Source organism: Anomaloglossus baeobatrachus, chromosome 1 (genome assembly GCF_048569485.1).
Source record: "Anomaloglossus baeobatrachus isolate aAnoBae1 chromosome 1, aAnoBae1.hap1, whole genome shotgun sequence".
Taxonomy (NCBI): domain Eukaryota; kingdom Metazoa; phylum Chordata; class Amphibia; order Anura; family Aromobatidae; genus Anomaloglossus; species Anomaloglossus baeobatrachus.
Window position 1 is genome coordinate 524,872,308 of NC_134353.1, and position 70,485 is coordinate 524,942,792.

At 46.5% G+C, this 70,485-nt stretch overlaps 1 protein-coding gene across 1 annotated transcript; it reads right to left on the reverse strand.

Annotated features, from left to right (window-relative positions):
- Positions 1-25,994: 25,994 nt before the first annotated feature.
- Positions 25,995-53,500, reverse strand: LOC142295864 (thioredoxin-like). The gene is made up of 5 exons (XM_075338961.1): positions 53,273-53,500; positions 43,505-43,609; positions 37,305-37,364; positions 32,831-32,896; positions 25,995-26,639 (listed from the first exon to the last, which is right to left on the reverse strand). Exons 1-5 carry the CDS (start codon positions 53,294-53,296, stop codon positions 26,574-26,576), a joined length of 321 nt encoding a protein of 106 aa, XP_075195076.1. The 5' UTR covers positions 53,297-53,500; the 3' UTR covers positions 25,995-26,573.
- Positions 53,501-70,485: the final 16,985 nt, after the last annotated feature.

Below are 70,485 nucleotides of genomic sequence, written 5' to 3' on the forward strand. Positions count from 1 at the left end.
TGCTATCTTGGACGCTTCCTGCCCTGTGCAGTGTTCGTCGATCTCCTACAATTTCCCGCCACTCTGGAGAATGTACAAATCCATGTGTTGTGAGCGGTTCATCGGTCTCCTCCTGCACAAACAACCACCTTCAGCACAAGTTTTCCGGTGGCTAAGTGGTGAGTACTACAAATATATAAAAAACTGACCCACACATCCAACAGGTGTGAACAGGTGCTACCTGAAAATACATTACTACAAAACACATATAGCTGCATGCTAAAATGCTATCTATGAATAAGGCTATGTGCACACAGTGCATTTTTCGCTGTGTTTTTGCTTGTTTTTCGGTTGCGTTTTTGGTCAGAAAACTGCATGACTTTTCTTCCCGAGCAAAGTCTATGAGTTTTCATTTTTGCTGTCCGTAGTACTTTTTTTTAGCTGCATTTTTGAGGTGAAAAAAAAGCAACATGTCAATTCTTTTCCGCGTTTTTCCACCCATGCAATGCACCGGAAAAAACGCACAAAAACGTGGTAAAAACCCATGCGTTTTTATTGCTGCGTTTTTGCAGCGGGTGTGTTTTTGTGCGGCCAAAAACGCTGCATCTTTGTAGTCACAAAAAAAATGTTAACGTGCGCACATAGCCTTAGGGAAATCTGGTATTGCATTACTGGTATTGCATTATTGCATACAGCTGTATGTGTTTTGTAGTAATGTGTTTTCAGCTAGCTAGCTGTTGAATGTGCGGGTCAGTCTTTTTGATATATTTGTAGTGCATTTCTTTCTGATTGTGCACTCTTCCCTGCAACCAGGCTGTTTATTCCCCTTTATTAGTTGGAGCCTAGCTGCCCAGACATGTAAGTTTTTAACTCAGATAGAGGCATTTGAGATACAGTTAGGTCCAGAAATATTTGGACAGTGACACAAGTTTTGTTATTTTAGCTGTTTACAAAAACATGTTCAGAAATACAATTATATATATATAATATGGGCTGAAAGTGCACACTCCCAGCTGCAATATGAGAGTTTTCACATCCAAATCGGAGAAAGGGTTTAGGAATCATAGCTCTGTAATGCATAGCCTCCTCTTTTTAAAGGGACCAAAAGTAATTGGACAAGGGACTCTAAGGGCTGCAATTAACTCTGAAGGCGTCTCCCTCGTTAACCTGTAATCAATGAAGTAGTTAAAAGGTCTGGGGTTGATTACAGGTGTGTGGTTTTGCATTTGGAAGCTGTTGCTGTGACCAGACAACATGCGGTCTAAGGAACTCTCAATTGAGGTGAAGCAGAACATCCTGAGGCTGAAAAAAAAGAAAAAATCCATCAGAGAGATAGCAGACATGCTTGGAGTAGCAAAATCAACAGTCGGGTACATTCTGAGAAAAAAGGAATTGACTGGTGAGCTTGGGAACTCAAAAAGGCCTGGGCGTCCACGGATGACAACAGTGGTGGATGATCGCCGCATACTTTCTTTGGTGAAGAAGAACCCGTTCACAACATCAACTGAAGTCCAGAACACTCTCAGTGAAGTAGGTGTATCTGTCTCTAAGTCAACAGTAAAGAGAAGACTCCATGAAAGTAAATAGAAAGGGTTCACATCTAGATGCAAACCATTCATCAATTCCAAAAATAGACAGGCCAGAGTTAAATTTGCTGAAAAACACCTCATGAAGCCAGCTCAGTTCTGGAAAAGTATTCTATGGACAGATGAGACAAAGATCAACCTGTACCAGAATGATGGGAAGAAAAATGTTTGGAGAAGAAAGGGAACGGCACATGATCCAAGGCACACCACATCCTCTGTAAAATATGGTGGAGGCAACGTGATGGCACGGGCATGCATGGCTTTCAATGGCACTGGGTCACTTGTGTTTATTGATGACATAACAGCAGACAAGAGTAGCCGGATGAATTCTGAAGTGTACTGGGATATACTTTCAGCCCAGATTCAGCCAAATGCCGCAAAGTTGATCGGACGGCGCTTCATAGTACAGATGAGTGCAAGGAGGAGTTCATGAGTGCAAAAAAGTGGAACATTCTGCAATGGCCAAGTCAGTCACCAGATCCCAACCCAATTGAGCATGCATTTCACTTGCTCAAATCTAGACTTAAGACGGAAAGACCCACAAACAAGCAAGACCTGAAGGCTGCGGCTGTAAAGGCCTGGCAAAGCATTAAGAAGGAGGAAACCCAGCGTTTGGTGATGTCCATGGGTTCCAGACTTAAGGCAGTGATTGCCTCCAAAGGATTGCAACAAAATATTGAAAATAAAAATATTTTGTTTGGGTTTGGTTTATTTGTCCAATTACTTTTGACCTCCTAAAATGTGGAATGTTTGTAAAGAAATGTGTACAATTCCTACAATTTCTATCAGATATTTTTGTTCAAACCTTCAAATTAAACGTTACAATCTGCACTTGAATTCTGTTGTAGAGGTTTCATTTCAAATCCAATGTGGTGGCATGCAGAGCCCAACTCGCGAAAATTGTGTCACTGTCCAAATATTTCTGGACCTAACTGTAGGTTCTTGGTATATAAAGATATACCTTGCCGTTGGTTACTTGGCTCACATGCGTTGGCCAATACATATTCTAAATATCTTTTTTTCAAATATTCCTATAGCAGTAATGCAATTTCAGAGTTTCCTTATTCATTGTTAGCATGTTAGCGTGCAACTGTATGTGTTTTGTAGGGTTCAGCAAAGCACCATGCTTTCACTGCTGCTCAGCCAGTGCCGGAACCGAAAGTCCAGGGAACAGTTCTCTTAACACCTTGCCAATATTTAATTTCTGTGCTTCTGTTTTCATATTCCTCTCTTCCAAGAGGCATGAGTTGTAGTTTTGAATGACCATACAATGTACTGAAAGAAGGGAAAAAATGGCAAGTGGAATAAAATGCTGAAAACTAATGCAATTTTGCCATTGGTTTTATGATGTTGATTGTATGGTAAACATAAGGAAATATGATTCTTCAGGACAATACGATTATGACAATATCAAATTCAGAAATTTCTAAAACAAAATAAAATGTGTTTGTCATTTTCTGAGACCTGTAATATTGCTATTTTGTAGTCCATTGATTAGAGGCTTATTTTTTGCGTGACGAGCTGTTGGTTTCAATGATACAATGTTGTGGTAAACAAAGTTTTGATTGCTTCTTATTGTATTTTCTTAGTCGTGTAGAGTCAAAGGAAGCTAGTGTGCACATTTCCCCTAGAAACCATACCATGTTGATGTCATTGATTTGCAGTGGCATTTAAATGGTTAACAGGAGTGGGTGGAGCTCTGCTCTGGCATTAGATATAGACGTCTGTTATTTAATTTCAGAAAATAAACAGGGGTGGTGACAGTATTCAGAGTATGAAAACATTTAATTCTTCCATCCGAGATACAGGAAGACAGCAACATTAATCAGATGGGTCTTTGTTAGGCCATGTAGTTTGCAAGTTGACGTGTCTGGAGCGGACTGAGTTCCAGAGCCCTCTCTACACAGCCAATCTGCTACATAATAATTAATAATAATTTTATTCATTTATATAGCGCTATTAATTCCACAGCGCTTTACATACATTGGCAACACTGTCCCCATTGGGGCTCACAATCTAGTGTCCCTATCTGTAGGTCTTTGGAGTGTGGGAGGAAACCGGAGTACCCGGAGGAAACCCACGCAAACTCGGGTAGAACATACAAACTCCTTGCAGATGGTGGCCTTGGTGGGATTTGAACCCAGGACCCCAGCGATGCAAGCTGCAGTGCTAACCACTGATCCACAGTGCCGCCCAGTACACGATGGATATATCCGTAATAAGGCATTAAAGGGAATCTGTCACAAGGTTTTTGTTACCTCATCAGAGCAGCATGATGTAGAGAAAGAGACCATGTTCCAACAATTTAGCACTTAGTTTACTGGTTGCAATACTTGTGACACATTCTATAAAAGTGATATCTCCTGGCAATAAAACATTAGTTGTACAGAAACAATAGCTTACAGCCTAATAAGTGACCCATCCCTGAAATCAGTGTCTTAACCTCTTCTTCATGCTGTCTTCAGATTACATAGCAAAACCCTGTTGACAGATTCCTTATAAGGATATAAGGAGGTACTCAAGGGAGATTACAATGTATGCATGTCAAAACAATAAAAGAGCATATCTACATTCCTGTTCTCTTTAAAAGTAACACAGTGACAGAGATATGGCTCCTGAGTGCTCTTCTTCCCTTCTGGAATACTCAAAAGTCTACATACCCCGGCAGATTTTTTGCTCCCTTGGCCTTTTTCAGAGAATATGAATGATAACACAATCTTTTTTTCCACTCATGGTTAGTGGATGAATGAAGCCATTTATTGCCAAACTACTGTTTTCTCTTTTAAAATCATAATGACAACCAAAAACATCAAAAATGACCCTGATCAAAAGTTCACATACCCTAATTCTTAATACAGTGTATTTTAATACAGTGTATTGCCCCCTATAATATCAATGGTATCTTGAAGTCTTTTGTGGTAGTTGTGGATGAGGCTCTTTAGTTTCTCAGATGGTAAAGCTGCCCATTAATCTAGGCAAAAAGCCTCCATTTCCTGTAAATTCCTGAGCTTTCCTGCATGAACTGCGCGCTTGAGCTCTTCCCAGAGTGCTTCAATAATATTGAAGTCAGGAGACTGAGAGGGCCACTCCAGACCTTTCACTTTGTTCTACTGTAACCAATGGCAGGTTGACTTGGCCTTGTGTTTTGGATCGTAGGCATGTCATTGTCCAAGTACGTCCCATGTGCAGCTTCCGGGCTGATGGGTACAAATTTTCCTTCAGTATTTGCTAATGTGCTGCATTCATCTTTACTTCAACTTTGACCAAGTTTCCTTTGCTTTTGTAGCTTACTCTTCCCCACATCATCAGTGATCCACCTCTGTGCTTTACAGTAGGAATGGTGTTCCTTTAATCATAGGCCTTGTTGACACCTCTCCAAATGTAACGTTTATGGTTGTGGCCAAAAAGTTTGATTTTAGTCTCATCACTTCAAATTACCTTGTTCCAGAAGTTTGGAGGCTTGTCTCTGTGCTGTTTGACGTATTGTAGGCGAGATACTTTGCGCAATTTGCACAGTAATGGCTTTCTTATGGCGACTCGACCATTCAGCCATTTTATCTTCAAGTGCCTCCTAATGAAACAGCCACACCTTTAGTTTTCAGTCCTGTATTTCAGCCCTGTATTTCAGCTGATGCTATTTGTGGGATTTTCTTTGCATCTCGAACAATTTTCCTGGCAGTTGTGGCCGAAATTTTTGTTGGTCTACCTGATCTTGGTTTGGTTTTTATAGGGCCCCTGATTTTCCATTTATTAATCACAGTTTGAACACTGCTGACTGGTATTATCAATTCCTTGGATATCTTTTTGTATCCCTTTCCTGTTTTATACAGTTCAAATATCTTTTCCTGTGGATCCGTTGACAATTCTTTTTCTTTCCCCATGACTCACAATCCAGATAAATCAGTAGTTGAATGAAAGATGCAAGAGTCTGAATGGATCCCAGAAACTGACTCAGCTTTTATGCACACGCACTGACTACAAACAAACAGGTCACAGGTGAGGATCATGCCTTTATTAGCCATTCAAACCCATTTGCATCAACTTCTGTGCATGTTCTCAGGCCAAAAATCACCAGGGTATGGGAACTTTTGATCAGGGTCATTAGGATGTTTTTGGTTATGATTTAGAAAGATAAAATACAGTAGTTTGACAATACCTGGCTTCACCCAACCACTAACCTTGAGTGGGGAAAAAAGATTTATTATTATTCATATTCTCTGAAAAAAGGCCAAGAAAGCAAAAAATCTGCAGGAGTATGTAAACTTTTGAGCACAACTGTATATCACAGATCAGGGTGCATGGCTGACTTCTAATGCAAACTATCTCCTTGATAACACTTCCTTTCCAGCAGAAATAGATGTATTGGATTTTAACTATTGGAGGATCACAGACAAAGAAACTTTCTTCAAATCTTGGAACCTTACTTATGGACTCAATGGTTGTATTGATAGGATCGATGCGACAGCTTAAGAACTTATTTATGTAATGATATTACATGGTTTGGTTGTTGTTAAAAAGAAGGGAATTTTGTTACTTACCGTAAATTCCTTTTCTTCTAGCTCTTATTGGGAGACCCAGACGATTGGGTGTATAGCACTGCCTCCGGAGGCCACACAAAGCAATTACACTAAAAAGTGTAAGGCCCCTCCCCTTCTGGCTATACACCCCCAGTGGGATCACTGGCTCACCAGTTTTAGTGCAAAAGCAAGAAGGAGGAAAGCCAATAACTGGTTTAAACAAATTCTCTCCGAGTAACATCGGAGAACTGAAAACCGTTCAACATGAACAACATGTGTACCCGCAAACAAACCAAAAATCCCGAAGGACAACAGGGCGGGTGCTGGGTCTCCCAATAAGAGCTAGAAGAAAAGGAATTTACGGTAAGTAACAAAATTCCCTTCTTCTTCAGCGCTCTATTGGGAGACCCAGACGATTGGGACGTCCAAAAGCTGTCCCTGGGTGGTGTGAGGTAGCGCGGTCGGCTGCGCAGCAGAAGACACGGGATCCAGGCATCAAGGTTCACAGCACACGGTGTTTAATGTCCAAACAAAAAGTCCATAACAAAATACATGTGCCTCTCCAGCAGAGGGCTCAGGAAGTTCTGGTCACTTCCCCCACACCCGGCACACCTGCCCTCGTTCCTGTTTCCTTTTAACCCTTCCTTAAGCCTGTAGGGAAACAGCATTAACCCTATAGTGGATTTACTTTCTATCATGGAGTGAGCACAACCTGGGCGAGACATACCGGCCGTCATAGATAACCCCGGTCACAGTCTCACATACCCCCCCCCTCAGTTCAAGCGTGCGGGGTTGAACTCCAGCCATCAAGCACGGGCCGCGGGACAAGGCATCGGCGTTGCCCTGCAACCTACCGGCCCGGTGTTCAACCGTAAACCGGAAGTTCTGCAGAGAAAGGAACCACCGGGTAACCCGGGCATTCCGTTCCTTGGCGGACCTCATCCAGACCAGTGGAGAGTGATCCGTCACCAAGCGAAACTGCCGTCCCAGCAGGTAATAGCGTAGGGACTCCAAGGCCCACTTGATCGCCAGGCACTCCTTCTCCACTACGCTATAATTCCGCTCGGGAGGGGTGAGCTTCCTACTCAAGAAGGTGACGGGGTGTTCCTCCCCCTGAACCACCCGAGACAGCACTGCCCCCAGGCCGACCTCCGAGGCGTCAGTCTGTACTATGAACTCCTTCCGGAAATCAGGGTTGACCAGAACGGGCTGTCCGCACAGGACCCCCTTCAGGGCCCGGAAGGAGTCCTCGGCCTGCGGAGTCCACCGCACCATGACGGACTTCTTGCCTTTGAGAAGGTCCGTCAAGGGGGCTGATAGTCCCGCAAAATCCTTTACAAACCTCCTGTAGTACCCCACGATACCCAGGAAGGCCCTAACCTGCTTCGTGGTCAGGGGTCTAGGCCACTTCTGGATCGCCTCAACCTTGTTAATTTGGGGCTTAATCACTCCTTGGCCTATCACGTAGCCCAAGTAGCGGGCTTCCGTGAGTCCCAATGCACATTTCTTGGGATTGGCTGTCAATCCGGCTGTTCGAAGCGCGTCCACCACCGCTTGTACCTGTTCCAAGTGGGTCTGCCAATCGGAGCTGTAAATAATGATGTCATCCAGGTACGCTGATGCATACGCCTGGTGGGGTTCCAGCACTAAGTCCATCAACCTCTGGAACGTGGCCGGAGCGCCATGTAACCCAAAAGGCAAGACAACATAGTGGAAGAGACCCTCCGGCGTAACAAAAGCTGTTTTCTCCTTGGCGGACTCCGTTAGTGGCACCTGCCAGTACCCTTTGGTCAGGTCGAGCGTGGTAAAATATCGCGCCTGTCCCAGCCTATCAATCAGCTCATCCACCCGGGGCATGGGGTAGAGATCGAACTTGGATATTTCGTTCAATCTCCTAAAGTCATTGCAGAACCTTAAGGAGCCATCGGGTTTTGGTATTAGGACAATCGGACTAGCCCATTCACTCCGGGATTTTTCGATGACCCCCAGGCGTAACATTGTCTTTACTTCCTCCGATATGGCTTGTCGTCGAGCCTCCGGCACCCGGTATGACTTCAGGCGTACCTTCAGGTGGGGCTCGGTGACAATATCATGTCGTATCAGACTGGTCCTACCGGGCAGCTCGGAGAAGACATCGGGGTTCTGCTGAACCAACCGTCTGGCCTCTCGCCTCTGTTGCTTGGTGAGGGCTTCTCCAATCCTTACTTCCGGTTCGTCCTCTCCGGAGGTCGCTGGAGCCGGATGTGAACGACCCGAAGAGGAGGGAGGTGGGGAAAAAACAGCCATCAGGCTTTCCCGTTCCTGCCAAGGTTTTAATAGGTTGACATGGTATATTTGTTCAGGTTTCCGCCTACCGGGCTGCAATACTTTATAGTTAACCACCCCTACTCTTTCCTTTATCTCGTAGGGGCCTTGCCACTGAGCCAGGAATTTGCTCTCCGCCGTGGGGATCAATACCAACACCCGATCCCCGGGTTTAAAGGTCCGCACGGTGGCTTGTCTATTGTAGCGGCCGCTTTGCGCGGCCTGAGCCTCCTGTAAGTGCTCCTTCACAATTGGCATGACCGCGCTTATGCGGTTCTGCATACCCAAAATGTGTTCAATCACACTTTTATGGGGGGTGGGCTCTTGTTCCCATGTTTCCTTTGCCAGGTCCAACAATCCCCGGGGATGTCGCCCGTATAACAATTCAAAAGGCGAAAACCCCGTGGATGCCTGTGGCACCTCTCGTATGGCAAACATCAAATAGGGAAGCATCATATCCCAGTCTTTCCCGTCTTTTGAAATCACCCTTCTTAGCATGGTTTTCAGGGTTTTATTGAAACGCTCGACTAAACCGTCCGTTTGCGGATGATACACAGACGTACGCAACTGCTTGATCTGGAGTAGCCGGCATAGCTCTTTGGTCACTTTAGACATGAATGGGGTCCCCTGATCCGTAAGGATCTCCTTGGGCAATCCCACCCGGCAGAACACAGCAAACAACTCCCGAGCTATAAGCTTTGCTGCAGTATGTCTGAGAGGTATCGCCTCGGGATACCGGGTGGCATAGTCAACGATCACTAGGATGTGTTGGTGCCCTCGAGCGGACTTTACGAGGGGCCCCACCAGATCCATCCCTATCCGTTCAAAAGGGACTTCTATAATGGGTAACGGTACCAACGGACTGCGAAAATGGGTCAGGGGTGCAGTAAGCTGACACTCCGGGCAGGTTTCGCAGAACCGTTTTACCTCCCCAAAGACCCCGGGCCAATAGAACCTTTGCAATATTCGCTCCTGCGTTTTCTTGACCCCTAGGTGGCCACTCATCAGGTGTTTATGAGCCAAGTCGAGGACCCGCCGGCGATGCGGCTGGGGCACCACCAACTGTTCTACCCCTACGCCCCGTATTTCATCTACCCGGTAGAGTAAATCCTGCTTAAGAGCGAAATGGGGGTACCTTACCTGGGCACTGGGCAGCTGTGCCACCCCGTCAACTACTGTCACCCGACTCCGGGCATGTATTAACGTAGGGTCCTGGAGTTGGGCTGTCCCAAACGTATCCGGGGACGCCTCCAACTCCGGGATGGGCTCGACCGTCTCAGCCTCTCCTGCCAATACCTCTAGGGGTGACCTATCGGGTTCACACTCTGTCCCTATCATCGTGACCCCTACGGCAGGTGTCCCGGATTCAGGATTGTAGGGCTCAGGTCCCGGACCGACCAATATCTGAGGGGACTTAGGGGGTCCCCTCCATAAAGTCCAAAAATAGGGCAGATCCCTTCCTAGGATCACGTCATAAGGAAGAGTGTTAAGAAGTCCCACCTCATGTTGCACCTGACCGCAAGGTGCTGTGATGGTGACAATCCCCGTGGGATAGTCGTGGCGGTCCCCATGTATGCAAACCACCCCCACAGTGCGTCCTGTGGCCTTTACTTTAGCTCTCAAGGTGGATCGCACAAGGGTCACTAAGCTTCCGGAATCCAACAATCCTGTAACCGGACATCCATTCACCTGTATTTGGCACAAGTGGGGCTCTGTCTCTGGGGAGACCAGGTCAGCGGTACACACCACCTGAGCATACATTGAACCCCGCCGGGTAACCCCACAATCCATGGGCTCCGTGGTGAGTGGACACTGGGCTTCCATATGTCCCACCCGCTGGCACCGCCAACATCTAATAGGGAAGGAAACCCCCTTGACAAGTTGTCGTTTAGGGTACATGGCCTTCCGGACCTCAGGAACGGCGGGCGCGGCCTCAGCCAGGATGGTAGCGGACTCCTGTACCGGTGTCGGCGGTGGGTCCTTGGCCCTAGGCTTGGAGGGGCCGGACCGACGGGCGGTACGCAAAGTCTCAGTGTCCCGTATCAAGTCCTGCGTAGCCACATGCCGCTCTACCAGGGACACTAATTGGTCCAGGGTACTCGGGTCACCCTGTCCTACCCACCGTTGAACGGTGACGGGTAAAGTGCGCACAAAACGATCCACTACTACCCTTTCCACCATTTGCGCCGGGCTCAGAGTGTCAGGCTGCAACCACTTTTTTACAAGATGTAATAAGTCATAGGCCTGGGAGCGTACGGGTTTGGCTTCCTCATAGAACCACTGATTTACCCGCTGAGCCCGTACATAGGTATTCACCCCCAACCGAGCCAGTATTTCGGCTTTCAGGGTCACATAGTCAATGGCGTCCTCGGTACCGAGGTCCAGGTACGCTTTTTGGGGTTCCCCCGTCAGATAGGGCGACAATACCTCAGCCCACTGCGGGGTCGGCAGCTTTTCCCGCTCGGCCACCCGCTCAAACACCGCCAGGAACGCTTCCACATCATCACCCGGGGTCATCTTTTGCAACGCTTGTCTCACCGCTTTCCGGACGCTGCCGTCGTCACCCGGTGCCGGGGTTGTTGCTGCCGGTCCGGCACGGATCGACTTGGCCAGGAGAACCATCTGTTCTTGGTGCCTTTTTTCCTGCAATTGTAAGGCTTGCTGCTGACGTGCATTGGCCTGCTCCATCTGTTCTTGGTGCCTTTTGTCCTGCACTTGCAAGGATTGCTGCTGACGTGCATTGGCCTGCTCCATCTGTTCTTGGTGCATTTTGACCTGCACTTGCAAGGATTGCTGCTGACGTGCATTGGCCTGATCCAACTGTTCTTGGAGTTTTTTTTCCTGCACTTGCAAGGATTGGAGCAGGTGTGCATTGGTTTGTAGCTGCTGTGCATTAGCCTGTTGCTGCTGTGCATTAGCCTGAGCCAAATGCTTTAGTATGTCCTCCATGGCGTCGCCGGGTTTGGGCTGTAGTATAGCCGCTCGAATCCAGGACATGCGCAGCTGGGTCACCAGGGATGGATGCTACACCTCACCGGCTGTCATGCCCGCATTCTCCACCATATGTGAGGTAGCGCGGTCGGCTGCGCAGCAGAAGACACGGGATCCAGGCATCAAGGTTCACAGCACACGGTGTTTAATGTCCAAACAAAAAGTCCATAACAAAATACATGTGCCTCTCCAGCAGAGGGCTCAGGAAGTTCTGGTCACTTCCCCCACACCCGGCACACCTGCCCTCGTTCCTGTTTCCTTTTAACCCTTCCTTAAGCCTGTAGGGAAACAGCATTAACCCTATAGTGGATTTACTTTCTATCATGGAGTGAGCACAACCTGGGCGAGACATACCGGCCGTCATAGATAACCCCGGTCACAGTCTCACAGTGGGTAAAGAAATACCTCATGTTAGAGCTGCAAGACAGCCCTCCCCTACGGGGAGGCAACTGCCGCCTGCAGGACTCTTCTACCTAGGCTGGCGTCCGCCGAAGCATAGGTATGCACCTGATAATGTTTGGTGAAAGTGTGCAGACTCGACCAGGTAGCTGCCTGGCACACCTGTTGAGCCGTAGCCTGGTGTCGTAATGCCCAGGATGCACCCACGGCTCTGGTAGAATGGGCCTTCAGCCCTGATGGAACCGGAAGCCCAGCAGAACGGTAGGCTTCAAGAATTGGTTCTTTGATCCATCGAGCCAGGGTGGCCTTAGAAGCCTGCGACCCTTTGCGCTGACCAGCGACAAGGACAAAGAGTGCATCCGAACGGCGCAAGGGCGCCGTGCGGGAAATGTAGATTCTGAGTGCTCTCACCAGATCTAACAAATGTAAATCTTTCTCATACCGATGAACTGCATGAGGACAAAACGAAGGCAAAGAGATATCCTGATTAAGATGAAAAGAGGATACCACCTTCGGGAGAAACTCCTGAATGGGGCGCAGCACAACCTTGTCCTGGTGGAAGACCAGGAAGGGAGCCTTGGATGATAGTGCTGCCAGCTCAGACACTCTCCGAAGAGATGTGATCGCTACCAGAAAAGCCACTTTCTGTGATAGTCTAGAAAGTGAAACCTCCCTCAGAGGCTCGAAGGGCGGCTTCTGGAGGGCAACTAGTACCCTGTTCAGATCCCATGGATCTAACGGCCGCTTGTACGGGGGTACGATATGGCAAACCCCCTGTAGGAACGTGCGCACCTTAGGAAGGCGTGCCAAACGCCTCTGAAAAAAGACGGATAGCGCCGAGACCTGACCTTTAAGGGAGCTGAGCGACAAACCTTTTTCTAACCCAGATTGCAGGAAAGAAAGAAAGGTAGGCAATGCAAATGGCCAGGGAGACACTCCCTGAGCAGAGGACCAGGATAAGAATATCCTCCACGTTCTGTGGTAGATCTTAGCGGACGTGGGCTTCCTAGCCTGTCTCATGGTGGCAACGACCCCTTGGGACAATCCTGAAGACGCTAGGATCCAGGACTCAATGGCCACACAGTCAGGTTCAGGGCCGCAGAATTCCGATGGAAAAACGGCCCTTGGGACAGTAAGTCTGGTCGGTCTGGGAGTGCCCACGGTTGGCCGACCGTGAGCTGCCACAGATCCGGATACCACGCCCTCCTCGGCCAGTCTGGGGCGACAAGTATGACGCGGCTGCAATCGGATCTGATCTTGCGTAGCACTCTGGGCAAGAGTGCCAGAGGTGGAAACACATAAGGGAGCCGGAACTGCGACCAATCTTGCACTAGGGCGTCTGCCGCCAGCGCTCTTTGATCGCGAGACCGTGCCATGAAGGTTGGGACCTTGTTGTTGTGCCGTGACGCCATTAGGTCGACGTCCGGCACCCCCCAGCGGCGACAGATTTCCTGAAACACGTCTGGGTGAAGGGACCATTCCCCTGCGTCCATGCCCTGGCGACTGAGGAAGTCTGCTTCCCAGTTTTCTACGCCGGGGATGTGAACTGCGGATATGGTGGAGGCTGTGGCTTCCACCCACATCAGAATCCGCCGGACTTCCTGGAAGGCTTGCCGACTGCGTGTCCCCCCTTGGTGGTTGATGTATGCCACCGCTGTGGAGTTGTCCGACTGAATTCGGATCTGCCTTCCTTCCAGCCACTGCTGGAAGGCTAGTAGGGCAAGATACACTGCTCTGATTTCCAGAACATTGATCTGAAGGGTGGACTCCTGCCGAGTCCACGTACCCTGAGCCCTGTGGTGGAGAAAAACTGCTCCCCACCCTGACAGACTCGCGTCTGTCGTGACCACCGCCCAAGACGGTGGTAGGAAGGATCTTCCCTGTGATAATGAAGTGGGAAGAAGCCACCACTGCAGAGAGTCTTTGGCCGTCTGGGAAAGGGAGACTTTCCTGTCCAGGGATGTTGACTTCCCGTCCCATTGGCGGAGAATGTCCCATTGAAGTGGACGCAGATGAAACTGCGCAAACGGAACCGCCTCTATTGCCGCCACCATCTTCCCGAGGAAGTGCATGAGGCGTCTTAAGGAGTGCGACTGACTTTGAAGGAGAGCCTGCACCCCAGTCTGTAGAGACCGCTGCTTGTCCAGCGGAAGCTTCACTATCGCTGAGAGAGTATGAAACTCCATGCCAAGATACGTTAGTGATTGGGTCGGTGACAGATTTGACTTTGGGAAGTTGATGATCCACCCGAACGCCTGGAGAGTCTCCAGTGCAACATTCAGGCTGAGTTGGCATGCCTCTTGAGAGGGTGCCTTGACCAGTAGATCGTCCAAGTAAGGGATCACAGAGTGTCCGTGAGAGTGCAAGACTGCTACCACTGCCGCCATGATCTTGGTGAACACCCGAGGGGCTGTCGCCAGACCAAATGGCAGAGCTACGAACTGAAGATGGTCGTCTCCTATCACGAAGCGTAGAAAGCGTTGGTGCTCTGTAGCAATCGGCACGTGGAGATAAGCATCTTTGATGTCTATTGATGCTATGAAATCTCCTTGAGACATTGAGGCAATGACTGAGCGGAGGGATTCCATCCGGAACCGCCTGGCGTTCACATGCTTGTTGAGCAGTTTTAGGTCCAGAACAGGACGGAAGGAGCCGTCCTTTTTTGGAACCACAAAGAGATTGGAGTAAAATCCTCGCCCCCGTTCCTGAGGGGGGACAGGGATCACGACTCCTTCTGCTCTTAGAGAGTCCACCGCCTGCAGCAGGGCATCTGCTCGGTTGGGGTGTGGGGAGGTTCTGAAGAACCGAAGTGGAGGTCGAGAACTGAACTCGATTCTGTACCCGCGAGACAAAATGTCTGTTACCCACCGGTCCTTGACCTGTGACAGCCAAATGTCGCAAAAGCGGGAGAGCCTGCCACCGACCGAGGATGCGGAGGGAGGAGGCCGAAAGTCATGAGGTAGCCGCTTTGGAAGCGGTTCCTCCATTTGCTTTCCTGGGGCGTGAGTGAGCCCGCCAGGAATCTGAGCTCCCTTGTTCTTTCTGAGTCCTTTTGGACGAGGAGAATTGGGCCTTGCCCGAGCCTCGAAAGGACCGAAACCTCGACTGCCACTTTTTCTGTTGAGGTTTACTTGCTCTGGGCTGTGGTAAGGAAGAGTCCTTACCCTTGGACTGTTTTATGATTTCAGCCAATGGCTCACCAAACAGTCTGTCTCTAGATAATGGCAAGCTGGTTAAGCATTTTTTGGAACCAGCATCTGCTTTCCAGTCCTTTAACCACAAGGCTCTGCGCAAAACCACAGAATTGGCGGACGCCATAGCGGTACGGCTCGTAGATTCTAGGACAGCATTGATAGCATAGGTCGCAAACGCAGACATTTGCGAAGTTAGGGACGCCACCTGCGGCACTGCTGGATGTATGATAGCATCCACCTGTGCTAAACCAGCTGAAATAGCTTGGAGTGCCCACACGGCCGCGAATGCTGGAGAAAACGACGCGCCGATAGCTTCATAGACAGATTTCAACCAAAGGTCCATCTGTCTGTCGTTGGCATCTTTAAGTGAAGCGCCATCCTCTACTGCGACTATGGATCTAGCCGCAAGCTTGGAAATTGGGGGATCCACCTTTGGACACTGGGTCCAGCGTTTGGCCACCTCAGAGGGAAAAGGATAACGGGTATCCTTAGAACGTTTAGAGAAACGCTTGTCTGGATGAGCGTCGTGTTTCTGGATCGATTCTCTGAAGTCAGAGTGGTCCAAAAAAGCACTTAATTTACGCTTGGGATACAGGAAATGGAACTTCTCCTGCTGTGCCGCTGCCTCCTCTGCAGAAGGGGCTGGGGGAGAAATATCCAACAGTCTATTAATTGCCGATATAAGGTCATTAACCATGGCGTCACCATCAGGGGCATCCAGATTGAAAGGAGCCTCAGGATTAGAATCCTGATCACCGTCCTCAGTCTCATCACAGAGAGACTCTTCTCGCTGAGACCCTGAGCAGTGTGATGACGTGGAGGGTCTTTCCCAGCGAGCTCGCTTAGGCTGCCTGGGACTGTCATCTGAGTCAGAGACTTCAGCCTGTGATGCTTGAGACCCCCTTGAAGTACGGATTAGTTCCAACTGAGGGGGACCGGAGAGCATAGACACAGCAGTGTCCATGGTCTGAGCAACTGGCCTGGACTGCAAGGTCTCCAGGATTTTTGACATAGTCACAGACATTTTATCAGCAAAAACTGCAAAGTCTGTCCCCGTCACCGGGGCAGGGTTCACAGTCGTCTCTGCCTGGGCTACCACCACATTAGGCTCTGGCTGATGAAGTGCCACTGGGACTGAACATTGCACACAATGTGAGTCTTTGGAGCCTGCCGGTAGATCAGCCCCACATGCAGTACAAACAGTGTACACAGCCTGTGCCTTGGCACCCTTGCGTTTTGCGGATGACATGTTGCTGCCTCCTCAGAGCAGTACAGGGTGTCCAGCCAAGAAGCGACCTTACAGTGCAACTATATATATATATGGTACTAAGAAAAAAGTACACTAATATAACACTGAGGCACTAGTGGGGCCAGCACTAAAGTGCAGCTTACCGCCCGCTTAGGAGCGGGTGTGTGGTCGCCGAAATCCCTTTAGTCTGGGTCTCCCAGAGCCTGCTGCCTTTCCCCAGCCAGACCGCATGTGTAATGGCTGCCGGCGTCCTTGTGGAGAGGGGGGGCGGGCCCTGGGCGTATACAGACGAAGAGCGGGAAGCCTGCTTCCCACTGTGCCTAGTGAGAGGGCTGGAGCATGTAAATAAAGCTCCAGCCCTCGGCGCTGCCTATTGAGCAGCGTCTCTCCCCTACCCTGATTGACAGGGTGGGGGCGGGAACGAAGCGGCGCTAGGCCGCAGAAGCCGGGGGCTAAAGTTAGAAGCGCCGCCGCCGTAAAAGCGCGGTCGGCGCTAAGTCCCCGGCGCACCACAAGTCGCAGCTGCGCCGCCGCTCCAGTAGCGGTCGGCGCAGTAGTTCCCAACATGTAACGTCACTCAGCAAAGCTGCAGTGACCTAACCCCAGCGCACAGCGCTCCTGTCCCCGGCGCACTATAACGCTCAGCAAGCCTTGAGAGTGTCCGTGCCTGCCGGGGACACAGAGTACCTGAAAGTTGCAGGGCCTTGTCCCTGAACGGCACTCCCGCTCCAAATCCAGCAGGTTCTCTGGGTCTGTGGATGGAGCCCGGCCTCAGGGCTTGGAGGCCGGTAAGATCCCACTTCCACAGAGCCCTCCAGGGGATGTGGAAGGAAAACAGCATGTGGGCTCCAGCCTCTGTACCAGCAATAGGTACCTCAACCTTACAAGCACCACCGCGGGTGAGAAGGGAGCATGCTGGGGGCCCCATATGGGCCCTCTTTTCTTCCATCCGATATAGCCAGCAGCTACTGCTGACTACAAACAGTGGAGCTATGCGTGGATGTCTGACCTCCTTCGCACAAAGCAGAAAACTGGTGAGCCAGTGATCCCACTGGGGGTGTATAGCCAGAAGGGGAGGGGCCTTACACTTTTTAGTGTAATTGCTTTGTGTGGCCTCCGGAGGCAGTGCTATACACCCAATCGTCTGGGTCTCCCAATAGAGCGCTGAAGAAATAAAATGTTTTCAATAAAATGTACTTGTTTAAAAAACAAAACAAAAAACCCACTTACATTAAGCCCTATTAGCTATAAATGAAACCATATACCATATTTTTCTGACTATACTGGACCATAAGACGCACCCTGGTTTTAGAGGAGGAAAATAAAATTTCAAGCAAAAAATGTGGTCATAACACATTGTTATGGGGCGAGGATCTGCTGCTGACACTGTTATAGGGGTAATGTCCCCAAATTCTCTACTAAGGTACCCCATCCTGGTAATGATCCTCCTGACTTGTATATAATCCCCATCCTTGTATTTATGTCCCTCATCCTGCTATATACCCCCATGCTGCTCATACTATACCACCATCATGGTATATGCCATCATCCTGCTATCTACCCCATCCTTCTATATGGCCTCTATCCTATGGCACAGAAAAAAAATAAAGGTTTACACTCACCTTTCATCACTCCCTGCAGCATCGCTCATCTTCCTGTCTGTGTCAGCAGCAGCGCCGCTGACCTGTGTGGAGCCGTTCCCCTGCAGCATTGCAATGTCCTCCTGTCTGCTGCCCGCTGACCTGTGTGGAGAGCACGCACAGCGATGATGTCATTGCTGTGCTCACCGTTCTCTACACAGATCAGCTGGCCGGCAGACAGGAGAACACCGCGGTGCTGCAGGGGACCGGTGAGTATACCGTACTTATTCACTGCCCCCCGCGCTGATGATTATGCGCGGGGGCAGTGAATACAGCCACACATGATCACTCCAGGCTGTAGTTGCAGGGGTGATCACGCGGGCTGGCTGATTATTATGCGCGCACCCCCCACCCATCATCCCGCCCTCCTGTCAGCGCCGGCTTCAGCGCTGAGAGATGATGGGCGGGAGGATGCATATGAAATGAGTAGGCCCACGTAGTCACGGCAGGTGCTGTTACAGCCTGCTCGTGCCATCACCGACCCGCTCCACCCTCATTCCCCGCAGCCATGCCCTACATTCAGACTATAAGACGTACCCCCCACTTTCACCCAACATTTGGGGGGAAAAAAGTGCGTCTTATAGTCTGAAAAATACGGTAATTTACTAATCTTATAAATCATATGCTGTTCAGTCCAAAATGTATTTAATAAGTATAATGCTACCTTGATCAACAGGTCACCAAACAAAGTATGATGTCTCTACAACCCCTCATACAAGTATGATGTCCACACTGCCCATCATCCAGTATAATGGCTTCCCACATAAGTATAATATCCACAGAGTATTATGGTCGCCAACACAACTACCGATTGATAAGGAAAATAAAACTGTTCCCCTCACTCTGTTCCCTGCAATGTTCTTCTTAGCGCTGCACACTCTTATGTACTGAATCTCTGCATAGCTTGTGCAATTTGGTGATATCATTATAGCCATTGAGCAGAAACTCTAGTTGCACAGGGTGAATGATGGATCGGTGAGCTGGAGGCTTCATGTTCCGTCATTGCATTCAATGGTATCTACTTCCTGAGGCTGCAGATGCTGGTGAAAGAGACAACGGGTGTAGTGCGGGAAACCACTATATCCAGCCCTTTGTCAGTCGCGGTCCACACTGGAACAGCTAAAGGGTCGGATGTGATAATAGGCAGCACTTTGCTAAGCTGTGGTCTAGGCAAACATATATACTGTATATAGCGCCTTGAAAAATTTTTCATATGACCTGAACTTTTCCACATTTTTATATGTTACACCCACAAACTTAAATGTATTTTAGTGCCATTTTATGTGATATACCAACACAAATTAGCAAGTATTTGTGAAACATACAGAAAATGATATGTAGAAAACGATGTATTTGAAAAATATAAATCTGAAAATTGGACGAGCACTTGTATTTAGTTTTTTGTAGTCAGATACCCATAAATAAAATCCTGAGTGACCAATTGCCTCCAGAAGTCACTTAATTAGTAAATTGAGATCCCCTGTGGATAATTTATTCTCAGTAAAACTACAGCTGTTCTGTGAAGGCCTCAGATGTTTGTTTGAGAACATTAGTGATCAAACAACATGACAAAAATCAAAGAACACACCAGGCAAGTCACGTATAAAGTTGTTGAAAAGAGTAAGGCAGGGTTAGGTTACAAAAAATAACCCAAACTCTCAACATCTCATGGAGCACTTTTCAATTCATCATCCAAAATTGTCAGGAGTATGGCACAACTGCAAACCTACAAAAACATGGATGTCCACCTAAACTGACATTCCACGCCAGGAGAGCACTAATTCGAGAAGCAGCTGCAGAGATCCACAGCTTGGGTGGAAGACTCTGTACACAGGACATCAATTAGTTGTAAGCTCCAAAAATCTGGCTTTTATGGAAGAGTGGCAAGAAGAAAGCCATTTTTTAAAGCAAGCCATAAGAAGTCCAATTTGTAGTTTGCAAAAAGCCATGTAAGGGTCACAGCTAGCATATGGAAGAAGGAGCTCTGGGCAAATGAGACCAAAGTAGAACTTTTTGGGTTAAATGCAAAACGCTATGTATCAAGGAAATCTAACATTGCACATCACACTAAAAACACCACCCGCACCGTCAAACATGGTGGAGGCAGAATCATGTTGTGTGGATAATTTTCTTTAGCATGGACAAGGAAGCTGGTCAGAGTTGATGGGAAGATGGATGAAACTAAATATAGGGCAATCCTGGAGGAAAACCTGTTTGTTAGAGGCTGCAAAAGACTTAATCCTGGGGCATAGGTTTTCCTTCCAGTAGAACAATGATCCTAATCATTCTGCTCCCGCTACAATGGAATGGTTCAGATGAAAACATATTTATGTGTTTGAATGGCCTAGTCAATACTTGCGCTGACTTGAAAATTGCTGTTTACAGATGCTTTCCATCCAATCTCACCGAGCTTAAGATATTTTGTAAAGAATGAGCAAACATTTCAGACTCTAGATGTGCAAAGTTGATAGAGCCGTACCCCAAAGGTCTTGCAGCAGTAACGGCAGCAAAATGTGGTCCTAGAAAGTATTGAATCAGTGAGGGTTGAATACAAATGTATATCACAGATTTATATGTTTAAAATACTTAGAAAACCATGCATCATTTCCTTTACACTTCAAAAATATTTGCAACATTGTATTGGTATATCACATAAAATCACAAAATACTTTTGTGGGTGTAATGTGAAAACGTGAAAAAGTTCACTGGGTATGAATACTTTTTCAAGGCACTGTATCTTATTTCATAATGACTTGTAAATGGTAGCAAACATTACATATGCTTTTGAATACAGTGGAACCTTGGTTACTCGTCTAGCAAAGCAAGATTTCCCATAGGAAATCATTGCAATGCAGACAATTCGTTCCACAACTTGTTAAATGTCCCATCCTGGTCCCCTGTTGTGCCATTCCACACACGTACAAACACGTACAAATACACACAAACTCACACGCACATATTATATGCTCACCTCACCTTCCGTTCCATCGCCGGCCTGCTGGGACTTGCTGTTCAGTAGCACGGGCTGTGTATCGGGTAACCATGACGACGAGGAAAGAACTTCCGCACCCAGAGCGCTGATGTCAAAGGCAGGAGCCTCTGATTGGTCAGCGCGCTGCCTTTGAGTAGCGTCTGACAGCAGAAGTTCCTGCCTCGTCGCCGATGGTTACCGATACACATCCTGGAGCGGCGAACTACAGGACCCAGGAGGCCGGCGATGGAACGGAAGGTACACATATTATGTTCACCTTACATAGTTACATAGTTACTAAGGTTGAAAAAAGACCTAGGTCCATCTAGTTCAACCTTCCTCCACCAGATCTACATTTGGTCACTAAGTCATTTATAACCAACAATGTTTTTTGTACTGATGAAATCATCCAGCCCCTTTTTAAAAGCTGTTATAGTGTCTGCCATTACTACCTCTTGTGGTAGGGCATTCCACAGTCTGACTGCTCTAACTGTAAAGAACCCTTTCCTATTTATCTGCCGGAATCGTTTTTCTTCCACTCGCAGTGTATGCCCCCTGGTCCTTAGTCTTGTCTTTGGAAGAAATGTCAAGTCCCAGTCCTTTATATTGACCACACATGTATTTATACATATAAATGAGATCTCCTCTGAGACGTCTTTTTTCTAAGCTAAATATATCTAACTTTTTCAACCTGTTATCATATGGGAGGCCTTCCATCCCTTGTAGTAGTCTAGTTGCCTGCCTTTGAACTGACTCTAACTTCTGAATGTCCTTTTTAAAATGTGGAGCCCAAAACTGGATCCCATATTCCAGATGTGGCCTTACAAGTGATTTATAGAGGGGTAACAATACGTTGGGATCACGGGATCTAATCTCTCTTTTTATACACCCTAAAATCTTGTTTGCTTTTGCAGCTGCTGCTTGACATTGAGTGCTGCTGCTCAGCTTATTTGTAATGAGAATACCCAAGTCCTTCTCCTGTTCTGTAGTCCCGAGTTTACTTCCATTTAATGTATACGCAGTTATAGGATTACTCCATCCTAGGTGCATTACTTTACATTTATCAACATTAAATCTCATTTGCCAAGTATCTGCCCATTCTGACATCTTATCCAGATCTTTTTGTAATATTGTACTATCAAGGTCAGTTTTTAATATCCTACATAGTTTGGTGTCATCAGCAAAGACTGACACTTTACTATCAATCCCATCCACAAGGTCATTAATAAAGAGATTAAAAAGAATCGGTCCTAGCACAGATCCCTGCGGCATCCCACTGCTGACTATAGCCCATTTCGAGAATGTACCATTTATGACTACTCTTTGTTTCCTATCTTTTAGCCAATTCCTTACCCAGTTGCATATAGTTTCCCCTAGTCCTTGCTTCTGGAGCTTTAGTATAAGGCTATTATGTGGTACAGTATCAAATGCCTTTACAAAGTCCAAATAAATCACATCAGCTGCATTACCAATATCCAGGTTTGCACTTACCCCCTCACAGAACCCCAACAGGTTGGTTAGACACGATTTATCTTTCATGAATCCATGCTGTCTGTCAGTTATTATATTAATTTCTACAACATATTTTTGCATGTCATCCCTTAAAATGCCCTCAAAAACTTTGCATACTACTGATGTCAGGCTTACTGGACGGTAGTTACCTGGATCTACCCTCTTACCTTTCTTAAATATCGGTACCACATCAGCAATCCTCCAATCCTGAGGCACCAACCCTGTTACAAGGGAGTCTAAAAAGATAAGATACAGCGGTCTGTCAATTACGGAGCTCAATTCCCTCAATATTCATAGATGAATGCCATCTGGCCCTGGGGATTTGTCAATGCTTAATTTACTCAGACGTAGGCGTACTTCTTCTTGTGTTAAATTAATTATATCGGGTGGTGAGCTTTGATTTTTTACTTGTTGAATGATCCCTGGTACAGTCAGTTCCTTGGTGAACACAGATGAGAAATGCCTATTTCATATCTCAGTCTTTTCTTTGTCCTCTATAACTAGCTTGTTATTATATTTTAAGGGGTCAATACTATCCTTTGTTTTCCTTTTGGCATTAATGTATTTATAAAAGATTTTGGAATTTATTTTAATGTCATTGGCGAATTTTGTTTCAGTAGCTAGTTTTGCTTGTTCTTTTTTGCATTTCCTATTGATATCTTTATACGCCTGAAATGCTATTTCTGTATTCTCAGCCTTCAAGATTTTAAACGCCATTTGTTTTTGTTTTATTCTACTTTGTACAGTCTTATTTATCCATAGTGGTTTCTTTTTATTCCGGGACATTTTATTACCAGAGGGTATACGTTTTTTACAGGACTCTAGCAGTATATCCTTAAACTTTCCCCATTTATGTTCAGTATCCCCACTTACCATGACTTTGTCCCAATCTACACATTTAAGCTCTTCCCTTAATTTGTTGAAATCAGCTTTCCTAAAATTCCAGGTTTTAGCATTTCCCCTTTGAAATGTTCTATTGAATATTATGTTGAAGCTTACCATATTATGATCGCTGGTGCCCAAGTGCTCCCGGACCTGTAGATCTGAAATTGTATCCGGTCTATTTGACAGGACCAGATCTAGCAAATTATCTCCCCTCGTCGGTTCATCTACCATCTGAGAGAGGAAATGGTCTTGAATGGTAGATAAGAATTTACAGCTTTTAGCACAACCAGAAGATTCTATGTCCCACTGTATGTCTGGATAGTTGAAATCCCCCATAATAAAGAACCTGATTATTATTATTAGCTGCCTTTTCAATTTGTTCCAGCATTTCACCCTCTATTTGTTCAGGTATGTTAGGAGGTTTATAGCAAACTGCAATTAGCATTTTTCCATTATTCCCCTCCCCATGTACATTTACCCATACTGACTCTACATTCTTGCAGTTCCCCCCCAATGTCATCATTCAACACAGGTTTTAGGTTAGATTTGATAAATATACACACCCCACCACCTTTTTTTTTATCTTTCCTGTCCCTCCTAAATGTATTATAACCCTGTATGTTTGTCACCCAGTCATGGCTTTCATCCAGCCAGGTTTCCGTAATGCCCACCACATCATAATCCATGGTTGACATAAGAGTCTCCAATTCATTCATTTTGTTTGCAAGACTTCTTGCATTTGCCAGTAGACATTTAATCCTATTAACACCTTTATTACTTCTAGCCTTCCTATGTTCCTTGCATGTCCCATCCCCCCCTAATCCTTCATTGACCCCTACTGTCTCACTGTCTCTATCTGCTCTATCTATCCCCCTTTTTACTCCACTACCCTCCCTCCCCCCAGATCCTAGTTTAAAAGCTCCTCCATCCGTCTGACCATTTTCTCCCCCAGCACAGCTGCACCTTCCACATTGAGGTGCAGCCTGTCCCTACTGTAGAGCCTGTAGCCGACTGATAAGTCAGCCCAGTTCTCAATGAACCTGAACCCTTCCTTCCTGCACCAATTTCTAAGCCACGTATTTATCTCCCTAAGCTCCCGCTGTCTTTCTAGTGACGCTCGTGGCACCGGTAGAGTTTCTGAAAACACCACCTTGGAGGTCCTGGACTTCAGCTTCTCTCCTAGTTCCCTGTAATCATTTTTAAGGACCTTCCACCTGCCTCTAACTTTGTCATTAGTACCAATGTGCACCATGACCGCTGGATTTTCCCCAGCCCCACCCAGCAATCTGTCTATCCGATCCGCAATATGCCGAACCCGAGCACCCGGCAGACAACACACTGTTCGGCATTCACGGTCTCGGCGACAGATGACCCTGTCTGTCCGCCTAATTATAGAGTCCCCTACCACCATCATCTGTCTGGGCTTTGCTGCACTCCTCTTTACCTCCTTCCTACAGCAGTTGTTTTCCTGGTTGCTAGGAGCAACGTCCTGCTGTAGTGACCCTAGTCCTGGCCCTTCATTCCTAATATCAGCCAAACAGGCATATTTACTAGGATGTGCCAGGTCAGGACTAGGCTCCCTGACACTTTTCCCCCTACCTCTTCTTCTAACTGTTACCCAACTACCTACCTCTGGGTCCTGATTTTCTCCACCTCCACCCTCCTCCATATCACTGGCACCAGCCAGAGAAAGCTCAGTAAGCTCTAAACTCCTCTCCAGGTTTGCAATGCCCCTGAGTGTTGCAAGCTGCTTATTTAGATCAGTTACCTTGGCTTCCAAATACGCAACATGCTTGCATCGAGTGCAGACATATTCACCCTCGAACGGCTGCTCAAGGCATGCATACATCTAACAAGATACACATCTGGTAGCATTGTCCATGGAGCACCTATTAAATGGGGATAAACGTTAAAGTAGAAAAACAAGAAAAAAAAACGAAAAAAAAAAACCAATGGGAAACGTATAAAGATAAATTCAAACTATGTTCTTGTGTCAAACTATGAAATTGTGCTTAAACTATGCCACACTTATCTTCAATCCCAGCACACTTTGCTTCAGTACCTCGCACGCTCCGTTCCATCGCCGGTCTCTTGGGACTTTCTGTTCTCCGGTACGGGCTGTGTATCGGGTTACCATAACGACGAGGGAGGAACTTCCGCTGCCAGAGCGCTGACGTCAAAGGCAGGAGACGCTTGCCTCTGATTGGCCAGCGCGCTGCCTTTGAGTAGCAGTGACAGGAAGTTCCTGCTTCGTCGCTATGGTTGCCGATGCACAGCCTGGAGTGGAGCCACGAACTTCAGGACCCAGGAGACCGCTGATGGAAATGAAGGTACACATATTATGCTCACCTTACCTTCCGTTTCATCGCCGACCTCCTGGGTCTTGTAGTTCGCCGCGACGACGTCGTGATGTACCCGGGAAATACAAGAACCATGAGGCCGGCGGTGGAACGGAAGGTAAGGTGAGCATAATACTGTATGTGCGTGCGTGTGTGTTTGTGCATGCTTGTGTGTGTTTGTGTGGACTGCAAGTGCGGGTCAGAGCGCGGTGGATGTACGGTACCGGAAGTGTGTGCGGTGAGTATTTTGCTCGTACAGCAAACCTTTCTCGTAAATCGAGTTATAAATTTACCAAAAGCTTTGCTTGTTAAGCGAAATTCTTGTTGTTAACTGGGTTACTCGTTAAGCGAGGTTCCACTGTACAGTGCTTTCAAGAGTATTTATTTTGACTGTTAAGATAGTTTTTGGAAATAACTGCAAAATATAGTTTAGTTTCTTAGAGAATTTTAATGAAAACACATGGCAGGGGAAATGTTATTGCAATTTGGGAAATCCTAGAATGCTGAAGAATAAATCTAGTCAAACAATTGTGAAATGTAGACAGCCATTTAAAAAAAACAAAACAAAAAACTGAATAAAAAAAACCCAATTCAGCCACATAGGTCAGAAAATTAAAGGGGTTTCTCAGCTTCTAATAAATGGTGCTCAATTTCCAACTAGAGATCCAGTTTACATTATACATTGAAGTGCTTGGGAATCATTCTGAACAAGCACTTCTATGTATGTGTATATATGGGAATCTAGGGATAATTACTTCTATGATTCAGATGAAGCCCGCTGTAGAGTGATCATAGGCCGCATTTAAGAAAAGCCAAACTTTGTTAATGATACCAATGACCACATTACTTTTAAGTGGAGGTAGTGAGTTGTCCTACTAAGAACATTTTCAGGGTCCTAGGGTAAGGAGCTGACTGCAGGAAAACAAGAAGTGGATAGAGATGCGGTTGTTCAACTCTTAAGGCAAATAACAGTATCTTCATGCGGTTTTGGACAATATCTTCATTGATCATTCTGTCCACTTCTTAACTAAAGCTTCAAGCTTATTTGGATCAGCACCACAGAGATCATCAACCTGTAGGGTTAGATACACATATCCATGTCAAAAAATAACTAAAGTAATGTCCTGTAAGAATTTAAACATATTAATGCAAAAAAAACACCCAATATATTCCCTCTTTATAGACTCTCTGATCCCTCTTTTGGTTTCTTCACTTTGCAAAGGTGGGTACAAATCATCCTATGTGACCTAGAAGCAAAATTTGCCAGAAGTGCATTGCAGTCAACTCCTTAGCTTGTTTTTTACTCTCCTGCCTCAACCTTAACAATCCCACTAATGTATACCTAATGTCCTAATTAGTTATTGTATCTGTAGACCTAGAGAATAGTAGCTGAACTGAGTTTACTTTTTTCACCATATTCCAGCACATTATTTGTAGAGATCAGCTAATAAATTTGGATGACCCTTGTCCAGCGGCTAGTTCAGTATTCTGCAGCTATTGTCCAGGAGCTCTGTGACTCGCCTACTACCTGCAAGTATTACAGATCACAGATCCTCTTTTGATTAGCCTGCCTGACATGTGCATCATGCAGCAACAATGACATCACTACTCAAAAGAAAGATGAAGATGTTGGCAGGTAGCAGGCGATATACAGCGATCACATCCAGTGGCCACTGAATACTGACCTGGCCACTAAACTTGGTCCTGAGAATCCATTTGCTCATCTCTAATTATAACTTGTCCTGTATGCAGGATGTTAATAGCGACTTATAACTATAGGAGACTTTACTAACAGACATTCACTCTGGAAATATCAGCCGTGATTAAAACAAGTTCTAGGTAGCAACTTTCAGATGTTAAAGGAATCTTCTCAAGAACAAAGTTAATTTTAAAGTTGATTTTAATCAAAAGATCTTGTAATAATAATAATTTATACAATTGGATGTGTTTAACCTTCGTCAGGCTGCATAATTTTACAATGTTAACAGCGACCCCTTATCTCGGAAGGGGGTGGAGATATTTTATTGAAATTTAGACAATATATTCTGGACCAAAACTGCAGAGATGTCACGAAATTTCAGCCCTCTACGGCTTTTGGAAAAAAAAAATTATTGCAATTTTAAAACGGAATAGTTACAATTGTACCTACTCAGCCAGATGAAGGTTAAAAAAAAAAAAAAATGTTCCTGTGCTGAGATAATCTTATATATATATATGTGTCCCTGCTGTGTAATGGCCGTGTCTGACCGTACAGGGACATGGTCTGATCCTACCACATCTCCTGGGCTGGGTTGGGGTATAAAAGGTGTACAGATATTCCAGCCTTGGATCTTAGTGCATTCTTTTGGTGAAGTAAAGCATTTCCCTGCCTGTTTTTAGACAATGTATCATCTTAAAGAAAGAATTCCTTGAAAATAAGACCTACCCCCGAAAATAAGCCCTAGTAGCATTTTGGGGGCTTTGAGTATGCTGCAAATATAAGCCATACTCCAAAAATAAGCCCTAGTTGCGGTTCCAAAAGGAAGTGTTCAAGCAGCCTGAAAGCTTAAAGCGTAATTGTTGTTTTAATTTTTAGTTCAGAAATCAATAGTAGACATGAAAATAAGCAACTCTGTAATATATGTTATCAGACAAATCTTCTTTCTCTGCCAGAATTGATCGATTCTGAGGTAAAATCTGTATTCAGTGAGGACATTCCCATTACTGAGAGGAGATGACAGTTGTTATAGATACAATGCTATGTAGACCGGAGGGGGGAGGGGCTAGAGGCAGAGCTCCTCCCTCCACTTTTCACTTCTATTTAGCTACAATCTTATCAGTAACAGCTGCCATCTCCTATCTTAGTAATGGGAAAGTCTTCACTGAATACAGATTTTACCTCAGAATTGAGAATTTTGATAACTGATTCCTAGTGTCAGAGAAAGAAGCAGATTTGTCTGATAAGATGTATTACAAAATTGCTTATTTTCATGTGTACTATTCATTTAAGAAATTAAATTTTAAATAACGGTCACACTTTAGAGGATACAGCATAACTCTTCATAAGCAAGAAGTCACCCCTAAAAGACAGCCAACTCCCCTCGCCCCCTCATAAAAAAAAAAAAAAAAAAAATCAGTCGCCAGACACCAAACAATTACAGTTGGCAAGTACCAATGGTGAATGGGCTCTCACACAGATCTGTGTCGCTGTCAAGTCCCTCGCCTTTCCAGCTGCATTGCACTGCAGCTCTCACAAACACATTGAGTACAAGTATCACTCCGCACGAGTGAAACTGCTTCCAGTCATTAGGGGGAGCCAACCTCTGAAGAACTTATTCACTTGCTAACTCTTAATTGTTTGTGGTCTGGTAAGTGCGATTCTTTTAGGGGGTGTCTGCTTTCTTTTGTGGGTAAACTTAGAGAATAATAAATGTAAGCAGGTAATTTAAACCTTTGTAAATCTGGTATATACCCACCACTATAGGACTGGTTCTGCACCATGAGAATAGCAGATCAGATAAGAAAATGTGCATCTGAACCAGTAATAAGATTAACACAAATTATTGATGTTCCAGAATGTGATGACATGATGATTATATTTGAATAAATGTTGATTTTTTTTTTTTGTTCAAGAGTAAATGTGGATTGTTGTTCATGGGTAATTCCCCTAAAAACTACCCTGAAAATAAACCCTAGTGCATCTTTCATAGCAAAAAATAATATAAGACCCCATCTTATTTTCGGGTGTAACACTGATACGTGCAATCCCGTGCTGTAATATCCGTATACTCTTTTGCGTCCTGCCCTGCCCAGGAGCTGTGGTATGATCAGCCCATGTCCCTCTACGGTCAGACACAGCCATTACACAGCAAATAGCAGGGACACATATATAAGATTATCTCAGCACAGGAGCTGTGGTATGATCAGACTATGTCCCTGTACGGTCAGACACAGCCATTACACAGCACATAGCAGGGACACATATATAAGATTATCTCAGCACAGGAGCTGTGGTATTATGAGACCATGTCCCTGTATGGTCAGACACGGCCATTACACAGTACATAGCAGGGACACATATATAAGATTATCTCAGCACAGGAGATGTGGTATGATCAGACACGGCCATTACACAGTACATAGCAGGAACACATATATAAGATTATCTCAGCACAGGAGATGTGGTATGATCAGACCATGTCCCTGTACGGTCAGACACAGCCATTACACAGCACATAGCAGGGACACATATATACAGTGCCTACAAGTAGTATTCAACCCCCTGCAGATTTAGCAGGTTTGATAAGATGCAAATATGTTAGAGCCTGCAAACTTCAAACAAGAGCAGGATTTATTAACAGATGCATAAATCTTACAAACCAACAAGTTATGTTGCTCAGTTAAATTTTAATACATTTTAAAACATAAAAGTGTGGGTCAATTATTATTCAACCCCTAGGTTTAATATTTTGTGGAATAACCCTTGTTTGCAATTACAGCTAATAATCGTCTTTTATAAGACCTGATCAGGCCGGCACAGGTCTCTGGAGTTATCTTGGCCCACTCCTCCATGCAGATCTTCTCCAAGTTAGCTAGGTTCTTTGGGTGTCTCATGTGGACTTTAATCTTGAGCTCCTTCCACAAGTTTTCAACTGGGTTAAGGTCAGGAGACTGACTAGGCCACTGCAACACCTTGATTTTTTCCCTCTTGAACCAGGCCTTGGTTTTCTCGGCTGTGTGCTTTGGGTCGTTGTCTTGTTGGAAGATGAAATGACGACCCATCTTAAGATCCTTAATGGAGGAGCGCAGGTTCTTGGCCAAAATCTCCAGGTAGGCCGTGCTATCCATCTTCCCATGGATGCGGACCAGATGACCAGGCCCCTTGGCTGAGAAACAGCCCCACAGCATGATGCTGCCACCACCATGCTTGACTGTAGGGATGGTATTCTTGGGGTCGTATGCAGTGCCATCCAGTCTCCAAACGTCATGTGTGTGGTTGGCACCAAAGATCTCGATCTTGGTCTCATCAGACCAGAGAACCTTGAACCAGTCTGTCTCAGTCCTCCAAGTGATCATGAGCAAACTGTAGACGAGCCTTGACATGACGCTTTGAAAGTAAAGGTACCTTACGGGCTCGTCTGGAACGGAGACCATTGCGGTGGAGTACGTTACTTATGGTATTGACTGAAACCAATGTCCCCACTGCCATGAGATCTTCCCGGAGCTCCTTCCTTGTTGTCCTTGGGTTAGCCTTGACTCTTCGGACAAGCCTGGCCTCGGCACGGGTGGAAACTTTCAAAGGCTGTCCAGGCCGTGGAAGGCTAACAGTAGTTCCATAAGCCTTCCACTTCCGGATGATGCTCCCAACAGTGGAGACAGGTAGGCCCAACTCCTTGGAAAGGGTTTTGTACCCCTTGCCAACCTTATGACCCTCCACGATCTTGTCTCTGATGGCCTTGGAATGCTCCTTTGTCTTTCCCATGTTGACCAAGTATGAGTGCTGTTCACAAGTTTGGGGAGGGTCTTAATTAGTCAGAAAAGGCTGGAAAAAGAGATAATTAATCCAAACATGTGAAGCTCATTGTTCTTTGTGCCTGAAATACTTCTTAATACTTTAGGGGAACCAAACAGAATTCTTGTGGTTTGAGGGGTTGAATAAATAAATGACCCTCTGAATAAACTTTTAACAATTTAAAAAAAAATAAAAAAATAAATAACATTCTTTTTTGCTGCAGTGCATTTCACACTTCCAGGCTGATCTACAGTCCAAATGTCACAATGCCAAGTTAATTCCGAATGTGTAAACCTGCTAAATCTGCAGGGGGTTGAATACTACTTGTAGGCACTGTAAGATATATATATATATATATATATATATATATATATATATATATATATATATATATATTAATGATATTAGTAACTTTGCTAGTGGGGAAAACCTCTTTAAGTCCTATATAACATTTTAACAGCGTACCTGTTAACCCCTTAAATGTCACTGTGAAACTGTCCCGGCGGCATTATAATAGCGGTCACGGTGTTCCCTTTACTCACCGCCTGACATCAAAAGTCACGTGACATGATCACATGGATCCGATGGTTGTCATGGTAGCACAGGGTAATGTAATGACTCCTGTAGCTCACATGACTCACTTCCTGACTCACATAACCGAGAGCTGTGTGAGATAGAAGATGAGCATATCTGGTGTTCACAGATGTGTAGCTGTGATCAGTAGATATGGAAGCCCGATCAGATTGCTGATTACTAGTCCCCCTAGGGGGACTAGTAAAGTAAAATAAAAAAAAATAAAAAAAAAGTTTTGAAAAGTTAAAAAAAAAATAAAAGTTCAAATCACCCCTCTTTCACCCCTTTGAAAATTAAAGGGTTAAAAAAAATACACACACACACATTTAATATCGCCTGATCTATCAAAATATAAAATCAATTAATCTGATCGGTAACCAGAGAAAAAATTCCAAACACCAAAATAATGTTTTTTGGTTGCCACAAATTTTGCGCAAAATGCAATAACAGGCGTTCAACATGTAGCATCTGTGCAAAATTGGTACTGTTTAAAAACGCCAGCTCGAGACGCAAAAAATAAGCCATAGATCCCGAAAAATGAGAACGCTACGGGTCGCAGAAAATGGGGCAAAACATACGTCTTTTTTTTGGACAAAATTTTGATTTTTTTTTTTAAACTCTTTCTAGATAAAAGTAAAGCTATACGTGTTTGGTGTGTACGAACTTGAACCGACCTGAGGCATCACCGCGACACATCAGTTTTACCATAGTGAACACAGTGAGTAAAATATCTCAAAAACAAATTGTGCAAATCACACTTATTTTTATATTTTTCTGCATTTGGAATGTTTTTTCCGTTTTCCAGTACGCTATATGGTTATGCTCATGATTTCATTTAAATGTACAACTTATTCCGCAAAAAAACGCCTATATTGACAAAAAAAATAAAAAACGTTATGGCTCTGAGAAGAAAGGTGGCGAAAAAAAAAAAAGGAAAGCGCAAAATCAGCCAGTCGTGAAAAGGTTAGGGTTGTGTGACAAAGTGTTTTTTCGGGCCAGGTAAAAATTAGGTAGCAACTCTAATATGCGCTATCCCAGCATGTGCTCACTGTGCTTCAGTGGTCGACTTGTGACCACTCATACATGATTTGCCTACTTTGCTGTAATGTGCCAAATACTTTCTACTCTGCTTCTCTTAATGCAGCAATGCACCTACTATTACAGTAGTACACATCACTATAATTTCCACAGAGATCATACCTTCTTTCCATCCTTGTAAAACTGGAATGTTGGCATGGCTCTTATGCCACATTCAGTGGCTATATCCTGAAAAACATAAAACATGTTTGTGAATAAACTAAACAACAAAGCTTGTCTATGGAGATCAGAGTGTACTGCTGAATTCATTCAGATATCAGACTTTTGGAAGAGTTTTCAGAACTTCGCAGCATACTGTGAAGCTACACTAATATATAGTCATGGCCAAAAATGTCAGCACTCTTTAAAATGTTCCAGAAAATTAAGTATTTATCCCAGAAAACTATTGCCATGAGATATATTTTGTTATACACGTTTATTTCCTTTGTATTAGAACAACACCCAAAAACAGAAAAGAAAAAAAAGGAAAATTGGGCATAATTTCACACAAAACCCCCCAAAAATTCATATAAAACCCCAAAAACGAGCTGTAAAAAATGGTTGGCACCCTCAAAAACTTAATATTTGGTTGCACACCCTTTGCAATAAATGATATCAATCGCTTCCTGTAACCATCATCTAGCTTCTTAAGGGTACTTTACACGCTGCGACATCGCTAGCGATATATCGTTGGGGTCACGCCGGTAGTGATGCACATCCGGTGACGGTAGCGACATCGTAGCGTGTGACACCAATGAGCGACAATCAACGATCACAAAATCGTTCAAAAACGGTGATCGTTGACACGTCGTTCATTTCCTTAATATCGCTGCTCTCACAGGTACGATGTTGTTCGTCGTTCCTGCAGCACCACACATCAGTATGTGTGACACCACAGGAGTGACGAACATCTCCTTACCTGCGTCCACAAGCAATGAGGAAGGAAGGAGGTGGGCGGGATGTTACGTCCCACTCATCTACGCCCTCCGCTTCTATTGGCCGGCCGATTAGTGACGCCGCAGTGACGTCGCTATGACGCCGAACGCACCTCCCCCTTGAGAGAGGGATTGCTCATCAGTCACAGCGATGTCGCTGCACAGGTATGTTCGTGTGACGCTGCCGTAGCGATAATGTTCACTACGGCAGCGAGCACCACATATCGTTACGACAGGGACGGGTGCAATCGCTAGCGATGTCGCAGCATGTAAAGTACCCTTTACACTTCTCAACTGGAATTTTGGACCACTCTTTTGCAAACTGCTCCAGGTAGGTCACATTTGAAGGATGCCTTCTGCCAACAGAAAGTTTTTCTACGTAGGTGTTCTATGAGATTTAGATCCTGACTCATTGCTGGCCACTTCAGAACTCTCCAGCGCTTTGTTTCCATCCATTTCAGGGGGCTTGTTGAATTATGTTTGGGGTCATTGTCTTACTGGAAGGGCACTACATTGCGACCAAAAATCATTTGGTAATCTTTAGATTTCATGATGCCTTGCACACAGTCAAAGCACCAAGTGCCAGAGGCATTAAAGCAACCCCAAAACCCTTTACACTTCCACTATGTTTAGCAGTAGGTGCTGTGTTCTTTTCTTGCAGGCCTCAATCCTTTTTCGTTAAACAGTAGAATGATGTGCTTTACCAAAAAGCAGTATTTTGATCTCATCTATCCACAAGACGCTTTCTCAGAAGAATTTTGGCTCTGGTAAACTGCGATCTAGCTTTTTTATGCCTCTAGGTCAGCAGTAGGGTTCTCATGGATCCTGCCAGTGTTTTTCATTTCATTGAAATGTGGGCAGATAGGTTACACTGACACTAATGCACCCTGAGCCTGCAGGACAGCTTTAATTTCTATGGAACGTGATTGGGTCTGCTTATCCACCATCTGGGCTATTCTGCCTTGCAACCTTTCTTCTATTTTACTCTGCCGTCCATGTTAAGTAAGATTAGCTACAGTGGTATGGGTTGTAAATTTCTTGATTTGTTGCGCAACATAGACAAAGAAACATCAAGATCTCTTAAGATAGACTTATAACCTTGAGATTGTTGATATTTTTGGTTGCCAAGTCCCCAGACAGTTCTTTTCTCCTCTTTCTGTTCTCCATCCTTAGTGTGGCACAGACAGACGCACAATGGACAGGACAGATTAAGTCAACTTCTCCCCCTTTCATCTGGTTTCTGGTGCGATTTTCATATTGCCAACACTTGTTACTTGCCATAGGAGAGTTTGAATGAGCATCACATGGTTGAATAAAAAGGTGTTTAATTACAATTTTGTCCAGCTCACTTTGAGGTTTTTTTTGTTTTTTTATATTATGCACAATTTGCCTTTTCTTCTCTTTTTTTGTGATGTTCCAATACATCCAAAGGAAATAAACATGTGTAGGACAAAACATTTTTTTGGGGAAAAATACTTTATTTTCTGGAACAATTTCAAGGGTGCCAACACTTTTGGTCATGACTGTACAAGGATGCTCCATACCACCAGTTTCATAATAATCTAATTCCAAAGAGTGTTCTAGTAAACACACCACTCCAGAGTTTTGTTTTATTTGTTTTTTTTCAGCATTGGAGTGGCGCTTTAAATTTGAGCCCTGTATCTTATACTCACTTTCCTGCCTTTTCATGTTTTTTTCAGTGTTGTGCCAGCTGTCTGAAAGTGAGAGGTTGCGTCACAAGCTCCCAATGCAAATCTATTAAAGTAAGCCAGAACGAGGTCCTCATAGAGATGTATTGAGTTGTGACCTAAGGCGTGCTCCGTGAAACACTAGAGCAGCTTGGTGAAAACAGGCAGACTGTGACAGGTGAGTATAAGACACGAGGCGGTGGACTTGGATTTAAAGCACCACTCCAGTGGTGCAATTGAAAAAAAGGTGGTGCCTTAAATGTTGTATTAGGAAACTCAATAATTGCTCATGGTTAAACCTCAAAATCATTTTACCAGAGTAATGATCTATTCATAAACAAATTATTATTTTGTCTGGTTGATCAGAAAAGTCTTTCTAAATGGACCTTTACACTGCATGATAACTGTACACAAGCATTACTAAATATGCTCATTTCACCATTAGTTTGCTGTGTAAGCAAACAGTAAATCACCCAAAGAATTAGCAAATCGATCATCCATCAGGTGAAATGATCTTTTCTGCAGCACAAAAATAAAGAAATCATTGTTCTATTGGATGGCGCAGTGTGCATCGTTTGTTCTAGTCTGCCAGTGTAAATAGGCATTTCAAAGGGGACCGTGATCGGTGGTAATATCGTCCGTCTGGATGGTCCATGAAAGCCAATCTTAAGGCTGCTTTCACACATCCGGTTTTTGCAGTGCGGCTCAATCCGGCTGAAAAACCTATGCAACGGATATGGCGGAAAAACCAGATCCATTCCATACGTTTTTCCATGCGGCCCATCCGTTTTTTGACGGATGTGGCTTGATACTGAGCATGCACAGTGCAAAAACCGCATCCAGCGTCCATAGGCTTGCATTGTAAATCGCGCCGCATCGCAATACGGTTTTTTCGCCGCACAAAAAAACGTGCCAGGCAACGTTCCATCCAGCCGCTGCATGGGCTAAATATGCCGCATCCGGCAAAAAACGGACGCAATGCAAGGCCATGCGGCAGAATACGGCACTAATGCAAGTCTATGCGGGAAAAAACGCAACCGGTGGCAAAAAAAATGGTTGCGTTTTTTCTGCAAAGCGCCGTATTGTGCCGCTCAGCAAAAACCGGATGTGTGAAAGCAGCCTTAGGCTTGGTTTGGTAAAGGCTTTACTGGTCCCAAAAGTATGGGACACTAAACACATGAGTGAGTCTTGGGTGGATCCAAAACACAGTCATGTAAAAGAATCCTAAGGTTTCCTGCCCACGGATACATTCAGATTCAGTCACGTAGATAGTGAACAGAGTGCTCGCAGAATGCCATTGTGTGTCAGAGATTTTACATCAGGATTGGTAATGTTGGGCTATGTGCACACAGTGCGTTTTTCGCGGCGTTTTTGGGGTGCGTTTTTGGCCTCAAAACTGCATGACTTTGCTTCCCCAGCAAAGTCTATGAGTTTTCATTTTTGCTGTCCGCACACAACTTTTTTTTTAAGCTGCGTTTTTGAGCTTAAAAAAAAATGGACATGTCAATTCTTTCCTGCGTTTTTCTGCGTTTTCCCCCCATGCAATGCATTGGAAAAACGCAGCAAAACGCATAGATAAAAAACGCAGCAAAACACAGCCAAAAACGCACCAAATCGCGGCAAAAACGCATGGGTTTTTTGCCGCGTTTTTTTGCCGCGGGTGCGTCTTTGTGCGTTTTTAGCTGCCAAAAACGCACAAAAACACAGCGTCAAAAAAATGCAGCGTGTGCACATAGCCTTCAAACGTATTAATGAACACCTCCAAATTAACTGTAGGCTCTCTAACAATTTCAATCTTTAGAGACCACATTGGAGGTATTGAATCTTCCCCATTTCCATATAATGAACAGTACACAGAATTGTAAACATTATCATCATGCTTGATATTGAGATGGACACATAGATGAAAACAGAATTGACTTTTTTAGGGCATCGAATGAGCTATGACATGTGTTAAAAAAGGCTGCATCTTACCGCTGCATCATCCACATCAACTTTGTATAAGAGAATACCAGGGTATTTACATGCGAGGGACTGTAAAATAAAACAACAAATGGTTAAACCATGATAAAAAAAATACAAACACATCCCACACTGACAGCAGCAGCTACAGCTGTATGTGGATTCTTAGGGCATGTTCACACTGCAGTATTTTTCCAGACTTCAAAAACATTTGTTTTTCAAGCAGCAGATACTTCAAGAATCCCCTTTTCTCTGGAAAAGCAATAGCCCCCTGTCAGTCAGTGCATTGGGCACGAGTACAACCGGTGCTCACTAAACGCTCAGTGACTGAGCCTGTACCGGCGCCACCCCTGCCGAATGCCGAATGATTAATCCCATATCTGCAGATAATAGGGTTTGTTTGCGTTACAAGTTCCTTTTAAGCATTTAGAAGAAGCTCAAAAGCCTGAACATATGAATAACTGTTTTAACATAAATACTAATAGGTCCATTCTTTTTAGTGGTATGTTGGCAATTTCCACACAAAAAAAGGCAGAACATAGCCCTTAGGCCGGGGCCACACAGGGACTACTGCGATCCTCGCATTACACTCGGCTCACGATGGCAGCACAATGGGAGCCGAGTGTCACTGCGACTGAGGTCCGATCATGCAATCTGACCACAGCTGCGGGGGGCGGGCCGACACGGAGGAGGGGAGGGCAGGCACTGAGGAGGGGCAGGCAAGCGCTGAGGAGGAGAGGGAGGGATTTCTCTCCCTCTCTCCTCCGTTGCCGGCTATTGCCATTCTCGCCCTGCACTCGCGGTACACCGCTGTACTGCGAGTGGAGTGAGATTATTCTCTCGCCCCATACACTTGAATGGGTGCGAGAGGAACAAGGATCGCATTGCACACGCAGCATGCTGCGATTGTTTTCTCAGTCCGATTAGGGCTGAGAAAATAATCGCTCATGGATGCTGATACACAGGCTAGAATTGGTCCGAGTGGAATGTGATGTTTTATTGCACTCCACTCTCTCTGATTTTCATGCCGTGTGTCTTAGGCCATAAAAACAGACTTTCCCTGCGCTCAGCATCACAAATGTTGAAAACCTATACCCAGATAACACCTAATGCCCAGTTGGCCTGGCCAAGCAGTGACACCAACACAAACTGTTTCAAATGCTTTCACCTGAAATGTTTTTATCACACATGGCAGACATTTGTTGTGACTGCGTAAATTCACACTCATACAGTAGCAATAATGGCAATGTGTGGAATGGATTGTACAGGAACAAACATTTCTGTGACAAAGCTGGAAATATACCCAAACTCCTCAATATGGCAGCTATATTTTAATCTCAGCCTTCTAAGAGCCATGACTATAATATTTTTTCACATTGACCTAGCCTTCTGAGGGTTGGTTATTTTAACAGGTGTAGTCATATTTGTTTAATGGCACAATTTAATTTAGTATACAATGTACTACAAAAGCTGAAAATAAATCTTTGAGGTGGAATGAAAAATAAAAAGTCAGGGTATGTGCACACACTGCAGTTTTGTTTCTCCAGCGAAAAACGCACCTTCTGGCAGATAAAAAACTACATCAAAAATACACATGCGTTTTTGCCCCTGCGAGTTTTTAACATGTCAATAGCACGTTGCTTCTATTTTCTGCAACCAAAACTGCAGGTAAAAAAGAAGCAATGTGCGCACAGCCTTTCGGATTTGTCACACTTTGCTGGGGAAGGTCATACATGCAGTTTAGGCCCACAAACTGTACCCAAAACTGCACCAAAAAAGCAGCAAAAACGCAGGGAAAAAAAAAGCGTGCGCACAAGACCTCAGCATTGTTTTTGAGTTTATTCATGATGCTCATTGTGTGAAATCTCCTAGCTTTTGCTGGTACTGTAAAAAGCAGCTTCATATTTGCCTGAGGAACACAGCAAAAAAATTTGCTGCATAGGAGAACAAGGTGTGGGATTGACGCAATGTTCTAATAATACATCTGAATAGAATTAAAAGAATTCTACAAGAAATGTAATAAATTAAATAATGCATAATTAACTATTAAAAGGGAGCCTGTCAGCGGATACCTGCGGCCCAAACCATGGGCAGCATGTACTGTATCAGCCACTGACTGTACGATCAGAGCCACATACACTACAGATCAAACGTTTAGGGTCACTTAGATATTTCCTTATTTTTGAAAGAAAAGCACATTTTTTTCAATGAAGCTGACATTAAATTAAACAGAAATACACTCTATACATTGTTAATGTGGTAAATGGCTATTGTAGCTGCAAATGTCTGGTTTTTAATGCAATATCTACATAGGTGTATAGAGACCCATTTCCAACAACCACCACTCCAGTGTTCTAATGGTACATTGTGTTTGCTAACTGTGTTAGAAGTATAATAGATGTTTAGAAATCCCTTGAAAACCGTTGTGCAAGCTAGCACAGCTGAAAACAGTTTTGCAGATTAGAGAAGCTATAAAACTGACCTTCCTTTGAGCTAGTTGAGAATCTGGAGCATTACATTTGTTGGTTCCATTAATCTCTCAAAATGGCCAAAAAAAGAAAACTTTCATGTGAAACTCGACAGTTTAGTCTTGTTCTTAGAAATGAAGGATATTTCACACGAGAAATTGCCAAGAAACTGAAGACTTCCTACAATGGTGTGTGCTACTCCCTTAAGAGGAGAGCACAAACAGGCTCTAACCAGAGTAGAAAGAGAAGTGTGAGGCCCTGCTGCACAACTGAGCAACAAGACAAGTACATTAGAGTCTCTAGTGTGAGAAATCGACGCCTCACAGGTCCTGAACTGGCAGCTTCATTAAATAGTACCCACAAAATGCCAGTGTCAACGTCTACAGAGAAGAGGCGACTCCGGGATGCTGGCCTTCAAGGCAGAGTGGCAAAGAAAAAGCCATATCTGAGACTGGCTAATAAAAGGAAAAGATAAATATGGGCAAAAGAACACAGACATTGGACAGAGGAAGATTGGAAAAAAGTGTTATGGACAGACGAATCAAAGTTTGAGGTGTTTGGATCACACAGAAGACCATTTGTGAGACACAGAACTAATGAAAAGATGCTGGAAGACTGCCTGACGCCTTCTGTCAAACATGGTGGAGGTAATGTGATGGTCTGGGGTTGCTTTGGTGCTGGTAAAGTGGAAGATTTGTACAAGGTAAAAGGGATTTTGATAAGGAAAGCTATCACTCCATTTTGCAACTCATATGCCATACCCTGTGGACAGCGCTTGATTGGAGCCAATTTCATCCTACAACAGGACAATGACCCAACGCACACACCCAAATTATGCATGAACTATTTAGAGAGAGAAGCAGGCAGCTGGTATCTATCTGTAATGGAGTGGCCAGCCCAGTCACCAGGTCTCAACCGTATTGAGCTGTTGTGGGAGCAGCTTGACCGTATGGTGCGCAAAAAGTGCCCATCAAGCCAATCCAACTTGTGTGAGGGTCTTCTGGAAGAATGGGGTGAAATATCTTCAGATTACCTCCGCAAATTAACAGCTAGAATGCCAAAGGTCTGTAAAGCTGTAACTGCTTCAAAGGAGCATTCTGTGCCGAAAGCAAAGTTTAAAGGAGAAAATTATTATTTCACGTAAAAATCATTATTTCTAACCTCGTCAATGTCTGGACTATATTTTCTATTCATTATGCAACTCAATTGATAAATAAAAGTATGATTCTTCATGGAAAAGACAAAATTGTCCGGGTGACTGCAAACTTTTGAACTGTAATGTATGTTTAACTCAAACACTGCAGAGTTTCAGAGAAAATCATACTTTTATCAGCTTCCGGGTACCGAGACGCGCTATCCAATATTTGTACAGGCGGGTCCCTGGCTGCTTCTCCCTGCCCGCTGTCAGTGACAGACAAGTCAATGGCTATACACTCACATAGGAAGTTGCTTATCACTCACTGTCAGCAGGCGGGGAGAAGCCATGAATAATGCACAGCGCAGCTCGGTCCCCAAAAGCTAATAAAAGTATGATTTTTTTTTTTCTGAAAAGCCGCAGTACTTCACAGTTAAACATACATGGCTCTGATCGTGCAGCCAGTGGGGGATACATGCTGTCCAATCCATCTGCAGCATGAATCAGCTGACAAGTTCCCTTTAAACATTTTTCTAAATACCTGTTATTTAGCATAAACAGTATGTTTTATCAACTGCACTGTATCAGGATTTTAAACATGACAACTCCCAGGACATGCAGTAGAACAGATGGTGTGTAGCAGTAGACAGACGCACTAAAACTATCAAGCTGACTGAGATTGATGTTCATTCTCCGCCAGCTAAAGAAAGGTGTTTATTTTCTGCTTTAGGCCAGTATCACACTTGCGAGTGCCTTGTGTGTAACTCGCGCGAGTTTCTCATTGCATCACCCGTCACGGCCGCACACTCTCCGGACAGAAGAGTCTCAGCTGCATAGAAATGCCGTATTTCTCGGGCTATAAGATGCCGTTTTTTTCCCCCAAATATTGGGGGAAAGTGGGGGGTGCATCTTATAGTTTGCATGTAGGGCATGGCTGTGGGGAATGAGGGGGCTGCGGTGGAGCGGGTCATCGACCACCATAGTGACCACGTGGGTCCGCTCATGTCATATGTATGCATCCTCCCGCCCATAATCCCTCAGCGCTGCAGCCGGCAATGACAGGTGGGCGGGATGATGGGCGGGGGGTGCGCATAATTAACAGCCGGCCCGCGTTATCAGCCCTGGCAACTACAGCCCGGAGTGATCATGTGTGGCTATATTCACTGAACCCCGCGCATCATCATTAGCACAGGGGGCAGTGAATAAGTACAAGTACTCATCGACCACCGATCCCTGCAGCATTGCGATGTCCTCCTGTCTGCCGCCCGCTGATCTGTGTAGAGAGCGGTGAACACAGCGATGACGTCATCCCTGTGCGCACAGCTCCACACAGATCAGCGGGCGGCAGACAGAAGGACATTGCGATGCTGCAGAGAACGGTGACCGGCTCCACACAGGTCAGCGGTGCTGCTGCTGCCAAAGACAGGAAGACGAGTGATGCTGCAGGGAGTGAGGAAAGGGGAGTATAAATGTTCATTTTTTTCTGTGCCACAGGATGCAGGCCGTATACCAGGATGGGGGTATATAGCAGGATGGGGGTACATAGCAGGATGAGGGACATATATACAAGGATGGGGATCATATACAAGGCAGGAGGATCATTACCAGGATGGGGTACCTTAGTAGGGAATTTGGGGACATTACCCTTATCACAGTGTCAGCAGCAGATCATCGCCCCATAACAGTGTGGCATGACCACATTTTTTGCTTAAAATTTCATTTTCCTATTTTCCTCTTCTAAAACCAGGGTGCGTCTTATGGGTCGAAAAATACGGTACATGCAACCGACCCGCTCCTGTCAGGACAGTGTGCAGCCGTGCCAGGTGATTCAATGAGAGACTCACGTGAGGCACTCGCAAGTGTGACTCCGGCCTTAGTCTGACTCTGTTCAGTGTCTTGTCAGATTGACTGAAAAGAGGAATGAGTGTTCAAAATGCCTGACCTAACGCTGCTCTGACTTCCAACTTCACCCAACCTGTCCTACCACTTGTTCTCTGAACTCTAGGATGGGCTGTGATTGATGTCAGCTGTCATCGTGGAATCATGAGAGTGCAGTGGATAACGCATACATTTTTTGCCATATAAAGATATTTAGAACATGGTTTAATATTTAAATGTGTACTATTTATTTTAGTACATTTCTTGGAGAATCCCTTTCATTCCTAATTCTTTTAACTAGAACCTGTCACCAGGTTCTTGCTGACCCATGTCAGAGCAGCATGATGTAGGATCAGAGACCCCGATTCCAGCGATGTGTCACTTACTGGGCTGCGTTTAGTAATTTTGATAAAATCACTGTTTTACCTGTTGTAGATCTAGCAGTTCTCTGAATGCTGAACTCTGTGTAATCCTCCACACACCACTGATGGACAGCTTTCTGTGTATACTGTGCATAGGAAGAAAGCCGCTAATAAGTGGTGTGTCTGGGGTTATATGGAGCTCATGAATACATGGCAGCAGGTTTACTAGTCCTGTAGTGATAATCTCCTGCTGATAAAATAGTGGTTTTAAAGGGAACCTGTCACCATTAAAATACAGTCCAATCTGCAGGTACCCCATTATAGAACATGGGGAGCTAAGTAGGCAAAAAAAATCTAAATTTAACTTACCTCATAGAAGGGAGCTATTTTTTGGCATGGTCCACACCACACAGCAGTAAAATCCACAATTATTAGTTTATTTCCACCACTTATAATAATTGCGTGAAATTCGTCCTGTGAAAACAAAATCAATGGTCAGATAGTGACATATAGTCATGGCAGAAAATGTAGGCACCCTTGAAGTTGTTGCAGAAAATAAAGTATTTCTCCGAGAAAATTATTGGAATTACACGTATTTTGTTATACGCTGTTAGTTCCTTTGTGTGTATTGGAACACAAAAAAAATGGAAAAACAGCAAATTGGACATAGTTTCACATACCTGTACAAATGAGTCAGACAAGATTGTTGGCACCCTCAACTTAATATTTGGTTGTACACCCTTTGGAATAAATAACTGCAATAATTCGCTTCCTATTGTTATGCATTCCAATATACGGTACGTAAAGGCAATGCATCCGCACCTGCACCCAACTGGTTCCTGTACACACTAGTATCCCTAGCTGCAGTGCACATCCACTAACAGTTCCTGCACCGGCTGGAAAATCCATAGCCGCCAACTAGAAACCCACAACTGAGACCTAGCTGCCTAAAAGGCCTTCGAGTTGTTTCACATAACTCCCGAGGAACCATGGGGGGAATGGGAATCACAAACCAAGGTAGGGGAAGCATACAGAGATAGACAAGAACCCATAAAACACATGCACAAGTGGAAACAAGTAACAGCCAATATATGAATGGTGCAGGTAAGACAAGTGAGAAAGAACAGTGCAAATACCAAACTGGTCTCTGTCCACGTGAGTCTATTGCAGCGGGGGCAATGCAGCACAGTCACTGGATTGAGTCCCAAGGCTTGACACATATAACCATCATCTAGCTTCTTACACCTTTCAACTGGAATTTTGGACCACTCTTCCTTTGCAAACTGCTCCATTTCTCTCATATCTGAAGGATGACTTCACCCAACAGCAATTGTAAGATCTCTCCACGGTTGTTAAATGGGATTTACATCTGGACTCATTGCTGGTCACTTCAAAACTCTGCAGCACTTTGTATCCATCCAATTCTGGTGGATTCTTGAAGTATGTTTGGGGTCATTGTCCTGCTGGAAGACCCATGCAGACCCAGCTTTCTGACACTGGCTACTACATTGCAACCCAGAATTCCTTGGTAATTTTTAGATATCATGATGCCTTGCACGCAGTCAAGGCACCTAGTGCCAGAGGCAGCAAAACAACCCCAATACATCTTTGAACCTCCATCATAGTTGACTGTAGGTACTGTGTTCTTTTCTCTGTAAGCCTCATTCTGTTTTTTGTAAACAGTACAATGCTGTGCTTTACCTAAAAGCTCTTTATTGGTCTCATCTGTCCACAAGATGCCTTCCCAGCAGGACTTTGGCTTACTCACGTACATTTTTCCAAAAGGAATCACCAAGAACTCTAAAGGTAGACTTGTAACCCTGAGATTTTTTTTTATATTTTTCACCAATTTTGGTTCTAAAATACTCAGACAGTTCTCTTCTCCTCTTTCAGTTCTCCATGCTTAGTGTGACACACAATGCAAAAATTGAGTCAACTTCTCCCCTTTTTATCTGGTTTCAGGTGTGATTTTCATATTGCCCACACCTGTTACTTGCTATAGGCAAGTTTGAACAAGCAGCACATGCTTGAGACAAACTTGTTTACCCACAATAATGTCTAGCCCATTTTTAGGGTTTTGTATCAAATTATACCTAATTTGCCTTTTTTTCTGGCTTTTTTTCTGTTTTTCTAATACACACAAAAGAAATAAACATGTAAAAAAAAGTAACAGACAATCACATCTCAGATTGCTATTTTCACAGACTTTGGAAAATGAAATCAGTAAGGGTAATGCCAGACTTGGTGATCACGTCACGGCCGAGAACCACAGTGGCCAGATGCTGATGTGTTAAGATGAATGCATGCAAAATCTTTGGTTTTTAACCCAGAAGCCACAGACGATTAGTCATCTGTATGTTACCAGTATGTCCGGTTTTATCATTTATATGGCATTCCTGTGTCAGTTTTGGCATCCATTTTTTACATGGACAATTTAAAAATAATAAAAAGTCAACTACAGTTTCCTATATTAATAAGTGTAATGAATCCGTTAAGACATCCCATGACATACGTATAGTAATCCAGATGTGATCTGTTTTTTGTGCATCCAATCAGTTATAATGGGCTAATCAGATCCAAAATACGGATTAACACCTTACTGAGATCCAACGTACAAGTACTGAGCAAGTCGGTAGCAGGTGTATGGAGCTGGCTCCTGGGAAGAGCATGACCCATATTTGGCAGGTAATCACTGTGTTACAGCCAGGACCTGCCTCTAACAATCAAGTGTGGTGCAGCGTTAACTTGACAGTGGCATTAAAATGATTCTATGCGCCCATTACATGATCATGCGACGCCGATGGATTGCTATAACAGTAAGTGGCTGTTGCAGACATGCTTGTCTTTACGGAGCTCCCTTGACACCCTGCCTATAGTCAGGCTTCAGAGAAGTGGCGGAAAAGGATGAAAATTTGCGGTGTGTGGTGCGCTGCTGATCAAAATGATAGGCAGGGACACTAAGGCTAAGGAAAAATAATTTATTAGTGATAAGTAAAGCTGGGCGGACCCGGACTGTAAAAGTCCGGATTCGCGCAGTTTCAAAGTTTCCCGGGTGCCGGGCCTGGGATCCCGGCTGTTTGATCCAGATCCAGCACTTGAGAAGTTAAAAAATAAATAAATAAGAATGAAGCTAGCACTTCATACTTACCGAGGCTCCATCGCCGCTGTACGCAGCTCCTGCCGCCTCTGCTCATCATTGATCGTCCATATGCACTCAGCACTGCTTTCCCTACCCGCCTTGCCTCTGTGATTGGTTGCAGTCAGATGCGTCCCCAGCCTGTGTGACCGCGTCTGACTGCAATCAGTCATCGTGGCTCATTCATTCTCTGGAGGGTACAGTAAGTGGCCGTTCTCTATGGCGCTCGATGTGACAGTGATGTATCATAGCTGGAATCGTCGTGGAACCTCGTGTGCACTACGTCGGACCTGCAGGGGTGTGTTGGGGTTAATAAAGGGGTGAAAGAGGGAGGTTTATGTATTTTATTCCAAATAAAGCATTTTTCGATGTCTGTGTTTATTTACTGTCACAGATTAGTGATGGGGTGTCAGACGCTGCCATTATGAATCCAGAACTTAGTGGCTGCTGTGGGCTGCCTTTAACTTCTTATTAGCCCGATAGCCACCGCACCACGGCAATTGGGAAGAGCGAGGTAAAGCTCCGGGATTGTCACATCTAATGGATGCGACAATTTCAGGCAGCTGGAGGCTGATATTTTTAGGCTGGACCTCCCCAGCCTAAGAATACAGCCCCAGCTGTCAGCTTTATCTTGGCTGGGTATCAAAATTGGGGGGGACCGTACGTCGATTTTTTGAAATTATTTATTTAAATAATAATTAAAAAAAAAAAAAAAAAAAAAGCCGCATGGGGTTCCTCTTAGGCCAGAGTCACACTTGCGAGTGACCTGCATGAGTGTTGCATCGCATCACCCAGCACAACTGCACACTATCTCCTGACAGGAGAGGGTCAGCTCCATTTAGTTCTATGCAGCTGCACGCTCATGTCTGGAGAGTGTCAGTTTGTGCCGGGTGATGAGATGCGAGACTTGCGCAAGTGTGACTCCGCCCTTACGTTGCGGTCACAAGAACTGTATGGCTCGCACAAGTCTCGCATGGCATCACCTGGCAGCCACACACTCTACAGACACGAGCGTGCAGCTCCATAACAATACAAGCGGATGCACGTTCCTGTCAGGAGAGTGTGCGGCTGCCGTGTGATGCGATGAGAGACTCGTGCAAGTGTGACTCAGGCCTTGCGGTGCGCTCACAGGAGCTGTATCACTCGTATGAGTATCGGAGCGCATCACCCGGCACGGCTGCACACTCTCCAGACACGAGTGTGCAGCTGTATAAAAATACATGCACATGCACGCTCCTATCAGGAAAGTGTGCAGCTGCTGAGTGATGCGATCCCATACTCGTGTGATTCGTACTGCTCGTATGAGCCCAACGTAAGGCCGGAGTCCCACTTGCACGAGTCTCACATTGCACAGCCCAGCAGCCGCACACTCTCATGACAGAAGCGGGATGGCTGCATGTATTTCTATGCAGCTGCACACTCCTGCCAGGAGAGTGTGCGGCTCCCGGGTTATGCGATGCATGATAAAGCCAGACAGCTGGGGGCTGCAGCCTGTAACTGTGGGCTTTATCTGTGCTGGTATCATAATACGGGGATCCTGCGCCAACTGCTTTATGGATTCATTTTTTTATACCACAATACTGACCTGCAGACAGTTGCACTGCTTTCCCCGCCCACCGGCCATCCTGGCAACTGTGATTGGTTGCAGTCAGCTGACTCGCTGACACTCAGGGTGAGGGCACATCTAACTACAACCAATTACACATGCCGGTGGGTGGGGAAAGCAGTGAATATTCGATAAGGGATAATTGTCTGCTTCAGAAGTGAATGCGTGACCTGGAAGCAGCTTGCCGCCATAACAGACGTTTAGTGAGTACACTGCGCGCGCTCCTACCCCCCTATCTCCAGATTCTGGTTCCCATAGACTTATATGGGTACTGGGTTTCAGATCGGATCCAGGGGTTTTTTTTTTTTTTTAAATTTAGCAGGGACTCGTCGGTCCCGGTTTTCTGCGGGTCCGTCCAGCTCTAGTAATAAGTAAAATTACAGTGGGAATAAAGGATACTACGTGTTATGGGGACGAACTGACCCCTTCCTTAAGTGTCTGTACAATAAATTTATTGTATAAACACCTGAGGAAGGGGTCAGTTCGCCCCCGTAACGCATAGTGTCCTTTATTCTGTCATTTTACTTATTACTAATAAATAATTTTTCCTCAGCCTCATTGTCACTATCGTTTTTATCAGCAGAGCAGCGCACCACACACCGCAAATTTTCATCTTTTTCTGCCAACTATTTGCCCCCTCTACACTGTGGGTGAGCGGTGGTGCTGCAGCGATCAGATTGGCATACATGTGGCCACTTTGAACCCCTGGTACCCAATAGGATTCATACATCCAGCCTCTTGCAGCACCTACTAATCCAGAGGTTAATGGAAGCGGGAGTCACCCAGGTCTGTGTGAGAATTTACATTAAATGGTTGCAGACTTTTGAATCCTCATAGCGTGCACTATGAAAGTTGTCAAGATTCTCCAGTGGTAAAAGCGAGCAGTATGTACACTGAGGATTTACATGATGTGGCTGCAGACTTTTGAATCCTTACAGCAAACACAATCCATGCTGTCCGGTTTCTCTTTGATGGTAAAAGAGAGCAGTATGCACACTGCCTGAATTCTACAGTGGTAAAAGCAGGCAGTATGCACACAGAGAATTTATATATCAAGTGACTGCAGACTTTTGAATCCTCACAGCATGCACTATGAACGTTTTCAAGATTCTCCAGTGGTAACAGTAAGCACACTGTTAGGATTAACATCATGTGACGGCAGGCTTTAAAGAGAACCAATCACCAGGATTTTCGTATATAAGCTGGAGCCAGTGCTATACTGGCACTATAAGGCTATGTGCCCACGGGAGCTTGCTTCTGCGGATTTTGCTGCGGAAAACCTGCAGATTTATCTGGATTTTCCAGATAAATCCGCAGGTTTCAGCATCTACAGACACTCCCCATGTTATCCTATGGGACATGTGGAGTGCTGTGTCCACGTTGCGGTATGTGCGGCTACAGAATATACTGCGGATATCCCGCAGCCGCACATAACTGCATGTCAATTATTCCTGCGGCATTACCTGCGGAAATCCCCTGCTTTGGCCCATACTTACCTGCCTTGATAGCAGACACCCGGTCATTTTCCCTCGGTGCACAGGAGCAAGAAGGAGGAGGTGGGTGGGGCCTGCACGAGCTCCGGTCATGTGATTGCCGGAGCTAGTTCAGGCCCGCCCACCTTCTCCTTCACAGTGTAAACACGGCCGGAGACGGTAGAGAAGTGCTGCATGATGGAGGTATGAACGCCCCAATCACTCAGCACTTGTTCTGCATTGAGGATGCAGTGCCGAAGCCATGGTACTATATCCTCAATGCGGAATGTCAGCACCATATCCGCAGGACATTCTGCAAATAAACCGCAGCATGGAAACAAAGTTGTGCTGCGGTTTTCTGGGAGCTCCTGCGGAATGTCCTGCGGATATAACCACAGGACACATTCCCCGTGGGCACATAGCCTATGGCAGATTCTATACATACCATTAGTGGTCAGCTCGGATGTTTAGGCTTTCAAATCCAAGAAAGTAAACTTTAAAAAACCAGCAGCTTCTTGATTGGCATTTGCAACTGAGCAGAAAATATATGGGTGGGTATTCAGATGGATTCCCGCCCCCCTGCCTATTGTTCCTCCCTCTCTCTGTTCACTATTGTATTATACAAAAAAATCACTTTGCTTAAGGACCTGTGGTGAGGTCATTCCCATGTGACCAGAAGGGGCGTGGCCTCTGCCAACAAAGCTGGATACCAGATCTTTATTTTTTTTCTTTATTTTTTTTATATAGCGCTAACATATTCCACAGCGCTTTACATACATCAGGAACACTGTCCCCATTGGGGCTCACAATCTAAATTCCCTAACTGTATGTCTTTGGAGTGTGGGAGGAAACCGGAGTACCCAGAGGAAACCCATGCAAACATGGGGAGAACATACAAACTCCTTGCAGATGGTGTCCTTGGTGGGATTCGAACCCAGGACCCCAGCGCTGCAAGACTGCAGCGCTAACCACTGAGCCACCGTGCCGCCCACACCAGATCACATGGGTAAGACCTCACCACAGGTCCTTAAGTAAAGTGATTTGTTTGTATAATACCATAGTGAACAGAGAGGGAGGAACAACAGGCATCGGGGTGGGAATCCATCTGAATACCCACCCATATATTATCTGCTCAGTTGCAAATGTCAATCAAGAAGCTGCTGATTTTTTAAAGTTTACTTCCTTGTATTTCAAAACCTGAACATCCGAGCTGACCGCTAATGGTATGTAGATAAGCAGCCTGATAGTGCCAGTATAGCACTGGCTTTAGCTTATATACGAAAATCCTGGTGATTGGTTCCCCTTAAATCCTCACAGTGAGCACAATGCACACTGTCAGGATTCTCCAGTGGTAAAAGAGAGCACTATGCCAACTGTATTTACATCATGTGACTGTAGACTTTGACCACAAAACTGGACAATCCCTTTAAAGTAATGTATGCTTTTTATATGCAGACTATGCGTTCACGTGTAAATACATTCATGCGCACTCCCACACTGTTACATTGTCTGGTGTGCCATTTGCTACCTGTTTTGCATACATTCGCCTGAACAAGCCCCAGAAGGCAGTTTGAACCCCATTTGATTTTACAGGGGTAACCGATGTTTCACTCACAGCTTATCATCATGGTTGTGCAGTTTTGGGGGTGAAACAAGCTGTTCCATCTGCAAAATTCCATCATTGTATAATAGGCGGTTTGAGAGCCGCAGCGTCACAGGTGAAGGCTACACCTTGGCCTTAGGCCTCCCTCACAGCGTCTCTTCACGCACAAATAGGAAGAATAGTAGTAGTCACATCAAACCTAATTTTTAACTGACTGGAATTAAAAAAAAAAAGATATTTCTTCATTTTTTTGTGGTTTACAACAAAAAAAAAAAACCCTCCCGATAAGACTACAATGAGGGATATGAGCAGTACAGGAATGACAGGAGGAGGCCAGTGAGGGATATGAGCAGTACAGGAATGACAGGAGGAGGCCAGTGAGGGATATGAGCAGTACAGGAATGACAGGAGGAGGCCAGTGAGGGATATGAGCAGTACAGGAATGACAGGAGGAGGCCAGTGAGGGATATGAGCAGTACAGGAATGACAGGAGGAGGCCAGTGAGGGATATGAGAGGTACAGGAATGACAGGAGGAGGCCAGTGAGGGATATGAGCGGTACAGGAATGACAGGAGGAGGCCAGTGAGGGATAAGAGCGGTACAGGAATGACAGGAGGAGGCCAGTGAGGGATATGAGCGGTACAGGAATGACAGGAGGAGGCCAGTGAGGGATATGAGCAGTACAGGAATGACAGGAGGAGGCCAGTGAGGGATATGAGCGGTGCAGGAATGACAGGAGGAGGCCAGTGAGGGATATGAGCAGTACAGGAATGACAGGAGGAGGCCAGTGAGGGATATGAGCAGTACAGGAATGACAGGAGGAGGCCAGTGAGGGATAGGAGCAGTACAGGAATGACAGGAGGAGGCCAGTGAGGGATAGGAGCAGTACAGGAATGACAGGAGGAGGCCAGTGAGGGATAGGAGCAGTACAGGAATGACAGGAGGAGGCCAGTGAGGGATAGGAGCAGTACAGGAATGACAGGAGGAGGCCAGTGAGGGATAGGAGCAGTACAGGAATGACAGGAGGAGGCCAGTGAGGGATAGGAGCAGTACAGGAATGACAGGAGGAGGCCAGTGAGGGATATGAGCAGTACAGGAATGACAGGAGGAGGCCAGTGAGGGATAGGAGCGGTACAGGAATGACAGGAGGAGGCCAGTGAGGGATATGAGCGGTACAGGAATGACAGGAGGAGGCCAGTGAGGGATATGAGCGGTACAGGAATGACAGGAGGAGGCCAGTGAGGGATATGAGCGGTACAGGAATGACAGGAGGAGGCCAGTGAGGGATATGAGCGGTACAGGAATGACAGGAGGAGGCCAGTGAGGGATAGGAGCAGTACAGGAATGACAGGAGGAGGCCAGTGAGGGATAGGAGCAGTACAGGAATGACAGGAGGAGGCCAGTGAGGGATAGGAGCAGTACAGGAATGACAGGAGGAGGCCAGTGAGGGATAGGAGCAGTACAGGAATGACAGGAGGAGGCCAGTGAGGGATATGAGCAGTACAGGAATGACAGGAGGAGGCCAGTGAGGGATAGGAGCGGTACAGGAATGACAGGAGGAGGCCAGTGAGGGATATGAGCGGTACAGGAATGACAGGAGGAGGCCAGTGAGGGATATGAGCGGTACAGGAATGACAGGAGGAGGCCAGTGAGGGATATGAGCGGTACAGGAATGACAGGAGGAGGCCAGTGAGGGATATGAGCGGTACAGGAATGACAGGAGGAGGCCAGTGAGGGATATGAGCGGTACAGGAATGACAGGAGGAGGCCAGTGAGGGATATGAGCGGTACAGGAATGACAGGAGGAGGCCAGTGAGGGATATGAGCGGTACAGGAATGACAGGAGGAGGCCAGTGAGGGATATGAGCGGTACAGGAATGACAGGAGGAGGCCAGTGAGGGATATGAGCGGTACAGGAATGACAGGAGGAGGCCAGTGAGGGATATGAGCGGTACAGGAATGACAGGAGGAGGCCAGTGAGGGATATGAGCGGTACAGGAATGACAGGAGGAGGCCAGTCTAACCTTTCCACGGTCCTGCACTGACTAGAGAAAGGGCATAAAGTCTACCCTCCCTTCAGGTCCAGGGCAATAATGGGGGACCATCCTCAGTAAATATGTTGTCGAGTCTGAATCGCTACAATATAATAATAACACTAATGCTGCTTTACAGACCCTGTCTCAGGGTCATAGGGAAACACTGCACTAAAGTTGTGGTGTGAGAGGCCAGGCGCCATGACGATAGATAGAAGTCACCTGAGGCAGTCATGCCCCAGCAGTAAAGGGTTACACATGTCTGCCCCCGGTCAGCACACACTTACCAGGGTCTCCACAAACTGCACCATGATGGCAGGCGGCTGTGTGATGTCTCCAGTGACAGGCTACAGTACAGTGTGTGTGGGCGGGAATGGGACGGCCCTGTCCTGAGGGAGCTGCAGCCATTACACGTCACTCTCCTCAGCTCTTGTGGGAGTGGAGCTTCTGGCAGCTGCTCTCAGCCCAGCTTCTTGTGTTTCTATGAATAGTATGGGGTAGAGACGAGAAACTCGTGGGCTACTGTACAGTTTCATATACGGAGAGGGTGTATTCTGTCTCCATTATAACTGCGCCATTTCTAGCTGCCAGAAACACACCCAGTCTTCAGCATGTCAGAGCTTGACATAGCACCTGACAGGAAACTCTGCCTCGCAGCCATAATTCATTACTGCATATTTCTTCTAAGGTCTCCCTCACACAAGGGAGTATGTAAGGGTACCTTCACACTTGCGTTCAGCGGAGTCCGTCACTATGGAGAATAGCGCAGTCCGTTAACGCACTGCGCTATTCTCCATAGACTTATGGACAATGCACTGTAACGCAAGTGTCAGCGTTACATCCGCTGGTCGGGAGGAAGAAACGCAGCATGTAATGTTTTTTGAGCAGCGCAATCCGTAGGATTTCACTGCGCATGCTCTTTTTTTTTTTTTTATCACAAACTTTATTTTGTTATTATCGTTCACAATAGTCTGCTGCCGGTAAAACTGTAAAGAAGAAAAAAAAAAGTTTCCGCTGTTTTGTAAGATCCGTTGCATCCGTTGTGCCACTATATGCAACGCATCCGTTGCATCTGTCACACAACGCAATGCTACGGAAGCCGTCCAACGCAAGTGTGAAAGTAGCCTAACATGGGCGAGTGCTACCCGATGTTGTATTGGGCACAGCTCGGACTAATGTTATACTATGGGGCAGTGAAGATCACCAATATTTTTTTTTCTCATGCCGATTCGGCACGAGAATGCTCCTATAATAATTGGAACAATTTGGACAACCCCTTCTCATTCCCCTATTTCACCACCGTAAAAAGAAATCATCCTATACTCGTCTCCGGTGCGGCCGTGGTTCCAGCGATGTCTGAGGCTGTGTTCAAGGGGCTTACGTGACATTGTTACTGTGTCGCCCTGGACAAGCCAGGGGCCACAGAGAACAACACCACAACACCCCACACTCCCAGCAGGCACATCAAGGTCAGACAAAATCCTTGTTGCCCTCCTCCAGGGGCTGATGATCACACCAGGGGGTGGGCCATGCGGTTGGTCCCGCCCACCGAGCAGTTCACAGTCCTGGGGGCGGGAAAACAACCAGTCTAGTTTTGGACAGTGAAAGTGGAAGGAGGAAAGTGTAGTAACAGAGCAACTGACTGACAGCGTCCGGGTGTGTGGCCCGGGCGAGACAGCAAGGTTGTGGTGGTGACCGTCTGCAGGAGTGGCCGATTGAAGTCTACCGTAAGGACCGTGGACGGGTGGTGGCCCGGCGGTACCGGACCGGCACGCAAAGAGAAGCTAGCACCATTGGCAGGGGCTTTTCGGACCCCGGCAAGGCTAGGAGTCGCCGTGAATTTGCCAGATCCGTTAGTGAAGGGGACCTCCTGGGTTTCCAAACAGTCAAGTCCCGACAGAAGGCAACAGTCCAACCTAGTGAGAGAGACACCGCCACCGCCAAGGCAACCGTTTCTCAGGGCCAGCGCCTGCGGGCAAAAGGGGCTCCTCCGGCCCATAGCCAAGTCGGGGAGCGGGTTACCGGTGGGAACCCATCGAAACCGTACAGACAGCGTAGGTGCAGGGAAAAGACAGTCACCGCTAACCTGCCGGGAGCAACAACACTGCAGCCGTCCAAGGGACCCGTCCATCCAACCGCTTGTTTTACCGTGAACTGTGTCATCATCATTGGGCTGAGTGAGTACCTCCGTGCCGTGCGGCACAGCGCTGCCCCTGCGACCCTGCACCTCATCAGGCCCCGCAACCCGCCTGTCATCAATCCCTACCCCATCACTGGGCCCCGGGACAACCAACCCCTTACCCACGGAGGGGAGAATTAACAACAAAAGCTGCTCCCTGTCACCGCTCCCGGGATCCCCGTCCAGAGCAGCGGTGGTGTCCACAAAATCACCACAACCGTGGGTGGCGTCACGGACAATATCCCCAAAACCAAACCACCCCTTTTCACTCACGGGCGAGGAGCGCCGCTCGAGTCCCCGGGATCCGGCCCATCGCTCGAGCCACCGAGCAACGGCAGTAGCAGCCGGACCCGAGCAGTGGGAGAGCGCAGCGTCCCCTCCTCCGCCTGCGACAACTTGGCGTCACAAACAGGATCTTACCGCTCTGCCGTCGGGTAGAGGTGCGCCTTGTTATCGCCGGAGGTGTCCGGCTGAAAATTTGCAGAAGCCGCCATTTTGGGCGTGAAAAGTTCCCGCTCGAGCGTCTCCTCGAGTAGTGGAGGCGCGAAGGCCAAGACCCCGCCCCGATAGAAGAGGGGCCGGAAAGAAACTAAGGGGGACGAAATGGCGACTGGTCGCATGTGAGCGCGGCTATAAAAGCAGGGACGCCAGGACCCTGTGGCCATCTTGTTCCTGGGAGAGGCCGCCAGCAGGATGTACATACCATCCCGAAGCACCGTAGCCCCCGCACCTGGCACCGCGGTGTGGGTGGAGATCCGGACCGCGCAGCTCCAACAACGGCTGCAGGTCAAGATGCAGCTCCTCTTGGAGGAGTGGGAGACCGACATGGCAGAGGTCATAGCGACCGTGCAGAGACGCGAGGAGGAAGTTGCGGAAGGGAGGGTGAGTGACCCACGCCCCGGCAACCCTAGTGGGTCGGTCATCGTGGCTGCGGGACCCGGTCTGAACCCTCTCGCCCTGCTACCTCCCTCGCCACCCGTCCCGGCTGCCGTGACCCCGCCACTAGGCCCGCTACCCCCCGCAACCGGTAGCGATACCCAGCATGTCCGCCCAGGCGGACCGACCTGTAGCCGGAGCCCGTAGCCGACCGGAGGTGCTCCCATGGAAAGCCCCGAAGCCTGAACCGGAGGCACCCCCTGAGAGACTCCCCGAGCCGGAGCCGACAGCCCGCTCCGTGCCGAAGGCCCAGCAGAGGAAAGACCCTGTGCCCATCCCCCACACCTCGGCTGAGGTTGCGCCAGGTTGCCGCTGCAAGGCGGCGTCCAAGGCCAAGTCACCGCGGGACCTTTCGCCCAGGTCCCCAGCAGTGGGCAGTGTCGAAAAGGTCTCGCGGGGCCCGACCCGTGCGCTGGAGCTTGCAGCAGCGCCATATTGGGATAGGGAGCCGGTACCGTTGGGCCCAGAAATCGAGGAGAGGGAGAGGAAGAAGGCAGAGATGGTGGCCCGTACAAGAAGGCAGAGATGGTGGCCCGTACAATCCGGGAGAAGGAGAGCCTGAGACAAGCGACCTTCCGTGTCCGGGGCCCCCTGTATGAAGGGCAGGTGAGGCGCTTTGATGTCCGCCGGGGCTATGGTTTTATTTATGAACCGGGCCTGGAGGCCGAAGTCTTTATAGCCCGGTGGGATGTTAATGCTCACCTGCCAGAAGAGCACCCAGGCCGTAACCTGATGCCGGGAGATCTGGTGCAGTACACCCGGCACTGCGGGGAGAGGGGGTGGTTTGCGTTGGACGCCAAGCTGAGGGGCAGCAATGAAGCCCGGGTGTCCGCCGCACCCTCTCCCCCAGCAGACACCGAAGAGTCAGAGTAAGGGCAGCAGAGTGCCGTTGCACCGTCCCCGTTGGGACCACCACTGTTTAAAAGTTTGCAAGTTTTAAAATGAATGATAAGTGATCAACCGATGAAGTCACCTGATTTACTACCGTGATTTGGAACCGGTCGTAGCCGGCAACTGGTCCCCGTTGGTATCCCCTTCACCATTTTGCATAGCAACTCCCATGAACAAGCCTGAGAGCTTGCAAGGCAACCACAAACTTGTGGCCTGTAAATATGTTATGTTGTGGCTTCTACCGTGACCGCCTCCGGAGAGGCAGATTGGAGGGAGGGCCCGCAGTGGAGCAGGCTGGGGCCCAGCCACCACCGGAACCGGTGGCTACCCTCTGGGGGTTCCAGGGGTTCCCCATGGACGTGGGTCCCCTGGAAAGGACAGAACCCGCTCGGGCTACTTGTGCAGGACTGGGGTCAAGGGGTGCTGCCTGTTTGCTTAGGGGCAGCATCAGGGCCAGGTTGCTTGGGTGGGTGAGAGCGGAAGCCGTAACCGTTACCGTAACATTTTAAGTAAGAGTACCTCCCGTTGTGGGAAGACGTTATTATAATTGTATGTCTGTCACCGTTTTACCTTTTTTATATTTTTCCACTTGGTGAAAATAAAACCGGTGTTGGACGGGCAGCCCGAGGACGGTCTGCATTAAACTAAGGGGGAATGTGTCGCCCTAGACAAGCCAGGGGCCACAGAGAACAACACCACAACACCCCATACTCCCAGCAGGCACATCAAGGTCAGACAAAATCCTTGTTGCCCTCCTCCAGGGGCTGATGATCACACCAGGGGGTGGGCCATGCGGTTGGTCCCGCTCACCGAGGAGTTCACAGTCCTGGAGGCGGGAAAACAACCAGTCTAGTTTTGGAAAGTGGAAGGAGGAAAGTGTAGTAACAGAGCAACTGACTGACAGCGTCCGGGTGTGTGGCCCGGGCGAGACAGCAAGGTTGGCAGACGGTGGTGACCGTCTGCAGGAGTGGCCGATTGGAGTCTACCGTAAGGACCGTGGACGGGTGGTGGCCCGGCGGTACCGGACCGGTACGCAAAGAGAAGCCAGCACCATTGGCAGGGGCTTTTCGGACCCCGGCAAGGCTAGGAGTCGCCGTGAATTTGCCAGATCCGTTAGTGAAGGGGACCTCCTGGGTTTCCAAACAGTCAAGTCCCGACAGAAGGCAACAGTCCAACCTAGTGAGAGAAATACCGCCACCGCCAAGGCAACCGTTTCTCAGGGCCAGCGCCTGCGGGCAAAAGGGGCTCCTCCGGCCCATATCCAAGTCGGGGAGCGGGTTACCGGTGGGAACCCATCGAAACCGTACAGACAGCGTAGGTGCAGGGAAAAGACGGTCACCGCTAACCTGCTGGGAGCAACAACACCGCAGCCGTCTGAGGGACCCGTCCATCCAGCCGCTTGTTTTACCGTGAACTGTGTCATCATCATTGGGCTGAGTGAGTACCTCCGTGCCGTGCGGCACAGCGCTGCCCCTGCGACCCTGCACCTCATCAGGCCCAGCAACCCACCTGTCATCAATCCCTACCCCATCACCGGGCCCCGGGACAACCAACCCCCTACCTACGGAGGGGAGAATTAACAACCAAAGCTGCTCCCTGTCACCGCTCCCGGGATCCCCGTCCAGAGCAGCGGTGGTGTCCACAAAATCACCACAACCGTGGGTGGCGTCACGGACAATATCCCCAAAACCAAACCACCCCTTTTCACTCACGGGCGAGGAGCGCCGCTCGAGTCCCCGGGATCCGGCCCATCGCTCGAGCCACCGAGCAACGGCAGTAGCAGCCGGACCCGAGCAGTGGGAGAGCGCAGCGTCCCCTCCTCCGCCCGCGACATTACGACACGCAAACCCCGTGACCCATCAGCGCCTGGCGTCTGTCTCCCCGCTTTCGGACATTTCAGCAGGATGTGAGTGCTGCGCTGACTCCCCACACAGCCCCCTACATACAGTAGGAGCCCACACATTAGCCCCTCTATATACATCGTGATCCTCATATAACCCCTCTATATACAATATAGGTCCCCACATAGCCCCTTTAGGCCCGCTTCACACGTCTACACTGACATGTAAAACACACACTCGTGCCTTCTTGTTCCGTGATTCACGGCACACGTGGGTTGTCCAAGTGCAATCCATGATACGTGATCCATTATCCGTGATTGCACATGGATGTATGTTCACCTGCCCCATTCCTGCTCTCCATGGTGCTGAACTCCTCTGCTCTACAGCGTCCGCCCACCGCTCTCTGCAGCTACTTCCGGGTCGGCTCGAGCTGCATTCATGAATATTCATAAGCCTGGCAGGCAGCTGCAGAGAGTCGGAGCTGCAAAGAGCGTTGCTGGAAAGGTGAGTTGAAAATGTTTATTATTTTAAATGTCCGGGGTTTTTTTTGTATGTGTTTCACGAATCACATCACTGCGTGGTCTGTGGGACATCAGTGATGCCAGAAAAAAATGGACTTGTCTCCGTGGGGCAATCACGGACACGCGTGTATGCTGCACGGAGACACGGTCAGTCAAAAATCACTGATGTGTGAGCAGACCCATTGATTATAATTGGTCTGCGTATGTCAGTGATTCTGGTACGTATAAAAAAAAAGCACATACGTACCAGAATCACTGACGTCTGAAACGGGCCTTATATGTAGGGCAAGCCACTACATATCCTTTCTATCAGGGGCGGAAATGACAGCCAATGTAGCTGCACTGGGGCCCAGAGGTGGAGGGGGCCCACTGACACTGTCGGCTATTTCAGCTAGATGTGTGCCCTTGGAAGCACACTTAACTTTATTGTATTGTGGTACAGGGACACCACCAGCTCCCTGTGCTGAAATACACACCACCAGCCAATTTGAGGCCGTCAGCTGACGTCGGCGTGCCCTTGATTTTGCACATGACAGTGACATCATGAGATGACGTCGCTTTCATCACTTGCCAGCTCCTGCGCCAGCTGTAGAAGAGGATGCCATGCGGTGAGGCTTTGGAGGAAAGTGACTTGAATTTTTCCTTTTGTTTATGTGTTGGACAAAAATAGGGCACATTTTCCCAGGGATCGGTCCAGGATGAGCCACATTAAACCAGGAAGGTGGCCACGATGGGACGCATTATACTAGGATGAGACACATTATACCAGGGATGGACCAAATATGGGGGACGTTATATACAGGGATGGACCCAGGATGGGGCACATTATACTCGGATTGAGCACATTATACCAGTAAGGGAACCAGGATGAGACACAATGTACAGGAAAGGAACCAGGATGGAGCACATTATACCAGGAAAGGGACCAAGATATGGCACATTATGCCAGGAAGGATACAAGAATGGGGCACAACATACCAGGAAAGAAATCAGGATGGGGCACCTTATACCAGGAAGGAGACAAGGATGGGGCATGTTATACCAAGAAGGAGCCCATGTTGAGAAACACTATCCCAGGAAAGGGCCCAGTATGGGCCACATTCCTACTGGAAAGGGCCCAGAATTGGGGACATTATACCAGGATCAGAAATGGACTCAGAATGGTGGACATTATTATAGGATGGGGATATTATATCATGAAGGGGCCAGGTGTCTTTATAGGATCTAGAACACTACAAGGGCCCGTACAGACAAACATGTAGGTGGAAAACCAGGTCCAAATTTTGCTAAGCACCTGGTAGCATCCTCTCCCACCCTCCAATTCATTATAAAGTCCTGATAATGTCTTCTCCCACCCCCTAATTCATAATGAAGCTATCAGGGACTTATACTGAATGTGTGTATGTGTAGGAGGGTGTCCCCTCTGAACACATTATGGTTATTTTGTGTATTTATGTATGGGAAATGTTGTTTATATGTGTGTGTGCTCTCAGGTGCACTGTTTTCAGGCACCACTAGATGTCACTTCTCCCTGGTCCCTTATCTTAGGGTTGGGATGGAGAACAGGGCTGAAGCAGTTAAAGGTTAAATCTGCCCAGCAACAGTGAGTTGACAGTTGGGAGTATACAGATAGGGACACCGTTGAGTAGAGAAAAGAAGCTGTTTCTGAGAGAGGTATAGTGAGAGAACTCCAGAGTAATTTGGCCAGACCCTCAGAGTCACCCCAGGAAACCAGGATCAAGTGGACAAAGGAAACTCTTCAGTAGCCGGGTGCAGAAATGGGCACAGACCAATACTGAAGTTGTGGGCCTTGGTTCTAGTGGAACCAACTGACTCCAATAGGACCGGTCTAGGTGTGAGGTAACATAGACCTGGGCGAACGGGTCATCTCAGAGACAGTGGTGAAGGAACTCCGTCCGGTGGTGTATCACATCCCTGTAAGAGGGGACGCAGCTAGATCCATGTGGGACTCTATAAATTTACTAGCTGCCACTGTGGTTTTGCTGGAGGAAAGAGACAGTCCTATAGTAGCCGGAGAGATGTGGAGGAGGGAGCAGTGTGCAGGAAAATGTGAAATGAAATCAAACTGTAACATGCCAGTAATGTTCAAGCTATGTGCCTGCAGTGGATGTGCTCCACAGAAACTGTGCAAGTTATTCAGTAAAGAAGTGTTAAATGTTATCCAGGACTTCATGTCTGAATTTTTCTTAAAAAGGAGAAGCTGTGTTGTCCCTGGTTGCTCTGTGGAGGTGGCAGGAGTGCAGCATAGAAGAGAGGCGCTGCCTGAAAGCAAGGGCTCGCCTCTGCCCACGACTATGGCCCTCTGCCACCCCGACAACATGTGCGTGGAGGGGGGTACATAAGATAGGGATTAACATTATGTGCACATGTGGCACCCCAGTAGTTCTGGGAGCCACAGTGGCGTTGTTCTCATCACTGGGAGCAATGCCATGCTAGGTAACAGTGGGGAACTCTCTGCCAGAAACACACATGCAACACCACTTCCTCCTCTGGGCCAGTAGGGAGAGCTCATAACCTGCATTGAAGGGACCCTCTCTGGACATACTGACTTGGAGGAGGAAACAGGAAGCAAAAACCTCAGAACCTTAGTAGAGAGCAAAGCGAAAGGTCGCTGTCTGAGAGCTGCAACCAAGCTTTCCAGGACCAAGTGCAGATTAAATACAGGATACCGGGAATTCTAGGCCATCAGGTACTAACGGCCTGGCAGCAACCTTCCGAAGGACAGGTAACTACAGGTGCGTGGTCAAACAAAAAATTCAAAGACGCAGCAGCAATATAGAGCTCAGGGGGGCCCTAATATCGGCTCACGCTGCCTGCCATATGGAATAGAGACTTAACAAATCAAAGAGGGACGCTGTGAAGCTCCAAGCCACAGTCACCTGTACCTGCATATAGAAGAAGGCTTATACAACCAGGCAGAGAGAATACCCTGCTGCTTCCAGACTGTTCGGGCCACTGACTCTGGACTAATCCTGATACCAGTAAAAGGTAAAAGGAGACTTTACCTTGTATCATTCAGTCCTTGTCATTGCTCCAGCCCTGCACCCCCAACGTTCTACCACCATTACATTCCTGGGGCCTAGCTTCGCCTGCGGGAAGCAATACTACCCTAGCTGCAGAGACATCTGCCCCAGTGAACATCAATAGCAGCGGCGGCCGTTACCAGGCTGCATACCACAGGTGGCGTCACGACCACTCCATTCCCCATCCTCTCCTGGAGGAGGACAAATCAAAGAATGGGACTGCAGCGGAAGAGGCTGAGAACCTTGTCGCCACTGTAACCAGCGACATCCTCCAGGAACCATCCCCGATCCTTCCTCCTTGTGCACCTTGGGGCTACAGAACCGGGCCACGCCATCGGTGACGTCGCAAAGGATCTGTATCGCCAGCCCGGCAACGAATGACAAAGGTACAGACTTAAACACTCCTATCCCTTTAAGCCCCATGGGGCACTGCACACACATTTAGGATGTGGTACAGCAGGCATGACTGGTACAGCAGAAATGTGGTCTTCATGTACTGATGTGTTGGCAGGAAAACCGGTGCATAAAATACAGGTTTTTGCATTTGTTTCCCTACAAAAATAAGCAATATGTGCATGAGATTTTAGGTGTCTCAGTCACTTTATGTTATTCATTGTGCCACAGCATCGGATCAACCTGAAGAGGCGTAACTTAGCAACTCATCTTCACTAGAGCCTCTGATGATGAGGATAAGCTTGTGCTGGAAGGTAGCCACCAGGTACTACTCCAGGGAGTCACAGCACTGAGGCAACATACCCCAGGGTTCGGGGATATAGGTATGGGTACAAATGCAGGCAGGAACAGTCTCTGGTGCAAACAGGTGCAAACTTGACGCCTGCTGCAGATTGGGTGGCTGATTCGGGCTGGTGCAGAGGGTACAGCTGATACGGCAGGTGCAGTAGGTACAGTAGGTACAACAGGCACAGAAGGTACACCAGGTACAGTGAGTACAGCAGGCATGGATGGTACAGACGGCATGGCTGATACAGCTGGTATGGCAAGTAGTGATTGGTACAGCAGGCAGTAACTAGAACATAGATATTGCTCACCAAGCACAGGAATGGGACCTGACAACTAGCTGTTTGTCTAGGAATTAGTGATGTGTTGGTTTCAACCAATCTGACACAAAGGAGCCAGCTTCCTGCTGTGAACTACAGGAGCTGGCACACCAGTGAGTGCCACTAAATTCTTTTAATGGCTCTCACTGGAAGTAAAAAAGTTCAGTGGACGAAACCCAGCCCACCTGAATGAAACCACTCCCAATCAACAACTTAACATTTTTGACTGGGTAGGGTTTAGCATCTGGTGGGCGGGGTTTCAACGGCATACATTTAATAGGAATCTATTTAGGATGCAAAAGATCTGGCTCTTTTTGGTCATAGGTCATTAAGGTAGTAATGCATGCAATGATTATATTTGCCTTCACCGCAGCGGCTTGGCACAGCTGCAGGAATTCAGAGTAAAACATACCAATCGAGTATGCGATTCATGCTGGTCAAGGTTTGGGCAGCATAAATCTAATGACGGTTACCGTTAATGTTTATTATTTTTGTGATAGAAAAAAAATAAATGTCATATCAAATTTATTTTATGCAAAAATAAAAGCATTCTTTATGCAATAAAATAGTATTATCTTTTTTTAATGATTTTTTTTAATAAACTTTTTAACCTTTCCTTGTTTATAATTTTTCTTCATTTTAGTTGCAAATGTTAAGTCACACTGCGATCTGCTGATGACTTATAAGTAGAGTTGATCAAATCCGCCAAAACTTGGATCGGTCGATCCCTGCCGGTTTGAAAAAAAAATCCGGATCCGCTCCAGATTCCGGTGCCCATATAAGTCTACGGGGACCAGAATCCGGAGATTAAAAACATTTGTGGAAGGGATATGGGGTTAAGAGTGCGTGCGGTGTACTCACCCGAGGCTGTGTCATGGCAGCGTTTCCCTTCCGGAGCCGACAATTCAATATTCATTGTTTTACCCACCCACCGGCGTGTGTAATTGGTTGCAGCTAGATGCGCCCCCACCCTGAGTGTCAGCGTGTCAGCTGACTGCAACCTGATACCCAGCTAAGATAACGCCAGCTGGGGGCTGGCATTCTTAGCCCGCAGCCGCCCGGTATTGCCGCATCTATTAGCTGTGATAATCTCGGTGCAATACTGCCTCTTCTCGATTGCCCTGGTGCGGTGGCAATCGGGGTAATAAGAGGTTAACAGCAGCGCACACCTGCTACTAATCCCTAGGTTAGTGAATAAAATACAAAACACACACCCTCCTTCACCTCTTTATTAACCCCCAACACCCTGCAGGTCCAGCGTAATCTACACTAGGTTCCACGCCGCTTCAGCTCTGCTACATAACACAGCCAGCGGCCATTGAGCACAACTACAGGCCGTGCAGACAATGACTGAGCCACGATGACTGCTCGGCAGGCAGACATTGTCACACACTGGGGGCACGTCTGCTAGCAACCAATCACAGACGAGAGAACGGACGGTGGGCAGGGAAAACACAGAAAGCTGTGTGTATACGGTGCACAGTACAGGAAGTGAATGTGCGACCCGGAAGCAGTGTGCCGCCATGACACTGAGTCTCGGTAAGTATGAAACGCTGTTTTATTTCTGTTTTTCTTTATTTTTCAACTATTTTCCCCAGTGCCGGATCTGGATCGTGCACTTGGAATACCGGATCCAGGTCCAGCACCCAGAAATCTTTCAAACCACGCAGATCCAGACTTGTACAGTTCAGATCCGCTCAGCCCTACTTATAAGTGTTCCCAACATATGGCTCTCCAGCTGGTACCTACAAAAGTCGCTTAATTAGTAAATTGTGTCCCTGTCTGTAATTTATTCTCATTATATCTACAGCTGTTCTGTGAAGGCCTCAAAGGTTTGTCTGAGAACATTAGAGATCAAACCGCATCCTGATAACCAAGGAATACACCAGACATATCAAGGATAAAGTTGTGGAGAAGAGTAAAGCAGGGTTAGGCTTTAAAAAAATAGATGCGCGGAGCATCTCACGGAGCACTGTTTAATCCATCATCTAAAAATAGAAGCAGTATGGCACAACTGCAAACCACTTTTTAGGGATACCTTGTTTTCTATATCACCCATAAAGCCAGAATATTTTTGTTGGCCACATACTGTTTGGGGTGAAATGGGTGGTGGGAGAAGAGGACTCTTAGCTACCTCTAACTGACTAAGGGACCCCATCCCCAATCTCTGATTTTACCACACTCTTCTCTCTCATACTAATTGGCAGACACAAAGACAGACACACAGAGGTGCACACACAGACACACACAGACACACAAAGACAGAGATAAACACACAGAGACACACAGACACACACAGAGATAGACACATAGAGACACAGACAGAGACACACAGAAACAGAGACACAAACACAGTGAGTGACAGAGACACAGAGACAGACACACAGAGACAGAAATACAGAGACAGAAACACACAGACACACAGAAACAGACACACAGAGATAGAGACACAAAGAGAGAGAGGCAGGCAGACAGAAATGCAGACAGACAGAAAGAGAGACAGACAGACAGAGAAGGAGATGGACAGACAGAGGAGGAGAGTGAGAGAGACAGAAAGAGACTTAGTTACTATCCCGGGCAACACCAGGTAATACAGCAAGCCTAATATATGAAGCTGAGTGTATGTACAGTCAGGGCCAGAAATATTTGGACAGTGACACAAGTTTTGTTATTTTAACTGTTTACAAAAACATGTTCAGAAATACAATTATATATATATAATATGGGCTGAAAGTGCACACTCCCAGCTGCAATATGAGAGTTTTCACATCCAAATCGGAGAAAGGGTTTAGGAATCATAGCTCTGTAATGCATAGCCTCCTCTTTTTCAAGGGACCAAAAGTAATTGGACAAGGGACTCTAAGGGCTGCAATTAACTCTGAAGGCGTCTCCCTCGTTAACCTGTAATCAATGAAGTAGTTAAAAGGTCTGGGGTTGATTACAGGTGTGTGGTTTTGCATTTGGAAGCTGTTGCTGTGACCAGACAACATGCGGTCTAAGGAACTCTCAATTGAGGTGAAGCAGAACATCCTGAGGCTGAAAAAAGAGAAAAAATCCATCAGAGAGATAGCAGACATGCTTGGAGTAGCAAAATCAAAAATCAACAGTCGGGTACATTCTGAGAAAAAAGGAATTGACTGGTGAGCTTGGGAACTCAAAAAGGCCTGGGCGTCCACGGATGACAACAGTGGTGGATGATCGCCGCATACTTTCTTTGGTGAAGAAGTACCCGTTCACAACATCAACTGAAGTCCAGAACACTCTCAGTGAAGTAGGTGTATCTGTCTCTAAGTCAACAGTAAAGAGAAGACTCCATGAAAGTAAATACAAAGGGTTCACATCTAGATGCAAACCATTCATCAATTCCAAAAATAGACAGGCCAGAGTTAAATTTGCTGAAAAACACCTCATGAAGCCAGCTCAGTTCTGGAAAAGTATTCTATGGACAGATGAGACAAAGATCAACCTGTACCAGAATGATGGGAAGAAAAAAGTTTGGAGAAGAAAGGGAACGGCACATGATCCAAGGCACACCACATCCTCTGTAAAACATGGTGGAGGCAACGTGATGGCATGGGCATGCATGGCTTTCAATGGCACTGGGTCACTTGTGTTTATTGATGACATAACAGCAGACAAGAGTAGCCGGATGAATTCTGAAGTGTACCGGGATATACTTTCAGCCCAGATTCAGCCAAATGCCGCAAAGTTGATCGGACGGCGCTTCATAGTACAGATGGACAATGACCCCAAGCATACAGCCAAAGCTACCCAGGAGTTCATGAGTGCAAAAAAGTGGAACATTCTGCAATGGCCAAGTCAATCACCAGATCTTAACCCAATTGAGCATGCATTTCACTTGCTCAAATCCAGACTTAAGACGGAAAGACCCACAAACAAGCAAGACCTGAAGGCTGCGGCTGTAAAGGCCTGGCAAAGCATTAAGAAGGAGGAAACCCAGCGTTTGGTGATGTCCATGGGTTCCAGACTTAAGACAGTGATTGCCTCCAAAGGATTCGCAACAAAATATTGAAAATAAAAATATTTTGTTTGGGTTTGGTTTATTTGTCCAATTACTTTTGACCTCCTAAAATGTGGAGTGTTTGTAAAGAAATGTGTACAATTCCTACAATTTCTATCAGATATTTTTGTTCAAACCTTCAAATTAAATGTTACAATCTGCACTTGAATTCTGTTGTAGAGGTTTCATTTCAAATCCAATGTGGTGGCATGCAGAGCCCAACTCGCGAAAATTGTGTCACTGTCCAAATATTTCTGGACCTAACTGTATGTATGTGTGTGTATTCATGTATGTGTGTATGTATGTCTGCTAAAGGAATCTGCACTGTCGCATTTACAATCACAAATTTTTGCACTGCCACCCCATGTGACTCAGGGAACGTCATAGACTATGTTTTGAGGGGAAAATTTAACCCCGCGCTTTACAGTTATTCATCAAAAAACCTGCTTATGTTAAAATCATTGGAGCTGGGAGCTACAGGTCATTAATAGGAGCTCTGATTGTTGCTATAGGCAACGAAGGACATTCTTAGTATAATGCAGCTTATGTATCAGTTAATATGATTTCGGTGGAGAGATAGACAGAGACAGACAGACAGAGAAAGACAGACAGAGAGACAGAGAGACAGAAAAGATACAGAGAACGATAGAAAGACAGACCGATAGAGAGACAGAGATAAACAGAGAGATAGAGATAGAGAGACAGAGATAAACAGAGAGATAGAAAGACAGGCAGACAGGGAGAGTGACGGACAGGAAGAGAGGCAAACAGGGAGAGAGAGAAAGAGATGGATAGAGAGAGAGACGGAAAGAGAGAGAGTGGGAGACAGTTACTATCCTGGGCAACGCCGGGTACTACAACTAGTAATAATTATCATAGAGTTACATTTTCTGTTTCTGTACTTTATCTATGTGGATGATATGTCAAATAACTGGTTCTTCTAGTTAAGGGTGTAACCATAACCATCAGTCTGGCAGATGTGTATTCTACACTTTCCATCCTTAAAGTAGTTTTATTTGCTTATTTTATTAAGACAGTTTTATTGTTTTATTTACACAGTATTAACAATTTAATGATCAGGTATAGAAGAGCCTTATTGACTATGCAACTTTTTTTTCCATTTGTGACTAGTGATAGGCGGGCGTGTTTGGCACTACTCGGTACTCGATCAAGCATCAGGGTGTTCGAGACACTGGATACTTGATTATGTATTCTGGTACTCGGATACCATGCTCCAGTCCCCGCTCCACATGTTTTGTGAGTTTTTTCAGCCACTTAACATGTGAGGATTGCCTGCCAATCATGGTATTGCTGTAGCTATGTTGGTTGCTGCCATGACTGTATTTTATCAGCCACATATCGTCATCGGGTCTATATAAGACCTAATGATGCTATGCTTGCCGCACTGTACCCAGAAATCAGGGCTGGCTCCAGGTTTTTGTTGGCCCCGGGTGAAAGAATCTCAGTGGGCCCCATGCACACACAGACACACAACAAAATAGATATGTACACATACAAGCATACGTACTGTATATATACATATTTAAAGACAAATTCACAAAAATACATATAAACAGACATAAGGCTATGTGCCCACACTTCATTTTTATGTACAGAAAATCTGCACATAAAAGCGCATGTATTGGCAGGGAAAAAGCAGCTGACGAAACACGCATTTTTTTTTTTTTTGCGCTAATACGTTTTTTCACATGCTTTTTTCCATGCTTATTTTTGTGCATTTTTTACTCATGGCAATCGGGTCCCTGGAATGCGATCATGGGGGCTTGATCTCTGCCATAGTAACTATGGGTCATCAGCATGACAACCCCGGGTTACTGAGGTACGGATCACCTTAAAGACCAGGGCACCTATGTCACTGGAGTTCCCTTTAGCAAGGTTTTGCGGTAAAGACCGTGGGGCCTAGGTGAAGGAAACCCCGGTGACATCACAAGGTGAACCGAGTTCATGCCAGCGGATCTGCAGGAAACCCCGGTGATCCGCTGGCATGAACTTGATTCATCTTATGACGTCACTCAGATTACCTACGGTCACAGGTGAACATCCAGCTGTGACCGCAACTAACCTGAGTGACGTCACTGCTGATCGCGGCTCACTCTTTCCCTGCAGTTAAAGCGTTTGGTCATTTTCCCTGATCGCACGCTGTAATTTCAGATGTAGCAGAGCTGAATTGTCGTGGGACCTTATGTGGATTACTACTACTACTGGGTTACTTAACCCCTTCACGACCATGGACGGATATATCCGTCATGGAGCGTGTCCCGTTAAGCCCCGCCCCCTGCCGCGGGCAGGCGGCAGCGGTCGGCACACATATCAGCTGTTTTCAACAGCTGACATGTGTGCCTGCATGTTGCGAGTGGAATCTCTTCCACTCGCAACATTTAACCCTTAAATCTCACTGCCAAAGTCTGGCAGCAAGATCTATATGCGTGCGGCCATGATTTTTACTTACCGCCGCCCCCACCGGAAGTCACGTGCGTGATCACATGACTTTCGGTGGTTGCCATCGTAGCACAGGGTCATGTGAGGACGCCTGCAGCTATGAAGTTTCACTTTTGTTTTCCCTCGGCCGAGAGCAGAGAGAAACAGGAAGTGACTGAATCTGCTGTTTACAGCTGTATAGCTGTGATCAGCAGATAGATAAGAGCGATCGGATTGCTGATCGCTATAGCCCCCTAGGGGGACTAGTAAAATGAAAAAAAAAAAAAGTTTTAAAAAATAAATAAAAAAAACAAACCTAAAAGTTCAAATCACCCCCCTTTCCCCCCCATTGAAAATTAAAGGGTTAAAAAATAAATAAATATGCACATATTTAGTATCGCCACATTCAGAAATGCCCGATCTATCAAAATATAAAATCAATTAATCTGATTGGTAAATGGCGTAGTGACAAAAAAATTCCAAACGCCAAAATTACGTTTTTTGGTCACCGCAAGTTTTACGCAAAAGACAATAACAGGCGATCAAAACGTAGCATCTGCGCAAAAATGG

Coding starts and splice junctions, on each gene's coding strand:
- LOC142295864 (XM_075338961.1), bottom strand. CDS start 53,296: ATGGTGCAGTTTGTGGAGACCCTG. Junction 43,610..53,272: donor TGCAGTTTGTGGAGACCCTG/GTAAGTGTGTGC, acceptor TTGTTTTCACAG/GACGAATTTCACGCAATTAT. Junction 37,365..43,504: donor AAATAGCTCCCTTCTATGAG/GTAAGTTAAATT, acceptor TTTATTTTACAG/TCCCTCGCATGTAAATACCC.